The 72,089-nt window shown below is 35.1% G+C and overlaps 2 protein-coding genes and 2 long non-coding RNA genes across 23 annotated transcripts; 3 read left to right on the top strand and 1 right to left on the bottom strand.

Moving 5' to 3' along the window:
- The first annotated feature begins 32,275 nt into the window (after window positions 1-32,275).
- Window positions 32,276-33,535, top strand: LOC121808318. Its single transcript, XR_006052172.1, has 4 exons — window positions 32,276-32,335; window positions 32,449-32,540; window positions 32,628-32,712; window positions 33,230-33,535. It is a non-coding gene; the product is annotated as an uncharacterized LOC121808318 (long non-coding RNA).
- A 2,229-nt stretch (window positions 33,536-35,764) lies between these two features.
- On the top strand, window positions 35,765-37,474 carry LOC121807114. Of its 3 annotated transcripts, none has more exons than XR_006051753.1 (4): window positions 35,765-35,881; window positions 35,995-36,081; window positions 36,723-36,819; window positions 37,194-37,474. It is a non-coding gene; the product is annotated as an uncharacterized LOC121807114 (long non-coding RNA). The 3 variants fall into 3 exon arrangements; XR_006051754.1 differs by having other exon boundaries at window positions 35,995-36,176; XR_006051752.1 differs by having other exon boundaries at window positions 35,995-36,553.
- A 9,583-nt stretch (window positions 37,475-47,057) lies between these two features.
- LOC121808913 (protein FAR1-RELATED SEQUENCE 5-like) lies at window positions 47,058-48,563 on the top strand. Its single transcript, XM_042209472.1, has 2 exons — window positions 47,058-47,205; window positions 47,863-48,563. Exons 1-2 carry the CDS (start codon window positions 47,058-47,060, stop codon window positions 48,561-48,563), a joined length of 849 nt encoding a protein of 282 aa, XP_042065406.1.
- A 6,801-nt stretch (window positions 48,564-55,364) lies between these two features.
- On the bottom strand, window positions 55,365-66,718 carry LOC121808440. Of its 18 annotated transcripts, none has more exons than XR_006052207.1 (16): window positions 66,638-66,718; window positions 66,357-66,420; window positions 66,142-66,218; window positions 65,867-65,918; window positions 65,605-65,722; window positions 62,155-63,206; window positions 61,257-61,354; window positions 60,856-60,954; window positions 60,708-60,777; window positions 60,119-60,170; window positions 58,541-59,543; window positions 57,797-58,144; window positions 57,204-57,291; window positions 56,444-56,541; window positions 56,065-56,158; window positions 55,365-55,714 (listed from the first exon to the last, which is right to left on the bottom strand). XR_006052207.1 is itself a non-coding variant. In XM_042208936.1 (7 exons), the coding sequence occupies exons 1-6, from the start codon at window positions 66,661-66,663 to the stop codon at window positions 60,729-60,731; spliced, it is 471 nt and encodes a 156-aa protein (XP_042064870.1). In that variant the 5' UTR covers window positions 66,664-66,718; the 3' UTR covers window positions 59,083-60,170; window positions 60,708-60,728. The 18 variants fall into 18 exon arrangements, 1 of the variants encoding a protein (XP_042064870.1); XR_006052206.1 differs by having other exon boundaries at window positions 58,541-58,629; XR_006052208.1 differs by having other exon boundaries at window positions 60,127-60,170.
- Window positions 66,719-72,089: the final 5,371 nt, after the last annotated feature.

The raw sequence follows: 72,089 nt of genomic DNA, 5'->3' as shown, positions 1-72,089 counted from the left end.
ACGGATCCGGCCCAAGCTGAGCGCCTCCAAAGGTTGAGTGATGAGTTGAGCCGGAAGTTGGGGCTTTTGTAGGATAGTCTCTTTTTTTATTTCTAACTCGTGTACCTTTGTTTTTATAATCAGTGAATTTTTTATCGTTCTTAGTTAATCGTTGTGTTTTTTAATAAGTTTGCATTTATATATTTGAAAACAGTTAAATTAATTAACAAAACAGTTAAATGCTTAGGGCGCGCCTTAGGGCGCTCCACTGCAGGTGGAAGGGCAGGAGGATAAAATGTTGATGTGGCGGTGCATAGGGCGGGCTTTAGGTCGCGCCTTAGGGTGCCCCATTGCTGATGCTCTTAAGGGCACCCGCAACGCGGGCCGCGGGCATTCCGCGTTTCGTTCCTTCGGAACGAAACCGTAGCGGAACGCGTTGCGGCGCTGCGTTTCGTCGCGGTTCCGTTCCCATGCCGTCCCGGGTGCCGTCGGCACGAGACGCGGCACGGTCCGTGCCGCCACGCGCTTCGGCGACGTGGCTCGCCCTGCGTCGTGCGTGACGCCCACTCGCCGGCCCGCGAGTGGGCGTCGTCACGCTGACGCAATAAATTCATTTTTTTAAAAAAAATGAATTTAAAAAAAATATTTTTTTATTTATAAAAATTGTTTTTATATTTAAAAACAATTTTTTACAAATAAATGAATACTAGAAATTCGTATTAGCCCATATATATTTGATGGGCTTGCGAATTTATGAAACTCATTCTTGGTTGTCTCTCTTTTATAGAGACATCCTTGAATGTTTCATGTTCCACTTTCGATGTGGGACAAACTCATTCTTGGTTATCTTTATTTTATAGAGACATCCTTGAATGTTTCATGTTCCACTTTCGATGTGGGACAAACTCATTCTTGGTTATCTCTATTTTATAGAGACATCCTTGAATGTTTTATGTTCCACTTTCGATGTGGGACAAACTCATTCGTGGTTATCTCTATTTTATAGAGACATCCTTGAATGTTTTATGTTCCACTTTCGATGTGGGACAAACTAATTCTTGGTTATCTCTATTTTATAGAGACATCCTTGAATGTTTTATATTCCACTTTCGATGTGGGACAAACTCATTCTTGGTTATCTCTATTTTATAGAGACATCCTTGAATGTTTTATGTTCCACTTTTGATGTGGGACAAACTCATTCTTGGTTGTCTCTATAAAATTGTATTTTAAATTATGTCATTTTTTATTTTTTTAGTATTTTAATTATGTTTTTTTTTTTGAATTTTAAGTTGTAATGTTATTTTAATTTTAATGAAGTGTGTTTATTTAAATTGAATTGGGTTGGAAATTAAAAAAAAATGAAATTGAATGAATAGTAATTTAAGGAACGGTTAAGGAACGGAGGGTTGCAGGTTCCGTTCCTTAGTTAAGGAATGGAGTAAAAAAGTACAGTGGGGCCCTCAAATAGTGGTTTAAGGAACGGTATAGGAACGGTATAGGAACAGCGTTGTGGATGGCCTAAACCTTAAGGGACCTATATATACCACTAAAAAAATAAAGATAATAATTACTCCATCCGTCCACCGCAAGAGATTGAGATATATACCACTAAAAAAATAAAGATAATAATTATCCCACTACAAGTGATTGATTTTCATTTTTAGCTAAAAACAAAACATCTAATCACACAAGCGATTGATTTCGTTTTTTAGCTAAAAACAAAACGTATAATGACTTTTACTTTATCCAGGGAGTAATCAATTGCTAACTCATTCTCTAGTTGCTAACTACAACTAATTTAAGACCATGAGATATTAGAAATCTAGTGGTCTAAAATTTATCACGTGTAATTTTCATTTTTATTAATTAAATTGAAAAAGATAAAAAAAACTACCAAATTAGGGTTTTGGATGAAAATGTCAATATAGTGTTTTGAAAATATCAACACATTGCTTATGTCAACACATTGCTTATGTCAACACATTGCTTTAAGATTGACATTCTACATGTATTATATTGACATATTTTATATACTATGTTGACATGTTGCTGTACGAAAAAATTGAAAATTTTTGAAAAAAATTTCAAATTTTGACATCGGAACATATGCGAGTGAGATTTCGTTAGAATCCTTATGAAATTATCTTTAATTTGATATATGTTGTGCAAAAAATTATTTAAATCGAGAAAGTTATATGCGTTTTAAAGTTATGTGATATTTTTCAAAAGTTAGTTACAACTAATTTGGTGTAAATTGACCTTAATACCCTTATTGACGTTTTTTGTTGATCGTATAGATATTTCGGGGCTGATGATCTAGGCCTTTGATTTGAATATCTAAGGACTATTATTTAATTGCAGTTAGCAATTAAGTGTTGAGTTAGCAATATAACACTCCCCTACTTTACTCTCTCTTTATCTCTTATACTTTATTCTCTCTATAAAATCACAAAACAACACTTTATAAAACCACATGCTGAGTAAGCTACTTAAGAGTAAGATAGATGGAGTAATATATAGTAGGAGATATATTTCACTAATTCTTTTCATAATATTTTTTACATTTCTTAAAACTCACGTTAAGTCAAAGTGAGATTTTAAATTCTAACCAATAGATTATACAATTAAGAATGGTAAGCGATATAGATCATGCTGCTAATCAATTTTGAAAAGCCCTCAAAAATATTTTATTGTGAGCAATTTTATTTGATAGGTAAAATGATACAGTATCAACTTATTTTGGACAAAGGTGAATTGGATCTAATGTACACATATTTATTTGTATATGAAGTAATGTGGTTGGACAGATCGTGTTCTTGCATTATTCAACGAGATGAACAAGGGATGGAGTATGATCAAATCATTATATTTCACATCGATGATAACACATAATTACTTTTTAACATAACTTTTATTACTACATTTTTATTTATATAAGATGTTACGTACTCCCAATGTCCCACTAAAATTGAGTCATTTCTTTTTTGCACTCGTTTTAAAAAAATCATAAAAAATAGTTAATGTGGATATACTCCCTCCGTCCTTCAAGAATATGCATTCTTTCTTTTTAGTCCGTCCCACAAGAATATGCACTTTCTAATTTTAGAAAGTATTTTCTCTCTAATGAGGTGAGTATTAGAAATAGGTCACTCACTCCTTAAAAGGCCTTATAAGGGGGAGGGTTATCCACAATTATATAGGTGAGCTAGGATCGTTACCAAGTCGATGTGGGACAAGAATTATGAATTTTAACACGCCCCCTCACGTGTGGGCCGGAATGACACATCGGACTTCCATCACGTGGGTAGGCAAGAGAAGAGATAAAGAGATATAATCCATCATCGACTTGGGCCCGCTCTGATACCATATTAGAAATGGACTACTTACCTCTTAAAAGGCCTTATAAGGGGAGGATTATCCACACTTATATACGTGAGCTAGGATCGTTACCAAGTCGATGTGGGACAAGAATTATGAATTTTAACAGTGGGACTCATTCTCCACTAACAATACTTTATTTACTTTTTCTCTTTACCCCTCTCTTATTTTACCAATTTTACATTAAAACTCGTGTCGACCCCAAAGTGCATATTCTTTGGAGACGGAGGGAGTAAAATAAAGTAAAAACGAGAATAATGCAGATAAGACTCATCTTTACATTATTCTCGCTTTAATTTACTATATATCCACTTTAACTATTTATTACGATTTTTTCAAAACGAATGTAAAAAAGAAATTACTCAACTTTACTCAACTTAATTGGGATGGAGGGGAACTCTAAATAAGATGAGGTGTGGGGTAGGCCAAAAAGAAGAAGATATATTGAAGAATAAGACAAAAAGTGTTTTCATAACAATGATGAGCATCAGATATAAGAGTTGGAAATGGAAAGAGAATTGCTATGAAATTTTCCAGCTATCCAAAATGAAGTCTGATTAATAAACCATCATTGCTATTACAAAAGTTTAAAAGAATATATGAAAAAGCAAGTGGGGTCTTCTTTATGTTTCTTTTAAAAAATAGTAGTAGTATTTGGTTTTGGAAATGTTTTTTTTTTCTTTTTTTTATTTGCGAAGCAAGCGAGTGATTTATATTCTCAGTCCATCACCAAAAAGTTGCATGCCTTCAAAAACATCATCACTATGTTATATTTAACAGACGAAAATATGTTTGATGGTGAATTTATCGCAGCTTCATCTTCCAAGGCAATAGTTTTATTGAACAAAAGGCTAGCAACGAAAAGAGGAAAGAAGTTGCATAATCATCTACGCCTGTCAAAATTAAGAAGGGTAAAAAGAATAGTGAAAACAAACAAACTAGTAAGTGCTTCAAGTGAGGCAATCAGAGATATTGGAAGTCGGATTGCCCTCTTCTAAAGAAGGGCAATGGCCGAGATATGTTCAAGTCCAAAGCTTGTGTAGTAGAATCATTGTATCTACACATTCATGGATAGTGGATACATGAGTCACTGATCATGTTTGTTTTAATTCAGCTTTAATGTAGATGACGAGGCAACTTCATGATATCTACATCCAGTTGGGCGACGCCACGAGAGTGGAGTTCGTTGCTATTAGAGTTAGTATACTGGAAAATAAAGTTTGAAGCTAAATAGTTGCTTGTATACGATAAGCTTCAAACTCACTTTTACCCGTTATGAAAACATGTAATTTTTTCATATTGTGTCTATCTATTAATTTAAGATACTATGTTTTACAAGTATTTAATTTTTTGTTTTTTTTTTGAATGTTTAAAAAAGAAATCAAGTATAAGTCTTCTACACTAGAAACTTGAGTAGTGGACATGTTTATCACTATAAGGGACTTAGTCGGTACCTTGCAGAAGTAAAAGGATATTTCATAATCTGGATAGGCTTTTGTTACCTATCGGTAATAAAGGTTGCAATGACAGTCTGAAAGTTCCCTACCTAAGGAGATTAACGACATTGGTGTGATATAACATTGAATTCTAACAATGACATAAATCTTTCCTAACTATTTACTGAAATACGAGGTCTCGGTGATTATTATTATTTTATCTTTGTATATAACAGTGAGAATACAATATTAATTATGCACTACTTTGATTTTTTCGTAATCCAAGAATCCTAATATACTCCACCCATCCCATAAAAATCGGATCTCATTTCGATCTAATGAGGTGAGCCTCATTCACCACTATCGATACTTCAGTTACTTTTTCTTTTTATCTCTCTCTTAATTTACCAATTGTGCATTAAAACATGTGTCGTCTCAAAGTTTTCATTTTTATGGAACAGATGGAGTATTGAATAGTGGTGATTAATGTCCAGCAGCACGAGGATAGTTATTGCACTTAATCGTGTCCCGAGAAATTCGTTTTGCTTATATTCTCAAGAAGTGTTCAGAATAGGTTTTATTATTATGAAACTCGGCCAATTAATTCATTCGATGAATAATAAATAAAATGTTCTTGAATGAGACCACTCTTTAAATTCTCTAAAATCCGATTAAGTGAAAGAGGAAAGACCGGACATCAACCTTTAATCCACGTACCAAGCCGAAAAAATAGACTGAATTTTGAAACGTAAATTCACACAATTATAAGTTATATCAATATCAGCTATCCTTAGTGGAGTATCGTGCTGGAAAGTTTATTGTGAGGAATTTATTACACACAATCCGTGGTTACAAAGAAACATAAAAATCATACTGCACTTTAATATGCGAACATGAAACCTCAGACTATAATTAGTTTGAAATTTTACAGGACTGATTTATCTACCCCACCTATATCTTTTTGAGATGATTGTGCATCTTCAAAAGTAAATTTTTTTCCTATTGATAAGACACAAATCAAGACTTCGTTTTTTTATGTATGCTATTTATGCTATATTCTTGATTGCAACAATAATGTTAGACGTGTAGGAATCATGCTAAGTCTATATTATATTGTTTGCTATTAATTTTATTTGTTAGTACTCCCTCCGTCCCTCTATAATAGAAGCGTTTCATTTTGAGCACTTATTTTGAAAAAATTATATTCCCCCCATCTCAGTTTAAGAGTCACATTTTGTCATTTAAGTCCGTCCCAGTTTAAGAGTCACATTTAGAATCTACCATATTGGACATAAAATTTAACCTCATTATTCATCAAATTTACATCAAATGCCATTACTTTCATAAAAATAAAACAAAACAAAATTCTAAACATACAAAAAGTCAAAAGGGTTTCACTTTCCACTACCTCACTTCAATTATTACATACTCTAACAACCACTACCTCACTTCACTTATTACACACTCCACCAATTTCTTAAAACTCGTGCCATAACTAAATCTTACTCTTAAACTGGGACGGATGGTGCAATAAATAGCTAAAGTGTAAAAAAAGTAAAGTAAAAAAGAGAATCATATAGTTAAGAGTCTTTTGTATATTATTTTTTTTCTTATTTTACATTTTTTCTATTTTAATTATTTATTAATATTTTTTCAGAACGAGTGCTGAAAATGAAACGCATCTACTATATAGGGACGGAGGGAGTATATATTAGTATTAATTTATTAAGTCATCATTGTGTATATGATGACTAATGTACTGCTATTATCTATACTTCAATTAAGAGCACCCACAACAGTGGACGGACGGCGTCCGTCCGTCCGTGCCAGCGGCACAGAAGACTCATAATTAAAATAATGTTTTCTATATATATTTTTTTCACATAACAATAAATTTAATCCTAACGAGCTGCGAGTAAATTTTATAATTGATCTCAAAGTCAAATTTCTGCTTATCCACAGCCCATCGGTCCCTAAACCATAACCAAATTGTGAACCCTAAATCTTAAATTGAAGTATGAACTTTTATCCACAACCAATCGAGAACTTCAATTGAAGGATGGAATCGATTATGAGATTGAAAGAACTCAAAATCGTTCTGGAAAACTAAAATTTCATTAATTATATACTATGATATAATAATAAAAAAAATACTTACACACTATTTTTTTAAATTAACTCCTATATAAATGAGGAAATTACAACTGATGTCAAGAAGGCTCGAAATCGGCACCTCATGCAATAATGTCTAAGCTCCTTGCCGCTAGGACAAAAGCTCTGGACTAAAAACATACTTACGTACTAGTAGTACACAGAATTGCTTATATACTTTTTTTTCAGATCAATATGATCACTTTATATGATTGACCAAGTTGAAGTAAGTTGATTTAGAAATTCTTTTTTTACAAGAATATGAGTATCAAGCTAAATATTCTTTCGTAAATAAACAAATATATTAGAGGAATTAGTATATACAGGAGTACAAATTAGGAATGAATATAATGCTACACATGGACATTACTTTCGACCTAAATTATCTTCCCAAAATATTAGCTGATTATTCTGTACATAGCAAAAATAAGGTGTTGATTTTCTGACCTAAATTATGCATATGGTATATAGACTCATAATTTTATGCTTACATTAATTTCACAAAAAAGACTTAAAAGATTTAGTACCCAAACTTAATTGTTGTAGTATTACATAGCAAAAATATGGTGTAGATTATTTACCTAAATTATTCACATGATATATAGATTCAGGATTTTAAGATTACATCAATCTCACAAAAAAATGTAAAAGATTTTGCACCAAAATTAATGTTTAGGCTCTATATAAACACAAACTAACGTTACATTATTTACAAACAATAGTAACAAGTTTAGATATCAATTGCATAAATGAAGATGCAACAATATATTTCTCTGAAATTTCTTTTACTGGTTATTCTATGCTTTCTCATTCCAGGTTTGAATTTTTATACACGATTAAAATCAATATATTGTTTGTTCAACAATTTTAGTTTTAATATTAATCTTATATTTTTGTAGATGAAAGATGATTAGTATTGTGTGGTGAAGCAATGACTTGCACAGATTCTTTTGAAAGTCCCTTTTGTGATCAACAAGGAATCGCAGTATGCTCAAACTGTTTGAGATATCCTAAGTTGAATTCTATTCGATGTGACACAAGCACCATTCCACACAAGTGTGTTTGTAGGTTCGAGTGTCCACCCTAGTTGATTTCAATATTCATATGACACATGATCATGTTATCTTTTGATATATTATTATAGTGTTACCCTAGTTGATTTCAATTGATTTGTTTTTTTCTCTTTTTGAATATCGGATTTATTATTTTATGCTGAAATATGACAGTCAAGTTATCTTTCGATCCGTAATCAAAATGCAAACATATAAAAATGGATTTTGTCGATAAAAATTTATGATAACTAGCACTTTAAATTAATGCAAAACCATTTCTAGCATGCTTAGTGAAGCAACAACCAACCATAATAATGCAAAATAAAAACTGACACATATAGCTAAAAGGTAATTTCTTAAAAGTTTTCAAAATTTCATAGTCAAGGAATACCAAGATGGGCAATCCTATAAAATATGGAAACACTCTAAATATTAATGTACACCATTTATTATATAGAAAGTTTATGCAAATTCGATATATAATAGACACACTATATATAAACACTTTATAAGTATATAGTAATTGAAATGACGAGCACTTTGTTGTTAGTAGTTTTAGTTTATAAAATTTTAAATTTAATTGCTTTATCATGCACCAATCATTTGTCTTATTTTGTTTTGAAGTTTTTTCATTTTATAATGAAAATGATTAATGTAATAAAATTAGTGTTTTAAATCATCTTGTTGTTATTATTACCCATAACTATTTTTATAATTTAACATAATGTATAGTATTCATACAGTTAATGTCTATACTATATAATTACCCATATAATTATTTAATTTATACACTACATAATCATTTGTATTATTAAATTTAATTTATATATTGTATTTAATGCCATTAAATTTGAAGTTATAATTACACTTTTTATTTGTCTACTGATGGGGTACGAACTAAACAACTAAACCCTAATGGCGAGCCCAATAGCAGTGACGGCCCATTAGCCCAAAACCCAAGAAAGAGTATCAGTTCGGCACGACCAAAGAGTTCAGTTCGGTTCGGCACAACCAAAGAGTTCGGTCGCAGCCTACAGCTCGGTAAAAGCCAACCAATCAAGCTCTACTCTCAGATCGGCAAAAGAACCAATCAAGCTCTACTCTCAGATCGGCAAAAGCTGATCGGCAAAGTTCAGCAGTTCGGTCTCAGTATTCGACCGAACAAGGAGATAGTGGACCCATGCAGGACCTCCACGACCTCCACTACACCCACGATCTATCTAGTGGTATGAAGCAGTTGTCAACCTGCAAGCCACGATCTTGGTTCAAATGTATAAATACAACGTAGATCAGATAGACAGGGGTTAAGCTCTCTAGATATCGAATCTCATATAGCAAGTCAGTATTGTAAGCTGTAATCCAGATCAAGCAATACAAATTTGCCCTCCTTTCTTCCCGTGGACGTAGATTTACCTCAGTAAATCGAACCACGTAACTTTCTGTGTCGTGATCTATATTTATTACCTGCATTTATTACCATCAAAAATTCGCCAATCATCACTGGCGCCGTCTGTGGGAAACAGAGAACCAAATCTGTGATAAAAGCGAGTTTTTGATCCTCTTCCACCAAAAAAATGCATACCAGATCACATAATACCCGTGCTTCCGTCCGTGATAACCATGAGGAAGCTAGTCCAGCCCGTCGGTCTGGAAAACAGCCTCGTGAGAAATCTGTCTCCAGTCCTCACGGTGAAGGAACAAGCCACTCCAGAAGTCGTCGCACCGAGTCTTCCCAGCAGCCCGATTTGAACGAGGCTGTCAAGTTGTTTTTGGCCGAGAACAGGATGAATTCTTAACATTCCTGCAAACAGGCCAAAAGCCGGAGACGAAAACGGCGGATTCTCCCTCTCCATCCAGACATGAAAGTCACTACCGCAGTAGTGTCGCATCTCCCCGGAGAAAGAATCCTCACCACCGACATGTTCCTCTTCCTCCTCGTTACCGGAATCACAGGAGAACTCCATCTCCACCATACCGAAGAGATGTCGGGTTCGCCATGTATGGAGCGCTGAAGACTCCATTCTCGGATGATATCACCCGAACTCCGTTGCCGCAGAATTACCGAACTCCGTCAATGACTTATGACGGGTTAGTGGATCCTCATGATTTCTTGGGACGCTATCAGTATAATATGGCGAACCAAGGTCTCAATGAGGTTCACATGTGTAAGCTGTTTCCCGAGCTGCTCATCGGGAACGCAAGGAGGTGGTTTGATAGCCTCCCTCAAGGCAGCATTAGATCTTACAGAGATCTAATGGATGCTTTTCATAGGAGATTCTTCCAGAAAGCGGAAGCCCGAATCACTTCGGCTCAGCTGCTTTCTATTCGTCAAGGTCGCGATGAAAAAATTAGCGACTTCATGACGAGGTTCCACAAGGAATGCCTACAAGTAGATGATCTCAATGATCTACTTGTCATTTCGGCATTCCAAAATGGAATACTGCCAGGAGCTCTCTACAGGAAGCTCGTTGAATGCAGTCCGCAAACAGCTCAAGAGATGTGGGACATTGCGGACCAGTTTTCTCGTGCCGATGAGGCAGACCGTCGAAAACGGTCTTTAGACAGCTCATCTAGAGGAGACAAAAAGAAGCCCGATCATAGCGATCAGGGACATCCTCGCCGAACTCCTTTTGAAAGGATTCAAAGGACACCGGTACAAGACCGATTGGGGCCACGTCTCAATCCTGAGAAGCCGCCCGCTCAGTTCGTACCATTGAACAAGTCAAGAGCGGAAATTTTCGAACTGCATTCCGATATGTTCGAAAAGCCAAAGCGGATGACGAAAAATCCGCCGCGCGCCGAAGTCAGGATAATTATTGCTCCTTCCATCAAGACCACGGTCACGATACCGAGGAGTGCCGACATTTGGCTGCAGGTATTGATGTTCTTGTGAAAGCAGGGACGTTAAAAAAATACCAAAGCAAGCAGCCGAAAAAGAACAAGAAGCAGAGAGGTGCGAACTGCGCTCCTCAGGATCCGAAAAGGCAACAGGATCCCGAAGACGATGACGAGCCGCAATATGATGGAGTAATCCAGACTATTGACGCTCTCCCAGCCGGGAAGACTAAATCGTCCCTGAAGTCAGAGCGCAGAGGCTTCAATCGAGAGGAGCCAACGCATAAAAGGCTGAAGCAGGACGAAGTGATTACATTTTCAGATGCCGATCCCGTCCCGGCCATCTCTCCTCATCAAGACGCCATTGTCATTCAAGCCGGAGTGGCAAACAAACTGATCCACAGAGTGTTCGTGGATACAGGAGCGTCAGTTAGCATTCTTTTTAAAGAATGTTTCGATAAACTGGAAGTGGATCCAGCTCGGCTCAGTCCGGCTCCGCTTCCTCTGAAAAGTTTCGCCCAGGAGGACACCCGCCCTGAAGGTATTATCAGCCTTCCGATTACGGTGGGAAGAGCGCCTACAAGCTCCAGTACGATGATCGAGTTCTTTGTGGTAAAAGCTCGGTCCCCGTACAACATTATACTGGGAAGAGACTGGCTCAACACAGTTCGGGCCATTTGCTCTACTTATCACCTCACCATCAAGATCCCCACTAAAGGAGGGATAGCGGTCATCCGAGGTGATCAAAAGAGAGCAAAAGAGTGTTTGCAGATTGCGCTTAAAAGTGCCGAGCAATCAGATCGGCACCATCAAGCATAGCAATCACAGCAGCCGGAGTCAGAGGCAGGCGAAATGACCGAAGTCACACCGGAGCCGAACTCGATGGAAGTTCGGTTATATGAAGATGATCCATCCAGAACGGTGAAGATCGGTTTCGCGGGAACACCTCTACTCCGGGAAAAGACCATCCAGCTCCTCAAAGAGTACAAAGACGTCTTTGCGTGGTCGCCGTTGGACATGACCGGAGTGCCCCCCGAGGTAATTACACATCGGTTAAATATTGATCCTTCAGTCCGGCCTATAAACAGAAGCAAAGACTCTTTGCGGCAGAAAGAAGTCAAGTCATCCATGACGAAGTCCGCCAATTACTGAAAGCGGATGTGTTATTTGAGGTGAAATATCCTTCTTGGGTGGCCAACCCTGTGATGATCAAGAAAAAAGAAGGAGGATGGCGGATGTGCATAGATTTTACCGATCTAAACAAGCACTGTCCTAAAGATTGCTATCCCCTTCCGAACATAGATAAAAAAGTAGAAGCTTTGATAGGCTTCGAAATTTTTTGTTTTCTTGATTTGTATAAAGGATATCACCAAGTTTTAATGGATGAGAATGATGCTTCAAAAACGGCTTTCATTACTGACTTCGGCATTTTTGCTTACAAAAATGCCATTCGGTTTAAAGAATGCCGGAGCCACATATCAAAGGATGGTTGACAAGCTATTTCGGCACCTAATCGGAAAAGAGGTTGAAGTGTATGTTGACGACATAGTCGTTAAAAGCAGAAGCACTTCGGAGTACGAAGACAATCTCAAGTCCACTCTCGACGTGCTCCGAAAAGCCAACCTCAAACTCAATCCCAAAAATGTACCTTTTTGGTAGATTCGGGAAAGTTTCTAGGTTGTTGGGTTTCAAAGGAAGGACTCAAGGCAAATCCGCTAAAAGTTCTAGTTGTTCAGAACATGGCAACGCCGAAGTCCATACATGATGTGCAAAGGCTAACTGGATGTCTAGCCGCACTGAATAGATTCCTTTCCCAAGCAGCCGAAAAGCAAATGCCGTTCTTCAATGTGTTGAAGAAGGCACCAAAGTTTGAGGGGAGTCGAGCAGAAAAAGGCTTTTGACGAGCTCAAAAGTTATTTAGCCGAGCTTCCTATTCTCTCTGCTCCAACAGATGCCGAAGTGATATTCTTATACTTAGCGGCATCAGATCAAACCATTAGCGCGGTGCTTGTACGAGAAGAAGGCCTAAAGCAGCTTCCCATCTACTTTACAAGCCGAGCATTAAGAGGTCCAGAAACAAGGTATCAACCTCTGGAAAAAATTGCTCTGGCATTAGTAAATGCAGCAAGGAGACTGCGGCCATATTCTATGCTCACAAGGTATGCGTCTTAACCGATCTTCCACTTCGGCAAGTTTTGACTAAGCCTGAAGCATCAGGCAGAATTGCCAAGTGGCCATAGAGCTGGGAGAACACTCAATAGAATATCTACCTCGGAAAGCCATCAAGGGACAAGCCTTGGCAGATTTTCTTGCAGAGGCAAAGTTCGATCAAGCAATCCCTGTTATTGCCGAACAGAAAAATCCTGCCAATGACGAACTAACACAGCCCCAGGAATCCGAAGTAGAGCCGCCGGACTGCTGGAGTGGATTCGTAGATGGAGCTTCGAATAAGACGGGAAGTGGAGCTGGTATTCTACTTATCGCTCCCGACGGACACGAGGTAACTTATTCACTTCGGTTCTTATTCCCAACTACTAATAACGAAGCCGAATACGAAGCCCTCCTTGCCGGACTTCAATTAGCGCAAAGTCTATTTGTCAAATCTCTCAAAATCCATTGTGATTCACAAGTCATAGTGAATCACATGCTGGGTACAAGTGAAGCCCGAGATGAGAGGATGAAAAAATACTTGGACAAAGCGCAAAGCATTAGCCGAAGTTTCTCTATTTTCGGATAATCCGCATTCCCAGAGCGGAAAACAGCCGAGCAGATACTTTAAGTAAGTTGGCCTCATATCCGAGCTCAAAGGTGGAGGAATTACTACACCGAAGCATTGATGAAGCTGAGGTACATTCAGTAACCAGCTCGCCGAACTGGATGACGCCGATCTTACAGTATCTAGATCAAGGACAACTGCCCGAGGATAAGAGAGAAGCTCGGAAAATCACATGCCGAGCACTTCGGTATGAACTTCATGAAGGAGTCCTATACAGAAAGTCCTACCTTCAACCGTTATTGCGATGTGTAGGACCAGAAGAGACGGACTACATCCTTAGAGAAGTTCATGAAGGATCTTGCGGTAGCCACATCGGAGCTAGAGCTTTAGCTAAAAAAGTTCTGAGATGGGGATATTATTGGCCAACTTTGGTACAAGAAGCAGTGCAGCTCGTCAAGACATGTACGAAGTGCCAAATCCATGCAAATATCCCAAGGATGCCGCAGACCGATCTATGTGCTATGCAAAGCCCTGGCCTTTTATGCAATGGGGCATAGACATAGTAGGACCACTACCACAAGCTCCTCGGCAAATGAAATTCCTTATCGTTGCCGTGGATTACTTCACGAAGTGGGTGGAGGCTGAACCATTAGCTACGATAACGAGCTCGAAGGCATTGGATTTTGTCTGGAAGAACATAGTTTGCCGATTTGGCATACCCCATATCCTCATTTCGGATAATGGGACTCAGTTCACCGACAAGACATTCAAGAATTGGTGCCAAGAGCTGAATATTCAACAGCGGTTCACTTCGGTCTCTCACCCACAAGCAAACGGACAAACGGAAGTAACAAACCGTATTCTGGTGAAAGGTTTAAAAGCTCGGTTAGAACAAGCCAAAGGACAATGGGTAGAAAATCTTCCTCAAGTCCTATGGTCTTACCGAACTACACCAAAAACCTCAAACGGTGAAACTCCGTACAGTCTGGTGTACGGCACTGAAGCCGTGATTCCGGTTGAGATCGGCATACCCAGTCCCGAACTCTTAATTTCTCAGCAGAACTGAATGAGGACGGACTGAGAGCCGAACTAGATCTTGCCGAAGAAGAAGAGAATTGGCCTGCATAAAAGCAGCCAAGTACAAGGAGCAAGTAGCCCGGTATTATAACCAAAGGTGAAAAAGCTGCAATTTCAAGTGGGAGATCTCGTCTTGAGAAACAATGAAGTAAGCCGAGCAGAAAAGCTGGGCAAACTCGAACCCACATGGGAAGGTCCATATCGGGTGTCAGAAGTCCTCGGCAAAGGGTCTTATAAATTGACTCACATGTCAGGAGAACAAGTACCCCGAACATGGCACATTTCCAACCTCAAGAAGTTCCATTTGTAAGAGACAGTCCGGTCAGTCAGTCTTGTGTCTAGTTCGGTCCTAGGGGTATGTGCTTTCTTTGTTTTTACTTGTTTTCATGCTTGTCGTTTTATAAAAGTTTAAAACCTTTTTCGTCTTTTTTATTTGTCTTTATGTGCGTTGTCTCTCTATGTGCGTGTCGTCTCTTACAAATGTTACTGAGGTATCTTGTTCTTTAAAGGCTGATCCCTTTTTAGAACATGTATTAAAGACAATTGTGAGTCCAAGCTTCTCAGGAAGATACAAGACTCCACAATTCAGCTTAAGAAACAAGCAGTTCGTCTGAAACGAACTGCAAAAAGGGAAAGTCCGATCCGAGCGATAAAACTCGCCAAATTAGGACAAAGGGAAAGTCCGATCCGAGCGATAAAACTCGCCAAATTAGGACAAGAAATCCATCGAGCGATAAAACTCGCCAAATAGGACAAAGGGAAAGTCCGATCGAGCGATAAAACTCGCCAAATTAGGACACAAACCAGTCCGGTCAAAGAGATTTTACTTCATAAGACCATCGGTTAACAAAGGGAAAGTCCGATCCGAGCGATAAAACTCGCCAAATTAGGACACAAACCAAGTCGGTCAAAGAAAGTTTACTTCATAAGACAAAGACGAGTCCGGTCAAAGAAGTTTACTTCATAAGACCGAGGAGTCCGGTCAAAAGTTTATTTCATAAGACCGAGACTAAGTCCGTCAAAGAAGTTTACTTCATAAGACCAAGGACGAGTCCGGTCAAAGAAGTTCACTTCATAAGACCAAAACGAGTCGGTCAAAGAAGTTTACTTCATAAGACCGAGGACGAGTCCGGTCAAAGAAGTTTACTTCATAAAGACCGAGGACGAGTACAATAAATGAAATAAAAAATCGCTGAACTGTAAGTACGCAGTGATAGAAGCGAAATAAAATCGCTGAACTGTAAGTACGCAGTGATAGAAGCGAAATGAAAAAAATTTCATTTATTAAGTCTTGTTCGGCATACAACTCCGCTGCCCTACGAGAAGCGTTACGCTATTACAAAGGACTATTCTACTGTCCACGGTTGCTAAAGTTGAGCCACCTATTCAAAAAATCCTCGTGAAGCCGAGTTCGGGCGTTCCGGGCAGCTGAAGAATAAGCAGGTCGACGAGATGCTCTGATCGACCTACCGCCTCTTCCCTGAGTCCGGGAAGTTCTGGCACCTCGGCGGCGAAGAGTCTCTTCACGAAGCATTTGTTGATCTTGCTCACTCATAATCACAGCTCCTCTACGAACTTCAGTCCGTCCTTGTCTTGACGTTTCCGGTTGCTCCTGAGTCCGTTCTCGTCTTGACGTTTCCGGTTGCTCCTGAGTTCGTTGCTGATTTGGAGTAGGATTTTGAGCAAGTGGATCAGAGGTTTGAGCTGGAGTGTGAGCATCTGTTGGCGGGAAATGCCTAAGGAATCTCTCGATTGAAGGACGCCGGGAAAGAATGATGTCGTACCGAGAAGCCCAGCGCCGCAATGATTTCACAACTTGTTGGCAAGCCGAGCTCTCCAGCGCATTGTTCCTCCGGAGTACATGAAGCTCCTCCCACAGTTCATCAACTTGATTCTGAACTTCAGATATGCTCATTCCCCCGCGTCCGCAGATGAAATCCTCATATGCAGTCCTCTCAGCGACGACAATATCCAGCTCGGCCTCCAGATCCTTCCTTATGGACTCTAAGTCCTTATTGTCGGACTCCAGCTCCACTGAACGAGCCAAGAGTTCGTCATACTTCATCTGGTCCTCTATGGCTTTTTTCTCAGCTTCGTTTAAAGCCGAAGAGTATAGCCGCTTCCAGTGAGGTACCTCCAGCTCCTTAGAGTTAAAAGATACAAAGCAGCTAGGTCAGTTCGGCATTTCAGCTTACCGAGCAGGCAGTAAACCACAACAGGAGTAAAAGAGATCAAGAAAAGCCATACGAAGACACGAGTGTAGAAAGAAAATTTTTTCATTCATAAGAAAAAATTTTTACACAAGGAGGGCTTCAAGGCCATTTTACAAGAAGGAAGAAAGAAACTAAACTAAGAGAAGGGAGATGAAATCATACTCCGCCAGTTTCATCTCCGGCTCCCCTCCGGGTTTCAGCTTCTCCCTCCTTGTCCACCTCGGCTTCAGCCTCAGCCTCCCTACTCCCCCCAGCCTGCTCGGCGCCCCCATAGCCGATCTGCTGCACCTCCTGCTCGGCCTGCCCGTCGCGGTCTGCCGATCCGGCTGCTCGGTCTCCTTGCCGGCCTCGTTTTCCTGCTCACCCTCTCCTTGGAAAATTGGAGCGGGTGAAACAGGTCCCAAGGAGGCAAAGATGGCCTCCATGTTCTCGTCCCGGTCAGCTCGGCAACTACGATCTCGGTCAGCAGAAAGCAGGACCGAGGAAGACGCGAGCTCGTCAAGGAGCGGCAGACTCTGGAGACGAGCTGCAATTTCTCGGCCATACAGCGGCAGGACGACTTCGGGTCCCTGCTCAGCATTATCGGTCATCAGTTTCAGCAGATCACCGACAAAGGCCGAAATTGATTCTCAAAGAGTTCTCCGCGAAAGCACGGAGAGCCTCCCTTTGGCACCACCACGCAGCAGCCTCCCTCTGTTTCGACTGCTCTCTCTGGATAATGAGCTCGTTTTTGCCCGCTTGCCTCATCCTGAGCCGAGATCCTAGCAGCCCTTGCCTTCTCAAAGTCTGCCCTAGCCTGTTCGGCCTGGTGACGAGCAGCAGTCAACTTCATCTGCATCTCAGCATAGTCGCTGGACGCTTTAGAGAGTTCAACTGCGACGAGCATAAGTCGTTCCTCTGAAATGGAAAAAAGGAAAAAAAGTCAACCGAGGGCCACAAAAAATACAGAAAAAAGCAAGGCCAGAAAATCAAGAAGAGAATTCACCTCGGCGAAGTCCGTGGGCCATAAAAGGGCTCACAGATATGTTCCGAAGGAGGCGCCAAGACACGTCTTTCTCTGGCGCTCTTGGGGGTTCTGAAGCTTCGCCTTCCCTTTGCCGAAGTCGACTCCGGCTTCTTTGGATCCGAAGAGGTCTTTTGCCTCTTCGATTCTTCTCGTATCTGCTTGGCTATGCCAATCAGTTAAACCTCTAATTCGGTCGGGTCCTAGCGACAAACCCTCTCGGACACGTTCCATGTCTCCTATTCATCTAAATTCTTATGGGGACCGTATGCTAGCTTTCCCAGTTGGCCGGTCCAGTGACCGTTGTGGAATGCGACCACATCCCGGTCACATACGTTCAGATTTGGTATTTATGTTTATGTGATTGCGTAATCAATTTTATGAAACGAAGGAATTTAGTGACTCTGGCCTTTTTAAATAAAACCCCGTGTACACTCAACTGTGGCTGACAAATTAAATGAACTTATTTTTGGCACTATGCTCACTGAGTATATCAAGTACTCAGCCCTGCATGCTTCTTTTCTAACGTGCAGGTTGAACGTGAATGAGGAGCGAAGGTGTTGGAAGATGAAACATTAATAAGTAGTTAGCTAGCCCAAAGTAGCATTCTTCATACATACTATTTTGTCTTGGACTCTTCCGCGCAGTAGAAACTATGTTCTAGAAATTTTTGGATTTTGTCTTGACACTCTGATTCTCTTTTGACTATGTACCCATTCGCCTTCGAAACTATCAGTTCGAGTGAATTATTTCTCTTATGTTTATTTCATGATTGACGAGATTATTTTAAACACGTAATAGCTACGCTCACTCAGTACTAAGGAGTTGTGGTCGTGATACCGTCGATAATCGGATGATGAATTTTATATTTTTAATTTTCATATATGTTGATTAGCAGATTTTATATCAACAAATGCATCAAACAATCACAATATAATGCATGTACAATATCAATAAAAAACTGTGTTGATATTTTCTTGTACTTGTGTTGAGATTTTCATGTCACTGTGTTGATATTTGTAATATAATATGTTGATATAAAAAATATGTGAAAATTATTATTTTATAAAAGATTGACTATTTTACCCTATTTATTGAATCCGCGAGCTTTAATCTCATTCACCTCATTCACGCATTTTTAGATCTAATGGTATAGAATTAGTCTTGGTTGTGGATTGATAACTATATGTATTTCAACATGACCATATTTCTAATTTATCCACTATGGGGTGTTTGGTTCGTTTCTCTAAATAGTATATGAAGCTTAGTAAATGGTAGTCAGTTTTAAAACTTATTCCTTGTATTCGATATCGTGTTGACCTTTAGTTATACTAGATCTATACTGTATAATATATACTGCGAGACGATCAAAGGTGGGAAGCATCCAAGGGATCAATCACTTTGGGTTTTGCCGATGCCTTGAGATAGGAATTTTGTTTCTTTGTTGGTTAAAATTTGACCCTTTTTTATCTGTTCATATTTTTTCATCTTCGTTGTTGTTATACACAAGATCTCTAGCAATAACTTGTTTCTTTGTCACTTTTATCATGCATGTGGTTAGCTTCCTTACAATATCCACAAGGTTTACCCAGACCTATAGTACGTGCAACATCCTTAAACGGACGCTTCACATTCCAACCCTAAAGGAATGTGGGCTTCCAAGTGGGCATCTCAGTGTAAAAAGTGGGGGATCGAGTGGGCTTCGGTAATGAGCCACATATTACTTAACACATTTGGCAATTCCGTTTGCTTACGACAACAAGATATAAACTTATTTTAAAATGGGGTAATGTTAAAATATAAACTCTAAATATTATACAAACTCTAAACTATGACCTGAATCGTTAGAAAATATTAATAAATGATAAAATAATAGCGAAAAAATGTTAATACAACATCAACTGTTGAGACTGTGTTGACTTTTTTTATTGTTGGTATTTTGTCATCTGTTAACATTTTCAACTGTCCAGATCATAATTTGGAATTTAGAATTTGTACTTTAGAGTTTGCATTTGATTACCTCCCTTGTAAAATGTTATTATATTGAAAGAAGAAGATTTTATATTTTTTCATTAGATATTGATAATCCCTTTTAAAATGTCATTATCTTGAAAGAAGAAAAATTTATATTTTTCTTTAGATATTGATATACTACTCCATTTACTTCCAAGCCGTAATTATGGCTCCACCATAACCTACAAACATAGAAATTTCTAGAAATACAACGTTGCAGATTTTAAGATGCAAAATTTGCAAAACATCACACATTAATTGCTCCCAACATGCTAGAGTGCCAAATTAAGATCAAGAACACATTAATAATGTTTGTCTGAAGTCACCCTCTCCTTAATCTTGTTTTTTCTCTATTTCTTCTCTTCATCCTATTATTATATCCAATGCCAAAAATGAATTCCCCTAACAATCTTGGCCTTCCACTTCTTATAATCATGTAACCGATTCCAATCCCAACTACAAATCCAGTTCCATACCCCATCACCACACATTGCCACCCAAATCCATCTATGAATTCATCATCATCATCTTGAGAAAGTATTGATTTTTCATCAATTCTTTCACAATGCTTAGTCAATGGAAATCCACACAATCCTACATTCCCCACATATGATTCATTTCCAAATGTGGAAAATTGAGTAGACTGTGGTATTTGTCCCTTGAGATTATTCATCGAAACGTTTAACTTCGCAAGAAATGTCAACCTTGCACATCCATCCGGAATTTCTCCATCCAGTCTGTTTGAAGACAAGTCCAACGACTCAAGTAGACTCATACCTTCAAGCGACGGCGGTATATGTCCTCTGATAGTATTGTGAGACAAATTCAAGTATCTAAGACAATTGAGATTTCCTACGGAAGGTGGTATGATCCCAGAGAATCTATTGGAGGATAAGTCGATAGTTGTAAATGTATCCAACAATCGCTGCAATAACTGATCTAGGCCTTTCAATGTGAGCTTCAACTCTATAGTTTTTAGAAAGAGTTTGCTCCATCATTTGTTTGATTTTCTTTGACATCTATCATAGCTCGAAAATTCTTGAAATATCTATCAGGTAGAGAGCCGACAAATGCATTTTGTGACACATCTAAGACTTGCAACTTTGGAAACGGCTTGTTAGTGTTTGAATACACCAAAAATGTACCACCAAGTTTATTTGATCTCAATACGAGGATGCGAAGTTGAGGAGCGTTTCCATCCAAAACGGGAATACTCCTCGTATTTTATTTTCACCAATGTCGATGCCCTGCAAATCGTGGCAGTTAACTATAGTTTGGGGTATCATTCCTTCCAATCTGTTTCCATTCATATTGATTGACTGAAGACTACAACCCTTTTTGAAAGTTGATGGGATGCCAATAAGTTTATTTTCATTCAAATGGAGGATTAATAGAGATGTACTCAAGTTTCCAAAACAATCAGGGACTGCTCCTTCCAAATAATTGTAAGATAGAAGGAGGATTTGGAGGGATCTCAAGTTGCAAATGGATGTGGAATATCACCTGCAAAAAATAATTTGAGAAGATAAATGCTCTAACATGTATTTGTTGGAATGCTAATAGTTTTAGAAGATATACTACTATCACCCAACATTTGTGTGTCCTAAAAATAAAAAAAAATATTATTCTATCTCTCGTTAAGTGATCGTATTCCTTTTGGGATGTCCTAAGTTAAGTGTGTTATTTTATTTTTTTTGGCATTCTCTCTTTCTTTTTTGACTTACAATCATTCTCTCTTTATTAACTAATGGAACATCAAACGCTTCTTTTAATGAGAGACGAATGGTGTATAATATAATGAATTTTAACTAACGGTATTACGAAAAAGGTAAGGTTAATGTACCTTGATGGTGGAATGATATTAATCATAATAATTAATTATAAATTAGAATATATTGAAATTAAATGTTAAAGCAAAAGGTTGTTCATTTTGGAGTAATAAAAAACGGATCCATTGAGGTCTTATGACAATAATTTTTTTTAATCGAGTATGGTTACAATGCTTAAAATACTTGTCATAGAAATTTTAATCGAGTATGGTTACAATGCTTAAAATACTTGTCAAGTTTTCTATGACAATAAGGCTATGATTAGCATTTCAGAAAATCCGATTCAACAAGACAGAACCATGAGACAGAACCAAACATGTGGACATGGTTAATCATTATGGTAAATTTTTCAAATGAACTGCACAGTGCTGTCAGAAATTATATGTTCCGACCAGAGAGTTTAATATGTGATATGACTGACTAAATGACGTGATTTAGGTGTAAATATTTTCATAGATGAACTTGAATGTGTCCTCTGTATTGTGACCAAAATTTAGCTTCATATGAGGTCGGGGTGAATTTATAGTGATTTTTAACAAAACGTCCCGCAGTTCTGCCAGTTTTCTGCCTTGTTAAAAATGACACCTAGTTTCAAGTTTAAAAGTATTATATGATGCATGTATGTCCAAGGAACGTGTTTAAATGTTGAAATCACTTGTGATAAGTGTGGAATGTGTTACGTGTGTCTTTACACCTTTGTGACGTATGTTGGGTTGCGGAATTTGAGAAAAAACGATGAGAGAGAAAACGATAGGACATGCATAGTAAAATGTTGTTGTGGAAGGCTGACTTGTGTTGTCGTTGACAAGGGTGTTGTGTACTCGTGAACTCGAGGATCGAGGGTTGCTATAAGTTGGGTTGTGAATTTGCTAAGCGATCGAGGTGGGCTTTCTTTTCAAACCTTTTTACTTTTTCCAAAAAAATATTATGTGGCGATATAAGGGTGGTTTAACTGTTATGTCATGCCATGTTGTTTTTATTATGAGATTGTGTGCCTGATGCCTAGTTCGTATGAGTTTACTCCGTTGGGCTATAGGGCTATATTGAGATTGTGCTTGATGCCTAGTTTGTGAGTTCGCTCCATTAGGCTATAGGCTATGATAAACGAATTCGGGTCTGAGTAGGGCCGCAAACCCTATCAGGCTGTGTACACAGAGGGGATCGTGAGACGTCCTTGCTAGTTCGGCCAGTCTCGTGGGCGAATAGTGTGGCCACACTTTCGTCGCACTATGGTAAGAGGATGTGAATGATTGGTTGTTGAGAAGTGGGGAGATTGTTTTGCCTGGCCAGGCTATGAAATTGTTTTTGTGATACTCGATGATATTTCTTTTCTAAAATGTTAAAACTCGAGATCACTGGTATGGATGACATAACTTATTAAAATGTTTTCGGCATGAGCCCATTGAGTACAACAAGTACTAGCCCTGCATATTATTTTTCTTACGTGCAGGTTGAGCGGGATGTTGCGGAGGATGTTGAGTTGGCCTAAGAACTTAGGATGCGTTATGTCTTCATACATAGGCGTTATCATTGACTCTCCCTGAACCTTATTTATCCGCTGCTATGTTTTAAATTATGTCTTAAGACCTTAATCTTTTCGTGTTGTGTTTGAACATGTATGGTGGTGTTAGGTTTAAACGAGTGTTTACGTTGTCTTTCTGAAAATGGTGTTTTCCGAGATTTAAGTTAAATGTTCGCTTTACCTTAGTTTTTTTATATATAGTTGTACCTCTTAAGTCAAATTTTTCCGGTGCCCCTTTCTAAAAGTATGTTTCTTTACGTCTTTAAACAAAATGACCTTAAACTTCTTCAAACTAAGTTGTTTTCTTTCTTTAAGTCTTAAGTTGTTCTTTTAAACTGTTGTCCATGCATGTCGGTCACGATCGCCGCGTTTGTGATACCCCTGGTATGGGCGGTCGTGACACCAAATCCATAAGATAAAATCCAATCACTCTAATTGACCCCAAATTATTTAAAAGTAACCCACTTAAAATTAGCCCACCATTTACTAAATCAATCTAGACCAAAAAGTTAATCAATCCTTTCTAACCCATTAATCAATCTAGACCAAAGAATTAATCAATCAGCCAATTTAAAGAATTATTAAATATAGCCCACTATAATCAGCCCTAATTTTTTCTAATTCATTCGGGCCATCATGGTATTAATCCCAGCCCAAAGAATTTTCCTTTCTAATTAAATTAATAATTTTGGTCGATTGATTCCTCCCAAATTTAATTGCCGTTGGAAAAAGCATCACATTCATTGACCGCCTCTCGTCTCTTCTGAGTCGCCTCGAATTCTCCGGCTGCGACGCCGCCGCCGATGCCGGCTGCTCATCGTGGCTTCAGGCGCCGCCGACGTGGAAGCAATCTCCGGTAATCTTTTCTCTCCGAATTTGCTTTCAGTTGTATGTTTATTTAGTTTTGTGGAAATGGTGTTCGAAATGGGTTTGCGAAACTGGTTTAGTTGGGGGCGAACTTGTAGTTTGTGATAATGCGTGCAAATTAAGCTAGAAAAAGGTGTGTTATGGAGTTTTAATTTGTAAAATTTCTTTGCGTAGTCTTTTTTCCCCTTGTTTGTTTGTATTTTTCTGCTATTTTGTGTTCCTTTTTGGTAATTTCACTGTCTTTGTTGTATGTCAGTGTTTATTTAATCGATGAGGCGGAATTCACGTCACCATCGACCTCCTCACGGACTCGCCGTCTGATTTCGTTGACACCGATTCTCGCCGATCGGTGAGAGGTGCTCCAGGATCCACTGGGCAGTCGCTGCCGTCGGAGTCTCACTTCGGTCGGTGTCATACTCCAGCCATCTCGGCTGCATCGTCACTGTCAATTTCGTCGGACTGCTGTGGACTTCGCGGCTTAGGAAAGTTTCCACTAATTTTCCACTTACAAAATTTTACCTTCCTGTTTGGCTAGATATGTTAGGGATATAGATTTGGGTTCATGAGATTGGGTTCTCTTCTTGAGCAAGTGGTGGATATGACTTTGGAGTTTATGGTGGAGCTAGGGCAAGTGGTGGATATGACTTTGGCCCTGGTGCTAGTTATGGTGGAGCAGGAGGGGGAATTAACGGAGGCAGAGCAGGTTATAGTGGCAGTAGTCGATACCATCCTTATTCAAGATAGATGTCTTTTAAGCATCTTGAAGGAGTTCTCACATTTCTCTTGGCTATTGCTTCTCGCCACTCGAGTTGACTAGATTTTCAATGTACTAGCAAGGAGATGATCTGTAGAAGACTGGAGAACCTTAGTATTTTGTTGTTTCTTATTCGCTGAATTCTAAGTTTTAAGAATCTCATTGAGACACTGTTAAGCTTTCTAATCTAGACATCTTACCCTCTATGAAATGTATTTTGTTCTATTTTTAGTTAGAATGGCCTTTTGCCTTTTTAGGTTCTACCTGCTAGAAGCTAATGTTTATCTAGAATTGAGTATACATGCTCAAGTGATCTGTGAGATGATGCCTCACCAGACATAGCGCCTCTAGCTGTTTTGAATCTGTGATTTGTGTCCAAGCTTTCTTGTGTGTTCTTTGGAAGTTCTGGCTGGATGTATTAAAGCCTCTAGTTCAGGTAGAATCTCTTTAATGTTTCAGTTACATTGATTTTAGGTGAGTGTTGATAGAGAAAGCTATGAAATACACACCTAGTAGTTTCGGTAGCAAACTTATCTAATTTTTAGGGATTAATCCATTGACTTAGTAGGTTAAATGCTCATTCTAACTATAGGTATAACGATATCTCATGACACTGTATTTGCATTGCAAATGCATATTTGTTGCTTTTTCATTGCAGGAGACCTGGGGTTGCTGCTAATTTTTGATTTGTTGTCATTTGTATTGACTGCTGAGATTATAACTTTTTACAGATATCTGAGTATATTAAGAATATGTTATGGTTTCAATCTTTTTGTCAAGTATGTTCCAAAGTTAATATATTGTGTTGTCTTGCATGGTCTAAACTCTAAACCATAATTTTTTCGTTTGTTTTTTATGAGCTTTTGGTACATCTGACTTGTTGACTAGAGTTATATTTATAATGTGCTTGAAATGTTGATGCTGTTGTCAAGATGATAGAATTAGTCTTATATAATGAAGACAAGAGATGCTGCAATAGTTATTCATATTCAGCCTCAAGTGTGTTAATTGATTCGTTTATTGGCTGTAATGGTCTTATTATGACCTTGGTTTGCTCCCAATTGCTTTATTAACTGTTCTGCTCTTTCATTTGATTGTGTCTAAATGAAAACTGGATGTCTACTTAATTGTCTTACTAGTGTAGTGTAGGTTTGATTACGTTTTGCTAATTTATTTACTTTGTACCAATCTTATCAGTCTTATCCCAGTTAAGATGACCGTTTTCATTTTTCGCACATGTTTTGTAAAAATCATAATAAATAGTTAAAGTGAGGGGAAAGTAAATTAAGAGAGAGAATAATATGGAAGAGACTCAGTTCCTCATTTGGTTTTTGTCATTGCAAAGAGATACAAATGAGTTTAAGCTACTTGTCGATGTGTGATGGTTAGTTATTTGTTTTATTTGACGTTTTATGTCTCAAGAGTAAACGGAAATTGGTATGCTATATACTATACACATCAATTCTTTTGATTCATCAATTGTTATAATCTTTTCTCAAGGATATCGTGCATTTTTTTTTCTTACCCTACAAATGTGTTCCTTCAGAGGGAAGCTTTAACAGCAATCTTTCTACTCCCTCATGGAGAGTTTGTATCTGGCTGGTGCTCGTCAAACGTCCTACGAAGAGGATGCACCATTAGAGTATGTATTATCTACATCATCTCAAGAATTCTTATTTCACCAAATTAGTCAGTTACAACTATTGCGTGGATCTTAAACACCTTAAGTCGTCAATGTATATAGACACATAAATTTGAATTCGCCCTTGCAGTGTACCTCGTTCATCTTATGATCATACGAGAACGTCTTTGTTGATTAAAGTTATTGCAAACCTTCATTGCTTTGTTCCGTTTCAATCGGGGTATGCTGCTTGATAGTAATATTTAACAACTAATAACATTTGTTTCAATCCCAGATGAGAAGGATCTGTTTCTCAACATGTTCATTCGGTTCATAGAGGACTATTAGAAACTGTCAGATGACAAAGTGTCCACAGTTAGCAAGAACTTATGTATGCATGCATCTAACTCTTCCCTTGGTTAATGAAGTAGTAGTACATATCTATATTCTAATACTCTGTTGCATGTAGGTTCACTGTTAAGTCATGCAGAGTCTTTAGTTCCAGGATTTTTGAATGAAGATGATGTACAACTGCCTAGGTAATTTGAATATATGCCTTCCTTCCATGCTGAAATCGGGTATAAATTATTTCTTCATGTCCTATCTTTCTTATTTTGCAATTTAGATAATGAAACATTCTAGCAGATGGTCACAATGCTGCTGCTTCTTATAGCTGCACTTTTTTTTTCTTTAATAAACTTGCTTCACTCACCACAATTATTCATTATGCGCAGGAGTGCATTCTGTACTTAATGTAATTTTAAGGCTATCTGAGATTGACAATCTTCTTTGTAGGTTATTTGTAAGTCAGTTTGAGTGCCGAATCGTTCGTGCTGCATCGGAAAATCATTTAGTCCATGTAAAACCTCTCTGGCTTAACCTATGGATATCATTCATCTTTCCATAAAATGTTAAGTGCATCTGTTTTTGGGGTCTTAATAGAAATGATCGTTACCTTAGTATACATATATATATATATACATATATATATATATATTTATCATAATCATATCTGTTTTCTTTTTATAAGATTTTAATGAAGTTTGTTTCTTCTTGCAGGAGCTTGGGAAGAGGTTGACTGCAGGAGCAACTAGCTTCCTATATTGGACTCCCGGCCCTGATGAAAAAAGAGTAGGTACATTTTTTTGTAAGAAATCAACTTATGTTGTGATGTAGTACTTATTTTTTCTAGTGATGATAAAAGAAAACGAAAGAAATTCTCTTTTTTCTATGATATAAAACGTTTCCTTCCTTTCGCATACGATTTGAAAATCATGTTAATAAAAACCACATTTAAATAACACTTAATTTGTTCGGGGTCTTACATGATATGCAAATGATTCACACTGTTTGTAGGGAATAAGCTTCATAAAAAGGAATTTTAATGCCAGAAAAGGAAGGTAGGAAGGTAAGACCGATCTTGTAAAGATGACAGCGAAGATGGCAGTATATATTTAAAGAAAACAATTTAATCGATCAATGAAAATTGAATGTTGGAAAGTTTCGAAGATGATCTAAATTGACAGAGTATTATGTTTTTTATTCTGATAATGATACACTGGTAGAGGTTTGCTTTCTGCATTTTGGTATGTGAGAAGGTACCGGGTTTCCAGCAGGTAGGACATCCGAGCTTTTATTGTAGTCGTCAAATCTTGGTCTTTGCGGATTCTGGTAACACTTCTTCTCATCTTTTTCGGGTGTCATTCAAACCCGTATATACTCAACTTGTGATGTTTCCTACTTATACATGGGTGCCTAACTGCTATTTATTCTCATTCATGCCTGATATGTTGATTTTATAGATAATTTAAATGTTTTTTTTGTAATTGACATGTTATGTGATTAAGAGTAAATTTCCGAGAGGTTGTCTGCCATGGCTCTCTAATATGTGCATCTCCCTAGTTTTTAATGATTTCATACACATCACCAATTGATAAACAACGAATATTAGCTTCATAAATATCCAAAAATTGCACTAGTACTATGCTACTTGCTATTTGTGTATGCATGCAAGATCTTCTCTATATTGATTGTCACTACTTTCACCACTTTTTTATGGGTTATTAGTGTAGGCTTCATTTCTCTCAAGGGTTGGTTTGTAAACTTGTTGCTTACTAACTTCTGGAGAACTAGGTTTCCCGTGCTTCAGATAAAGTGACAAGAGTGTTCTTTGGTGCCCGATTTCTTGAGCTAAGGAGAGAGAACTATTCCGGTTTTGAAAAATTAATTGAAAAAGCCATAGGGCCGATCGACTGAATGAGAGCTTTATGAGTTGCAATCTTGTTGACATTGGTGCATAAAAATGATTTAGGCAATAGGACAAAAAGCCTCATATCCAAATTATCACATGCCTAACCCTAAATAAACCCCTAGTGAGCCAGTTTGAGCCGCAAAAGCCTAATTTCTTTGTTGAAAATTTTGAAGTACTATATTAGCCTGCTTATTATATCCATTTTTTGGCCTATATTTTCTACCCTAGTCACTAAAAATAAAATGCTAGCACATTCTCTGGAGGGTATATATGGTGGCAAGAAAAAGATGGAAATCCTGGAAAATTCTTGGGAGGGTATTTATGGTGGCAAGAAAAAGATGGAAGTCCTGGAACATTCATCAGGTGGTATTCATTTATACTGAGATACAAAGTGAAAAGTTGTGTCTTCAAGCAAAAATAAAATAAAAAGGCAGCCTTTAATGTGTAAAAAAAATCCAAGGCTAGAAAAAAAAGGCAGCCTTTCATGTGTAAAAAAAAGCCAAGGCTAGAAAAATAAAAGGTAACCTTTCATGTGTTAAAAAAAAGCCAAGGCTAGTAAAAAAATAAAAATAAAAGGCAGCCTATGATGTGTAAAAAAGAGCCAAAGGCTAGAAAAAAAGTGAAAATAGAAATCTGCTCAAAGGAATAAGATGACTTTGTTTAGATGGTAGAAAAATTCAAGTTTGGGGTGTTGAGCTGTCAGAATTTTGCACGCATTGAGTGAGATGTGAAGGATGTTGTGAAGGATGCTATGATGGATGTGCTAGTATTTTAAGAATGTGATAAGCTACTTAACCAAATATGATCACACCTTTACCAAAAGCCCCATTACATCCAAATGAATAAGACCTTTTGATTTATGCATCATATTGACTTGTGAGCGATAAATTTTGCTTGAGTTTGGGAGAAAGATCTTACGTGCTTAAAATAAAGAATAGCCGGAAGAAACTCTCTTTATGAATTAGTGACGATGGTTTGAGACTCCCAATACATAAATCGAACTTACATTGAAGCATTGGGATGCCTAACTCTTAGGGAATTAGTTCGTGTACAATTCTTGTTCTAAAGTCTTACCCGCGAGTGAATTCGGGGTCAACCTAATTTCTCTAAATGATTTGTGTGATTTGATGTGACTTGAAGTAGAGGATTATCTAATGTCTTGTGAATGTGCTTATTTGTCTAACTTGACTTGAAGTAGAGCAAGACTTATGTTTGGGGGTATTTGATGTGTGTGAGTAATTGTTTAACTTGTTATTATACAATGGATGGAATGGAGGGTAGCGCACTACTGCTCCAGTTCAGTTTTGACCATCTCACTATTTATTCCAGTGAGTTAAGGGTATAAAGCTGCAACCAATATTTACTTCAATAGTCAATCATTTATTTTTATAAACCTAACTTTAGTTCGATATTTAGTGTGTCATTTCATACTAAAGCCATCAATGAAGAACTATTGCAAAATCTTTCTGATGCTCTAAACTTGTCGGTACCTGATAAAATTGGGGTTGTACTTGCGTTGTCTAATTCTGAATAACACGATATATTCACTATGCCTGGATGTGTGGTTAGTTATTTTCTTCTTTGTACATACATTTAGATATAATTTTTTGTTTAGTTGTAGGAAGTGGAATACATACAACAGTTTATAATTTTTATCTCTTTGGGATTCTTCTACATGCTGCACTAAACCTGTAACCCTTTTCTTGGTTGTATGCAGGAAAGACTTTGTGTTTGAGTTTAGGGTTGTTTGAGTCAGATCACAGAGCAATCATGCTGCATTTGAGGCTACTGAGATAATTCAGCATATTCTAGTGTTACTCGTAGTCGATTTGAAGGCCTCCCTAAGCATTTAGATTCATTCTTGCATAAATAGACTAGAAAGTACTTAGTCGATCTAAAGGTCGAGGGTGGTAGGGGGCGACTGAGTTCTTAACATAAAAGAAACCAGTGGAAAGGATGGAAAACTGAAGGCACAAGTCTATTTATTGATTTTTGAGCTTGCTTTGCTTGATCATTTGCTTCTTGGTTGTTGCACCTATATTTTTCTGCTTATTTAATTCATTCGTTGCTGCATTTTGCAGATTTATAATTAATCTGTTAAATATATTATATTTTTGTGAGTTATACTGTGGCTGACGTTTTTATTCTTTTTCTAATCCACTGTTTGCTGTCTTGCTGCTCTATAAATAATACATACATAGTATCCTATTTTTCTTTATCTCATATGCCTGTACAAATATGTGCTATATTAGTGTTTCTTTGATATATAAATCCCCCACTGATTGTCAAATCTTGGCATCTTAATATATGCTTTTACAGGCTCTTTCCCAAGTACTTACTAGACACATTTGCTTTTTACTTTCGCATTAGGTTTGCTGAACTTGCATCTAAAAAAGAAATCATGGGCCTTGGAAGCTGGTTGAGCACTCAATTGAGTCTATAACAAATGTATATAGTATTTAGCATTGCAATATCTACACTTTGAGAAGATTTTGCCTTTTATACATATGCAGTTTTCAATTTCTCATTTTGCCCTACTGTTAACATGAGCATTTGTTTTGTATAGGTTCTTGCATTGCTGAAAAAATGTTTGGTATAGATTCAAGAGAGTTAAATGCTCCCACCGAGGCAAGTTACCCGAAGGGACTGGAACATAATACAAAGCGCTTGGCAGATGTCGTCTCAGATGCTTCAAATTTTCGGTCATTCATTATGATAAACTTTGTAAGCTTTCCTTCAGTACAACTAATTTTAAAATCTTATATAGTGCTATAGATTTCATGGTAAGGTTTCTTTGCTTTTCATGATTGAAGGTCGACAAGACTCAAAGCATGACATCTGCGTGTCTTAGAAAATGTATTTGCTTATGTGAACACACTAATGATGTGCTTGAGAGATTTTGAGATCAAATTGCTGGTTTTAACTAATGGATGCTAATTTTATGAAAGTTACTTTCAAATGAAAAGGTGAGAGTTTGAGCACCTGCAATAACTTAGACTTGATGATCTTATCTTAAATGTTTGTACTATATAGTCTGGGGACAATCTTATTTGTATTTTGCATGTTATTTGCAAGTATAGTGTGTGCCTGTGGATCTAGTGGCAAATTTCTGAACTTAAACCTAACCAACTATTTTTTTTGCTGGTATTTTGTGAATGGAATAAAGAGGGCTTCCCAAACTGTAGTTGCTATGTTCACAAGTCACTTAGCACATAGAATGAGTTCGTAAGTTTACCAGCATATTTTTTTTGCCATCTTGATCGTCTAATTGAAAAACTACCATGAACTGTTCAAGTGACTTCATTTCCTCATTTGGTTTTTGTCATTGCAAAGAGATACAAATGATTAGTAAGAAGAGTTTAAGCTATTTGTCAATGTATGATGGTTAGTATTTGTTTTATTTGCAAGAGTAAATGGAAATTGATATGCTATACTGCACACATCAATTCAATTCTTTTGATTCATCAATTGTTATAATCTTTTCTCAAGGAAATCGTGCATTTTTTTTTCTGACCCTACAAATGTGTTCCTTCAGAGGGAAGCTTTAGCAGCAATCTTTCTACTCCCTCATGGAGAGTTGTATCTGGCTGGTGATCGTCTAACGTTCTAGTTTGTGAAGAGGATGCACCATTAGAGTATGTATTATCTACATCATCTCAATAATTCTTATTTCACCAAATTAGTCAGTTACAACTATTGCATGGTGTCAATGTATATGGACACATAAATTTGAATTCACCCCTTGCAGTGTACCTCGTTCATCTTATGCTCATCAGAAAACGTCTTTGTTGATTAAAGTGATTGCAAACCTTCATTGCTTTGTTCTTGATGTATACCAGGGTAAATGATTTAGTAATTTTTGGTTTCAATCAGGGTATGCTGCTGATAGTAATATTTAACAACTAATAACATTTGTTTCAATCTCAGATGAGAAAGATCTGTTTCTCAACATGTTCATTCGGTTAATAGAGAAGGACTATCAGAAACTGTCAGCATTTTGGTATGCGAGAAGGTACTAGGTTTCCCAGCAGGTGGGAAATCCGAACTTTTATTACAGTCGTCAAATCATGGGTCTTGTGAAAGTGCTTATTTGTCTAACTTGCTTGAGGGTCGAGCAAGACTTCTGTTTAGGGGGTATTTGACGTGTGTGGGTAATTTAACTGGTTATTATACAATGGATGGAATGGAGGGTAGCGTACTACTGCCCCAGTTCAATTTTGACCACTTCACTATTTATTCCAGCGAGTTGAAGGGTATAAAGCTGCGACCAATATTTGCTTCAATATTCAAACATTTTTTTAATAAACTAACTTTAGTTCGATATTTAGTGTGTCATTTCATACTTAAGCCATCAATGAAGAACTACTGCAAAATCTTTCTGATGCTCTACATTTGTCGGTACCCGATAAAATTGGGGTTCGATCTTTGTCTAGGATGTGGAATACACACAACAGTTTGTTATTTTTATCTCCTTGGAATTCTTCTACATGTTGCACTAAACCTGTAACCCTTTTCTTGGTTGTATGCAGGAAAGACTTTGTGTTTGAGGCAGATTACAGAGCAATCATACTGCGTTTGAGGCTACTGAGATAATTCAGCATATTCTAGTGTTACTCGTAGTTGATTTGAAGGCCTCTCTAAGCATTTAGATTCATTCTTGCAAATGTTATCTCTTGTGCTGCTAAGTTGTTTTCTGTGATTGTTCCTAGTGCATAAATAGACTAGATAGTACTTAGTCGATCTGAAGGTCGAGGGTAGTAGGGGCCGACTGAGTTCTTAACTTAAAAGAAGCGTGGGGAAGGGTCGAAAAATGAAGGCACAAGTCTATTTATTGATTTTTGAGCTTGCTTTGCTTGATCTTCTGTTTCTTGGTTGGTGTGCTTATATTTTTCTACTTATTTAATTCATTCTTTGCTGCATTTTGCAGCTTTATAATTAATCTGTAATATATATATATATATATATACTATATATATATATATATATATTTTTGTGTGTTATACGACGTTTTTCTACTTTTTCTAATCCACTATTCTCTTCTTTGTACATACATATAGATATAATTTTTGTTTAGTTGTAGGAAGTGGAATACATACAACAGTTTATAATTTTTGTGTCCTTGGAATTCTTCTACATGTTGCACTACTAAACCTGGAACCCTTTTCGTGGCTGTATGCAGGAAAGAATTTCTGTGACTTAGATTACTGAGTTGTGTGCCAATTCTGTTACGTTTGAGGCTTCTGATGTAATTTAGCATATTCTCGTGTCACTCTTAGTCGATTTGAAGGCCTCTCTAAGCATTTGGATTCATTCTATTTGAAGGCCTCTCTAAGCATTTAGATTCATTCTTTCCAATGTTATCTCTTGTGCAACTAAGGTGTTTTCTATGATAGTTCCTAGTGCATAAATAGAGTAGAATATACTTAGTCGATCTGAAGGTCGGGGGTGGTAGGTGGCAACTGAGTTTTTAACTTATAAGAAATGGGGGAAGGTGTGGAAAATAGAAGGCACAAGTCTATTTATTGGTTTTTGAGCTTGCTTTGCTTGGTCTTCTGCTTCCTGGTTGTTGCGCCTATATTTTTCTACTTATTTTATTCATTCTTTGCTGTCTTTTGCAGCTATATAATTAAACTATTACATATATTAAATTTTTGTTTGTTATACTGTGCTTGACGTTTTTCATCTTTTTCTAATCCAATTTTTGCTACCTTGCAGCATAATTAATTAATACATGCATAGTATCCTATTTTTCTTTGTCTCCATGCCGTGTACAAATATGTGCAATATTAGTGTTTCTTAGATATGTAAACCCCATCGATTGTCAAATCTTGGCTTCTTAATATATCTGTTAAACGCTTTTACAGGCTCTTTCGCAAGTAAAGTTACTTACTAGACACATTTCCTTTTTACTTTGGCATTCAGTTTGTTGTATTGCATCTAAAAAAGAAATCATGGGCCTTGGAAGCTGGTGGAGCAATCAATGAGTGTCAAGTAAAGATACTTTCTATAAGGTTAGTGTTGCCGCTAATGTGGCAGGGTGACTGATCTTTCTCATGATTTTAATATTTTTGCAATGCCGGAATGGAAACTGCAGCTTGTTGCTACTATGTAGTAAATACTTAAATTACAATGGATGGAATCTAGACTACTTCGATTTCTACATATTTGGTCAAGGTCCTCAACAATTTAATTTGACTTAACATCTTTTATATGCCAATTAAGTAGTTTTATACATAGTCTACTATATTTGAGATTGTTATCTTTACCTGTCCGTTTGGTGATTATGCAACAAATTTTGGTTTACAGAAGAACATATTAGTAGTGTTGTAAAATACTATTCAACCTAACAATGTTAGTTGTAATGTTATCTTGTTCTAAAAAATTTTCAGTTTGCCTATATTGCTTATCCTTTGTGAATGCTTCTGCTTCAGGATCAGTCATTAAGCATCAATGTGTGACTCGCCTTACGTGGGGTATTGCTTTACGAGCTGTTTTAGATGCTTTGAGGAAGCCTGCAGATTCAGAAGTTTGTTCCTTCCTAGTTTATCAGTTAATGTTATTATTGTGAATTTCAGTCTTACCTTGGATTTATGACATTCCTTTGGGAGTATGGCATTGGAGCAGTTTGTGGACCATCTCATTGAGTGGCCACAGTATGCCATCATATCCTGCACTTTGTAGCATTTATAGATAGGGCACTCAACAGTATTTCGGCGGCTTATTACTGAACGTGATGTTGGCCATACTGCCAATACTGATCACCGACACGGTCATATTCAATCTTCAGCTCCACATATAGAGGTATTAAACATGTAATTTTATCTTCCTATTAAGTAGTTGAACCTGCATATGAGAAACATATGAGAAAACATGAAAAAAGTGCTATGTCGATGTCATCATTCATATCATCTTCCCACATGCCTATATGTGGTTTCTGGTTTTACCTTGTCTATGTTGTTGTGGATAATACTTCTACTCCAAGTGATTTGTGTGAACTCATGATCACTGTAATTTTGTCCTTCTGGTTTCAGACTGTAGGCCCATCATTTTCTCTGATCGGACCTAGCAGCAATTGTCTGGATTAGCAATTCCCTCTTCGATCCCACTGCAACAGAGACCACCAAGTTCTCAGTTCACTCCTAATTACATGAATCCATCACAACACACCTACCCTTCCTAAGGTAGGTAATAGTGTCTTTGTATACTTTGATGTAGTTGCCTTGATACTTTTTTTATATTTACCTTGTTTTGACTGTATTTTTGAGAGCTAATCTACTCAAAACCCACAATGCAGTCACTCAGTGGTGCTTTGCTGTCAATACAATCTGCCTGGTCGGATTTCCATGGTCTTCTAGATCAACCTCAGCAAGTAAATAATCAGGTTTAACTGTGCTACTCTCTCTCACTGTGCGCTTTATGGATTACATTAACATGGGGACTGGTTTTACAACTATGAGAAGAGAAACTCCCATAGAGGTGATTGGATGTAGCTGTCTTATCATTTTTAATTCTCTGTTTACACTTTGTTTTGATCCTTTTGGTTTTCCTATGCTTTTACTCTGACGATTTTCTTCCCTGTTATGAGTTAGCAATTACAAGTTCTATTAATAGCACATTTAACTTTATCCCACTGGTTAACTAAATCTCACACTTCTAAATTCTTTCTTAACTCCCGATTACTTTCTCGTTTTCCTTTTCCCCTTTTGTTTCTTTATTATTTGTTTTCTTCCCTGTGCAATGGAGGTGCTCTGATTCTGGTTCAGGCTGTCATGAACTTAAAGTTATCGTGCTCAGACAATATTTCCTCATACATGGCTGTTATCTCCTGCCTAAAATCTAAAGCTTTATCTATTGTGTGTGCACTTTCCAATTAAGATAAGTTGATATATGTCTTTAAATCTTACAACTATTGGTAAATTTAGCACACCTTAAAAATTTTATGTGCTTGTACTGTGCTTGGTGTGGTTTTATGAACAGACCCCCCTTAATTCTTTAAAGTAAGTGTGATTTTTTCTGTTGCAGCTTTTGCAACTCTGTGAAGCTGAAGTGTATCATATACCTGGATGAGGTGGCCAGCAACACAGCAACTTAGGATATGGCAAAGTCAGTTGGACTCGAGGTATTGGTTTCTAAAATCAAAGCATCATGTTGTTTTTGTCATAACTCTAGAGAGATACATGTTCATTGCATTTATAATAGAAAAATATTTCCCAGACCCTTTAAATCTATTGTTACAATTACATTGAAAAACCAACAAGTTTTATACTTTGAAAATAAACTGAATTATTTTCCAAATTTTTCTTGTGATTTTTAACTACTTATTAGTAATGCCTAGTCGTAATTGGGTCTATAACATTGTTTATAGTATTTACTGTACAATAAACATTGCAATATCAGCACTTTGAGAAGATTTTGCCTATTATACATATGAGCAGTTGTCATTTTTTTCATTTTGCCTTACTTGGTGCTATCATGGTCATTTGTTTTGTATAGGTTCTTGCATTGCTGAAAAAAGCTTGGTATAGATTCAAGACAGTTAAATGCTCCCTCCGAGGCAAGTTACCGAACAGGCAACTGGAGCTTAAGACAAAGCTCTTGGCAGATGCCGTCTCAAATGCTTCAAATTATCTGTCATTCATCATGAATTGTGTTTAGTGTTAGTATTTTGTGTATTGTGTAGTGTTTTTTTGTATGCATGTGTAAAGTGTGTTTGCGTAGTGTAGGTATTTTTGTGTATTTTGTGTATAGTTTATCTAGTGCAGTGTGTTTTGTTGTGTGCGGACACTATGTGTATTTTATGTATAGTGTGTGAATTTTACGTGTAGTATATTTTGTGTATAGTGTGATTTTTACGTGTAGTGTATAGTATGTTTAGGAATACTTTGTGTAGTGTATGTATACTTTGTGTGAAGTGTGTGCACTACATGTATATTGTGGGTATAGTGTACGTTGAGTATATTTTGTCTATATTGTATGTGTAAAAGGGTGTTATTTATTTTTTGTAGTGTGTTCAGTTTATGTATTTGTGAACAGAGTGTATATTTTGTGTATATTTTAAGTATGATGTACAATATATGTAGCGTGCATCTATGTTTGCAGCGCATGAATTTTGTGTATAGTGTATAGTATGTCTATAATGTCTATATAGAATGTGTGGCATAGTGCGTGTTTTTTTTGTGTAGTGAGCATGTGTGTTATTGTGCGTGGTGTATATACTTTGCGTACAATGTGAACTTTGTGTTATGATGTATAGCATGTATATAGTACGCAATGTGTATGAAGTGTGTTATTTTTTGTTTAGTGCGTAGTATGTTCATTTTATGTATAGTGTGTATGTATGTTTTATTAATGTTGTCTTTATGTATTTTATTTATACTAGGTTAATGTTTTTAGTATGTGCAACGTATGTATAAATTGTGTATTTTATGTGTGCATTGTATTGTGTATAAAAAGTGTATTTTGTCTATATTATGTGTGTAAAGTGTGTTTGGTATGTTTATTTTGTGAATTGTGTACTAGTGTGTATTTTGTGTATGATGCGTGTGGTATGTGCAGTCCATTTAGTTTGTAGTGTATTTTATCTATATTGAGTGTGTATTTTATCTATAATGTGTTTAATGTTTATAGTATGTTGTATGTATGTATAAATTGTATATTTTATATATACATTTCTTGTATAGTGTATAAAAATATGTGCAGAGTATGTATAATGAGTGGTGTTTTTATATTATTTGTATTCTCTGTATTTATTTTGAGTACAGTGTGTATGTATAGTGATTGTTTAGTATGTATGTGTATAAAGGGGGTATTTGAGTGGTGTATATACTTTGTGCTATGATAAATAGTATGTATATAGTGTGTTATTTTTTTTATGTTATGTAGTATGCTTATTTGTGTATAGTGTGTGCTTGTGTTTTATTTATTGTGTTTGTGTATTTATTTATACCGTGATTAATGTTTGTAGTATGTAACGCGTATGTAGTATGTAACGTGTATGTATAAATTGTGTATTTAATTTGTGCATTTGTTGCGTAGTGTATAAATAGTGTATTTTATGTATGTATTTGTAGTGTGAGTACTGTGCGTGTAGTGCTGTGCGTGTAGTGTGTGTGCTATGTGTGCATGTTTGTTTTATTTGTTCTGTTTCTATATTTTATAATGTTTGTATTATATAACACACATGTATAAATAGTGTATTTTATTTGTGCATTTGTTGGGTAGTGTATAAATAGTGTATTTTATGTATGTATTTGTAGTGTGTGTGATGTGTGTGTGTGTGTGTGTGTGTGTGTGTGTGTATGTATGTATGTATGTATGTATGTATGTATGTATGTATGTATGTATGTATGTATGTATGTATGTATGTATGTATGTATGTATGTTATGCATGTGTTTTGTATGTTTTATTTATAGTGTGTTAAATGTTTGTAGTATGTGCCACGTATGTATAGTTCGTTTAGAATATTTGTATTTAGTATTTTGTGTAGAGTTTTAGTTGTTTTATTTATAGTATTTTGTCTATATTGTGTACTAGTGTGTATTTTGTATATAATGTGTGTAGTGTGTGTAGTCTATTTTATTTATATTGTGTTTGTTCATTGTGTTAGTTGTTTTAGATGTATTTGTTTAAAGTGTGTGTATATGTGTAGTTTTGGTAGTGTATGTGTCTTGAGTATAGTATGTGTAGTGTGTATTGTGTATTTTGTCTATATTGTGCACTAGTGTGTATTTTGTATATAATGCGTGTGGTGTGTGTTGTCCATTTATTGAGTAGCCTATTTTATTTATATTGTGTTTGTATATTTATCTGTACGGTGTTTAATGTTTATAGTATGTGTGGCACGTATGTATAAGTTGCATATTATATATATATATATTTGTTGTATGGTATATAAGTAATTTATTTTGTATTCGTAATTGTAGTGTCTGCAATGTATTTATGTATGTTTGCAGTACTGCATATGTTTGTGTATTTTATTTATAGTGTGTTTTCTGTATATATTTTGTGTATAGTGTGCATATGTATAAACTTTGTGTGCAACGTGCTATGATGTATAGTGTATATAGTGTGCAGTGTGTGTCATTTTTTTATAGTGTGCAGTGTGTGTTATTTTTTTTATAGTGTGTAGTATGTTTATTTGTGTATAGTGTGTGTGTTTTATTTAAATTTTGTTTGTGTATTTTATTTACACCGTGTTTAATGTTTAAAGTATGGACCACATATATATAAATTGTGCATTTTATTTAAGCATTTCATATGTAGTGTATAAATAGTTTATTTTATGTATGTGTGTGCTATGTGTGCGTGTTTGTTTTATTTATTGTGGTTGTGTATTTTATTTATACCGTGTTTAATATTTGTAGTATATAACACGTATGTATAAATTATATTTTATTTGTGCATTTGTTGGGTAGTGTATAAATAGTGTATTTTATGTATGTATTTATGTATATATTTTGTGTATAGTGTGCATATGTATAAACTTTGTGTGCAACGTATTGTGTGTGCTATGATGTATAGTGTATATAGTATGCAGTGTGTCATTTTTTATAGTGTGTAGTATGTTTATTTGTGTATAGTGTGTGTGTTTTTTATTTATGTTTTGTTTGTGTATTTTATTTATAGTGTGTGTGTGTTTTATTTATGTTTTGTTTGTGTATTTTATTTATACCGTGTTTAATGTTTACAGTATGGACCACATATGTATAAATTGTGTATTTTATTTGAGCATTTGATATGTAGCGTATAAATAGTTTATTTTATGTATGTGTGTGTAGTGCATGTGCTATGTGTGCGTGTTTGTTTTATTTATTGTTTTTGTGTGTTTTATTTATACCGTGTTTAATATTTGTAGTATATAACACATATGTATAAATTATATATTTTATTTGTGCATTTGTTGGGTAGTGTATAAATAGTGTATTTTATGTATGTATTTGTAGTGTGTATGCTATGTGTGTATATGTATGTTGTGCATGTGTTTTGTATATTTTATTTATAGTGTGTTTAATGTTTGTAGCATGTGCCGTGTATGTATAGTTTGTTTAGAATATTTGTATTTAGTATTTTGTGTAGTGTGTTAGTTGTTTTATATGTATTTGTTTAAAGTGTGTGTATCTGTGTAGAGTGGGTAGTGTATGTGTCTTGTGTATAGTATGTGTAGTATGTATTCTACCTTTTGTCTACATTGTGTACTAATGTGTATTTTGTATATAATGCGTGTAATGTGTTCTGCCCATTTATTGTGTAGTCTATTTTATTTATATTGTGTTTGTATATTTATTTATACAGTATTTAATGTTTATAGTATGTGTGGCACGTATGTATAAGTTGTATATTTTGTTTATACATTTGTTGTATAGTATATAAATAATGTATTTTGTGTTCGTAATTGTAGTGTCTGCAATGTATTTATGTATGTTTGCAGTACAAGTATTCTACGTATGTTTGTGTATTTTATTTATAGTGTGTTTAATGTTTCTAGTATTAGGCCCGTATGTATATTGAGTGTAGTGGTTTTATATGATTTATATTTTATGTATATATTTTGTGTATAGTGTGCATATGTATAAACTTTGTGTGCAACGTATTGTGTGTGCTATGATGTATAGTGTATATAGTATGCAGTGTGTCATTTTTTATAGTGTGTAGTATGTTTATTTGTGTATAGTGTGTGTGTTTTTTATTTATGTTTTGTTTGTGTATTTTATTTATAGTGTGTGTGTGTTTTATTTATGTTTTGTTTGTGTATTTTATTTATACCGTGTTTAATGTTTACAGTATGGACCACATATGTATAAATTGTGTATTTTATTTGAGCATTTGATATGTAGCGTATAAATAGTTTATTTTATGTATGTGTGTGTAGTGCATGTGCTATGTGTGCGTGTTTGTTTTATTTATTGTTTTTGTGTGTTTTATTTATACCGTGTTTAATATTTGTAGTATATAACACATGTATAAATTATATATTTTATTTGTGCATTTGTTGGGTAGTGTATAAATAGTGTATTTTATGTATGTATTTGTAGTGTGTATGCTATGTGTGTATATGTATGTTGTGCATGTGTTTTGTATATTTTATTTATAGTGTGTTTAATGTTTGTAGCATGTGCCGTGTATGTATAGTTTGTTTAGAATATTTGTATTTAGTATTTTGTGTAGTGTGTTAGTTGTTTTATATGTATTTGTTTAAAGTGTGTGTATCTGTGTAGAGTGGGTAGTGTATGTGTCTTGTGTATAGTATGTGTAGTATGTATACTTCATTTTGTCTACATTGTGTACTAGTGTGTATTTTGTATATAATGCGTGTAATGTGTGTTGCCCATTTATTGTATAGTCTATTTTATTTATATTATATTTGTATATTTATTTATACTGTATTTAATGTTTATAGTATGTGTGGCACGTATGTATAAGTTGCATATTTTGTTTATACATTTGTTGTATAGTATATAAATTGTGTATTTTGTGTTCGTAATTGTAGTGTGTTCAATGTATTTATGTATGTTTGCAGTACATGTATTCTACGTATGTTTGTGTATTTTAATTATAGTGTGTTTAATGTTTGTAGTATTTGGCGCATATGTGTATTGAGTGTAGTGGTTTTATAAGACCACGTATGTATAAATTGTGTATTTTATTTGTGCATTTTTTATGTAGTGTATAAATAGTTTATTTTATATATGTGTGTGTAGTGTGTGTGCTGTGTGTGCATGTGTATGTTGTGCATGTGTTTTGAATAATTTATTTAGTGTGTAATGTATGTAGCATGTGCCGTGTATATATAGTATATTTGTAATATTTGTATTTAGTATTTTGTGTACAAAGTGTGAAGTAGTTGTTTTGTATGTACGTGTTTTTAGTGTGTATTTGTGTATTTTGTGTGGGCAGAGTGTGTATTTTGTATATATTGTGAGTAATGTGTGTTATTTTGTAGTGTGTTTAGTATGTTTATTTTGTGAAATTGTGTACTAGTGTGTATTTTGTATATTATATGTGTAGTATGTGCAGTCCATTTAATGTGTAGTGTATTTTACTTATACTATGTATACTGAGGGTAGTGTGTGTATAGTGGTGTAGTTATTGTGTACTTTGTGTGTGTAGTGTGTGTCTATACATCATGTGTAAAGTATGTTATTTGTAGCGTGTTTAGTGTGTGTTTTTATTTATATTGTTTTTAATGTCTGTACAGTATGTGCCACGTATGTATACTGAGTATAGTGTATTTATCATATTTGTATTTTTGTTGCAAGAATAAATAAGGAAAGCAATTAAAGATTATGGAAAATCACATACAAATAATATTAGTATAGTTAGAATATATTTTCCATGTATAGCTAGAATTAGAGCCTATAAAAGGTTGTGTAACCATTGAGATAAAAAAAAATTCAAGTCATTCACAATGTAGTCTTTAAAGTTCTCCCCGTCTTTTACTTTTTGCAATAGTCTTTTATTTTCCGCATTGTAATTTCTAATAGTCATTACACTTAATTTATCTTGGCTATGATAATCATTATTGACAAGTGATAAGAAATGCCTAAATCTCCTGCTTATACAGTGATCAGGGGATTCAAAAAACAATTTTCTAACAATGAATTTTATCTGCTGCAATCAGAATTAAAAAAAAAAGAAAAGAAAACAAAGTTGATAAAAGGTTAGAGTTTTTTTTATTAAGGATAGAGAAAATTAAGATGAAAACACAGAATTCACTCAAAACAGCACCTAATTCACAACCGATTTAACAGAAAAAAAACGGAAATAATGGGAGTAATCAGCCAAATTAAATAGGAGAAATAATGGTAAAAAAGGCCTTGGAACTAAAATCCCCTATCACAAGCATTCGATCCAATTAGGGAAAAATCAATAATTTGTTACCTGCGCGGAGCGAAAGAGGCAGGTGAGGTCATGGTGTTGGTGTAAAGCTATGTTGTGAGTTGTGATTGGAATTAAAAGTGTTTAACAATGATCGAATCTGAATTCGATGTTCTATCACAGCAGAATACAATAGATCAACCTTATCTTCCCCTAGCAAAATCATCTTCAAATTTATTTTAATATATTTTAAATTTACTTCATACGTGTTCTTAATTTTAATGAATTACTTGAACTGCGACATAATTTCATTGTATATGTATAATTCTTATTTAAGCATATAAGAAATTACTAACAAATTTCATAAATTTGAAAATAAATTCAATACATATATCTATATTCTAATAATATATTAAAATTAAATTTGTAATTAACAACAATTTTCGTATACATTATAATAATCATGTACTATGTGTTAACACTATTTAAGTATAGAAGTTACTGAGAAAATTAGTAAATTTTGAAATAAATCCAATGGTGTAAGCATGCTTCTAATAATATGATTCTGATCAAATAATCACTAATTTCCAATATACAATGCATAATTTTTAAAATAATCAACATAAAGATATATCCTATCAATATAAAATGTTAAAATGTTAAATTAGATATCAACACAAAGACATAAGTATATTAACACAAGACAATTGATAAAATTATGTTTTAGTATTGATAATTTTAATATACAAAATTGAAAAACCATGCGTTCTACATTATAAATTACTAGTTATTAATCTAATACAAAGCTCTAATAATATAGTATCTAATATTCATATAAAATTATGTGTAATATTGTTAGATGTGCATTATCAATAGATGTACATTATAATAATTCAACTATAGTACTTAATAATTTTGCTAATATATCAACTACAAAAATACATATTTCTGATCATATATCTGAAATCCAAATTAAAATATTATACATATATGATATGACGCATATGCTTTTAATTGGTTTTAATATTGCATTATTTATTTTATATAGGAAATAATTTTATTATAATAGTTTTATAATATTGATAAATATGTATAGCATTAATTGAAGTATACAACAAAAAACTTTAAATTTTATATAAGGGTAAATTGCCTCCAAAGTCATGAACTTTCACAATAGTTTTGTTTTTCCCGCTAACTTTAAATGTTGCATGAAAAGTCATGAACTTTACCGGACTGTGTAAATTTCACATCCGACCCGACTTGATAGTTGTCCGACGAAAACTTATCCAACATGGCATGCTTCCGGCGTGTATTGGCAAATCATTGGCATTGCATAAAACGACGTTTTTAGCCGCTGGGAGAGCATCACCGTTGCTTTTCGTTGGCCGCCGCATGTGCTGTTGCTCCGCTGCCATGAGTTGTCCTACCCGAAGTCGTCCGAACAGCCACGATTTCACATCCTTTTCTGAGGTTAGGCAATTTGCGACGTGAATTGGGAGGGGGAGATGAATTGGGGATCTTGCCTTTGAAAATTTGGAGTGAGAGGTAAAGAGAGAGGGAGAGAAAGAGAGAGAGACGCGGAGGTGCTCTATGGAGGAGAGGGAGGAGAGGGAGGAGCGGTTGGCGGTGGATGGTGATGATGGGGGCTGAGCCAGCGAGAGGAAGGGACGGAGGGCGACAGATCGTTGCCGCTCCCACAGCAGCGGTGGCGACGATGCGAAGAGGCCGACAGTGGGAGATATAGAGGAGGGGGAAAGAGAGAGGAATTAAAGAAGAGGGAGAAAGGAGAGAGAGAAAGAGAAGAAGGGGAAGAGTAGGTGGTGCACCGGAGATGCGACAGGCGGTGGCGCTGGAGGTGGCGGTGACGGTGCTGGAGTGAGGAAGGAGGAGATCTTTTTCTTTTAAATTAGGGTTAAGGTAAATGAAGTGGAAGAAGAGTGACCGGAATGGGAGTAAACACACTCAGCTTCCAAATCATCAGCTTCCAAATCATCTTCCATGTCAGCATAAATACAAACATCAGCAACTGCTTAGCCGGAATACCCGACTCGGGAAATCGGCATACGGGGTAAAGTTCATGACTTTTCATGCAACATTTAAAGTTCACGGGAAAAACCACACTGCTTAGATGGAATACCCGACTCGGGAAATTGGCACACGGGGTAAAGTTCATGACTTTTCATGCAACATTTAAAGTTCACGGGAAAAACCAAATTATTGTGAAAGTTAATGACTTTAGAGGCAATTTGCCCTTTATATAACTACAATGCAACATTTTTTTATAATATTACTACCCTTCATATCACATTTTATATTTTAAAAATATTTCATACTTTTAATAAGAACAAATTAGTAGGATTCATCATTCATGTAAGGATGTAAGGATGTAAGGATGAAGGAGAGAAAGAGTTTATTATGTATGGATGTAAGGATGAAGGAGAAAGAGTTTATTATGTAAGGATGTAAGGATGAAGGAGAAAGAGTTTATTGAGATATAAGTATAAGTTGAATAATAAATAGTAAGGGTATGTAAATTGCAATTCAGAATTCAATTTATTTGTTTAAGTAAATGCTCTTACACTACACATAATTAATATTTTCTCCCATCCATAAATAATTTTCTTGTATTTCCTTTGATATTATTCTGAGTACTATAAAGTATTTTTTAAGTGCTTGAATTTTGTAAAAACTCTTCGTTTATTTTCTAAGGAATAAAATAAATTCTTTTTGTCATAACCGTCCATAAAATGATTAGGTGATCCCTTCTATCATCCCCGCCTCTCGTACTTTATCAAATTTTTCTCCTTCTCTCTTACTTTACCAATTTCAAATAAAACACATGTCTCCTACATCGTTTTCTACCCCACCAATATAATAGTGCCATGTGTATATTCTTTAAAATATAAAATTAAGGATTAAAATTTCCATTAAATACTAATATATCTTCTACTGTACCAATACAATATTTCCATGTAGAGAATAGAAATAAAAAGAAAATAAAAACAATACTTTTAAACCCTAAAGTCATTTATTTATCATTCACCTCTAAAAACCAAACACCTAAAACTTTTAAACTTTGCGGCACATCTAAACATCAAAATTGCTTCAATTTGATTCTCTAACTCCAAGGATTTTCAAGGACATCACTTTAAGTGCATAGGTAAGTTAATTAGAATTAAAGTTATTTCAATGTATGAATCATTATATTATCTAATTTGTAATATGAAGTTTTGAATTTGTTTTAGTTAAATGATCTTTATTAGTTCCATGCATATGATATATATTATTATTCAATTTTTGATGAAACACATGAAGCTTTTGAATTCGTTTTAATTAAATGATCTTGATTAGTTCCATGCATATAATATTTAGATTTATTTAAATGCATAAAAGAAGATTATATATTGAAAGCAGATGCACAAAAGGAGATTATATACTGAAAAAAAATTAAATGAGAGATAGAAGAGTATTTTTACTGCTGCAGTTTGATATCTATATTTAAAAAAAAATAAGAATCTTTCTTGCTCACATCATTTGTAGGTATGGATGAGACCATATCACAAGGCATTATTCCTGAGATAGGAATGGAGTTCGAAACAGAAGTTGAAGCATATGATGTCTATATGAAATATGCTAAGGCAACATGTTTCGGAACACGAAAAAAGACTGTTCATAAAGATCCAATTACAGGTAACATCCTTGACATTAGTTTCTGTTGCTGTAGAGAAGGTTTTAGAGCAACAAATAATAGAGGTGTTACAACAAAAAATCCACGTCCAGAAATAAGGTGCGGGTGTAAGGCAATGATGAAAATTAATTGTAGATATGGAGGAAAGTTTCGAATTGTGAAGTTTGTTGAAGAGCACAATCATGAATTGTGTGATCCGGAAAAATCTTACATGTTTAGATGTTTTAGACATATGTAAGATGTTCAACAAACTTAAGTTGATGTGGCTCAAAGTTGTGGGTTGCGTCCAAAGAAAATTGTCGATGTAATGGCAAAGGAAGTTGGCGGAATTCAACATCTTGGTTTCACTCATATTGATTTGAAGAATTATTTGAGAACAAAGAGGACTTTGGAGATTAAACAAGGTGATAATGGAGGTGTTTTACAATATTTACAAAGGATGATAAGTGAAGATCCACACTTTTACTATGCAATACAGTTGGACGTGGAAGATCTGATTACAAATATATTTTGGACCGATGGTAGAATGATACAAGATTTTGGTCATTTTGGTGATGTCGTTTGTTTCGATACTACATGCAGAAAACATCGAGATGGTAGACCAATTTCCTTGTTTGTCGGCGTAAATCATCATAAACAAACAACTGTATTTGGTGCAGCTTTATTGTACGATGAAACAATTGAAACCTTTGAGTGGTTGTTTGGTGCATTTGAAGATGCCATGATGGGAAAGAGACCAAAAACCATCTTAACAGATCAAGATCAAGCAATGAGTGCCGCTTTAGCTTCCAAGTGGCTATCAACTTACCATCGCTTATGTGTTTGGCATATTTTTCAGAATGCAGCCATTCATCTTTCTAGTGTTTTTTCGAGCTTCAAGAACACATTTGCAGCCGATTTTAGTCGTTGTTTGTACGACTTTGAAGAAGAATCAGAATTTCTTGATGCATGGAACAAAATGTTAGAGAAATTCAACTTGAAAGATAATCAGTGGTTGGCAAGAATGTTTTCTCTAATGGAAAAATGGGCATTGGTCTATGGAAGAAGCACATTTTATGCAGACATCATAACAACTCAACGAAGTGAGTGCATGAATGCAGTTGTGAAGCATTATGTAAATTACAAAAACAACATAGTTGAGGTGTTCCGTCATTTTCAAAGGTTGATAGATGATCGTCGGGAGAAGGAATCTATAGAAGATTTCAAAAATGCTCAAAGTTCTCCTGTTATGACATTTCCATTAGAAATTTTAAAGCATGCTGCTATAGTATATACACATAAGATGTTTGCATTGTTCAGTGAAGAGTTGAGGAAGGCATTTGAAAGCAAGATCGAGAGTAAGAATCAACTTGGAAGTTGAAGAATATATAAGGTCAGACCATCCTATCGAGCTAGTGAACATACAGTCTCATATGATTCTATTGAAGGTTCTATTTCTTGCAGTTGTAGGAAGTTTGAATTCTCAGGTATTTTATGCTCACATAGTTTAAGAATCTTAACATGCATGAATATCGGTCGAATACCTGATGAATATATCTTAAAGCGGTGGACCAAGCAGGCTAAGAATGTCAGGCTAAGAATGGGATGACATGAGGTTGCGATGAATGGGTTGTCATTGTTGATGAAAGACTAAGAAAGAAACAACGATATAAAGAGTTATGTAACTCTTTCATGCAGTTAGTAGGAAAAGCAGTTGAGAGTGAAGATAGTTATACTTATGCCATAGTACAATGGGAAATGACATTGATGGAATGGCAGGGAAGACAAATAATGTACATAATACAATGGGAAATGACATTGATGGAATGGCAGGGAAGACAAATAATGTGACAGTTGAGGCAAATAAGGTTGGAGACATTTCAACTAATGGTGATATCAATGAAAGTCAAATTAAAGGCGTGAAACCTAAAGGAAGGGTTACATACCAATCAAGTAAGAAGAGACCCAAGAATGCTTTGGAACAGGCTATTAGTAGAAAACGGAAACCAAAAGTAGCAAAGAGTGGTTTAAAACATGTTTCTTCTACACAGGAATATGAAGGGTCTAAACTCATTAATAATGAGTACTGGAACTTGACATACAATGTTTTTGATAATCAAAGTACATCATGATTCATGACGTGAACTATGTTCTCCAGAGATAGTCATCTCCACTTATCACAATTTTATCCTTTGTTGTCTTTTCTTTTTCTCAATTATCTTTGTTTATGTACGGTAGCTACTGCTAAGTTTATTAGGAGTACTATATATTTTTACTATATAATGACAACTCTTTTTTTCTACTTATTTTAATCTTTTCTTATCATATATCACAATGCTCAAACTTTCATTCGACTTCTGTAGTTGTAGTTGTCATGTCATGGGATTGCGGATGTGTAAAATGAGTCTTCCATGTCTGTATCTAGTCTACGAAACAATGAGCTTTGGCAAGAATACCAGGATACAACAATCCAACAACTAATATTTTAATCTTTAATTTACTTATTTTAAAATATATGCACATGGTATTATTATATTGATGGACTGGTAAATGATGAAATATTGATGGAGTAATAAATGATGAAGGAGATTTTATATTTTAAAGAATATACACATGACACTATTATATTGGTGGGGTAACAAATATTGTAGGAGACTTTTTATTTTAAAGAATAAACATGTGGCACTATTCAATTGGTGGGGTAGCAAATGGTGTATAAGGTGGGGGAGGTGATCCTCTCCGAAAAAGTTATATTAGGGACTTTTATTGGAAGATATGGCTTTGATCCTAAAAAATTTGGCTATTTTGATATTGAGGAAGAAGTTAAAAATTGGGCTTTATGTCATGGTCTAAGATGTGCTACAAAATTCCTGATCGGAATGTGTATGTGATTATAAAATCTAATAAAGAAGTTATGCAAATGTTGGCATATCTTTCTTACAAAATTAGAACAGTCACTATATTTATAGATGGTGGGAGGAGATTGGAAGATGGATTTGAGGAGAAAAGTCAGAAATAGCAGCTAAAAATATTGGAAAAAATGTCGGTGACGATGAAGAGTTGAGTTGTGATATAGATGTGAATTGTTATCCATCTGAAAGTGAGGAGAGTGACAATGAGCTAATTGATACTGAACTGTTTGATGAGAACGACAGCGTTGTAAAAGAAAAGAACATAGTGGTATATGATGATATCACTAAACTCCTTGATGGTTGTGTTGGCCATGATGATAATGAGAATATTTTCCGATTATGCAAGCTCTGCCAGCAATGTGCATTCTTTTGAAAGTGATGACAATGATGATGATATTGGTCGTTTTAAGTGTAGGAGAAAGATGGTTGTTTATAATCCTAAATGTGATCATAGAACCTTAAATATTGGGTTAAGATGCAATTTCAGGACGTGTCTTGAGTGTAAAGAGGCCCTTACGACTTGTGCTATAGAGACCGGAAAATTTATACACTTTAAGAGGGTTGAAAAATATCGCTTGGAAGCCAAATGCAATCCACCTTGTCCTTGGAGAGTTTATGTTAGTGTTGTGAGAGATAAAAAGATTGTTGAAATCAAGGCATATGATGGTGAACACGATTGTCCAAGGGATATGAATAACAATCTTATAAGTTCAAAATGGATTGCCAAAAAATACTTGAATGTGTTTAGATTGCGACCAAACTTCATCGTGAGGGATTTAGCAATGGACATCCACAAATATATGCAAGTGAAGTCAATAAAAATAGACTTTACAAAGCTAAGACTACTGTTGTAGAGCTCTTAAGAGGATCAATTGAAGAACATTATGGTTTACTCAAGAGTTACATAGCTGAACTAAGAAAAATTGATAAAGAGGGCAGATTTAATTTGCTTTTGGGTAATGAGGATGTTTTCAAAGGACTGTACATAGACTTTAGTTCGCTAGTAAAAGGCTTCAAGATGAGTTGCAGGCCTCTGATTGCACTTGATGGCTGCTTCTTAAAGACTTTCTTGGGTGGAATTTTAGTGAGTGCCGTGGACAGGATGGAAACAATGAAATATATCTAATTGCTTGGGCTATAGTTGAGGTAGAGAATGAGCAATGTTGGACATGGTTTCTAAAGTTTCTCATTGAGGATCTTAAAATTGAAGATGGAGCGGGATGGACATTTATTAGTGATCAACAGAAGATATACACTTATGATTTAATTCTGTTATTAACTAAATTTTTTATTAACTATTCTAAATGTTTGAATATGCAGGGGTTTACAAATGCAGTCAATACTTTAGCGCCGCTTGCTAAACACAGAAATTGTGCACGCCATGTGTACATGAATTGGAAGAAGGCACACAAGGAACATGATCTAAAGAAACCCTATTGGAAGACAGCTAAAAGCACCTATATCGAGAAATTCAAATAAGCCATTCAAGAAATTAAGTTACAAAGTCGAGATGCTTATAAAGACTTCATTGACAGGGATACAAAGAAATTTTATAAGGCTTTCATTTCCACCTTTGCATGTAGCGACGTGATTACTAGTAACATCGCTAAGTCATTTATTTAATGCATTTATTGTTGAAGCTAGTGGGAAGAATATATTTCACATGTTTGAGGAAATTAGGTTCACTCTCATGACACAACAAGTAAGCAGGTTACACAATAAACGACATCAGTTTGATTACGCTAAATGGATTGCACATACCACACGCATTATACACAAAATACACACTAGTACGCAATTCACAAAATAAACACACACACAAAAGAAAATAACACACTTTACACACAATATATAGACAAAATACACTTTTTATACACTATACAATACACAATTTATACATACGTCGCACATACTACAAACATTAACCACGGTACTAAAAAGACACAAAGACAATATAAATAAAACACATACACAAAATGAACATACTACACACTAAACAAAAAATAACACACACTTGATACACATTACGGACTATATGCATACTATATATACCACGCACAATATACATACAACGCACATGCTGCTTACTACACAAAAAAAACACACATTATATACAGACCATACACACGCAAGACATTATAGACATACTACACACACTATACACAAAATTCATGCGCTGCTCACGCACGCATAAACAAAATACATGCGTTGCAAACATAGATGCACACTACATATATTGTACATCATACTCAAACTATACACAAAATATACACTCGTACACAATAAACAATATGAACACACTACAAAAAAATAACAAAATATAGTCAATGTATACTATACACACAATATACATGCCCTGCACACACTTCACACAAAGTATACATACACTACAAAAAGTATTCCTAAACATATTATACATTACACGTAAAATTCACACACTATACACAAAATACACATAGTTTCCGCACACAACAAAACACACTACATATACATACAATACATCATAGCACAAAGTACAAAGTATATACAACACTAAAATACGCACACTTTATACACATACATATTAAACAATCACTGCACACACACTATACACAAAATAAATACAGAAAATACAAACATTATAGAAACACCACTTAGTATACATATGCTACACATATTAATATATACTATACCACAAATGTACATATAAAATACTATATTTATACATACGTACCACATACTATAAACATTAAACATAGTATAAATAAAATACACTACACATTAAATGGACGATAAAATACATAAACACAATATAAATAAAATACACTACACGCTAAATGGATTGCACATACCACACGCATTATACACAAAATACACACTAGTACGCAATTCACAAAATAAACACACACACAAAAGAAAATAACACTCTTTACACACAATATATAGACAAAATACACTTTTTATACACTATACAGTACACAATTTATACATACGTCGCACATACTACAAACATTAACCACGGTACAAAAAAGACACAAAGACAATATAAATAAAACACATACACACTATTACTACATAAAATGAACATACTACGCACCATACACGTAAAATTCACACACTATACACAAAATACATATAATGTCCACAAACAACAAAACACACTACATATACATACAATACATCATAGCACAAAGTACAAAGTATATACCACACTCAAATATGCACACTTTATACACATACATATTAAACAATCACTACACACACTATACACAAAATAAATACAGAAAATACAAACATTATAGAAACACAACATAGTATACATATGCTACACATATTAATATATACTATACCACAAATGTACATATAAAATACTATATTTATACATACGTACCACATACTATAAACATTAAACATAGTATAAATAAAATACACTACACATTAAATACTATATTTATACATACGCTAAATGGATTGCACATACCACAAGCATTATACATAAAATACACACTAGTATGCAATTCACAAAATAAACACACACACAAAAGAAAATAACACACTTTACACACAATATATAGACAAAATACACTTTTTATACACTATACAATACACAATTTTTACATACGTCGCACATACTACAAACATTAACCACGGTACTAAAAAGACACAAAGACAATATAAATAAAACACATACACATAAAATGAACATACTACGCACTAAACAAAAAATAACACACACTTGATACACATTACGTACTATATGCATACTATATATCATAACACAAAGTTCAAATTGCACACAAAGTATATATACCACGCACAATATACATACAACGCACATGCTGCTTACTACACAAAAAAACACACATTATATACAGACCATACACACGCAAGACATTATAGACATACTACACACACTATACACAAAATTCATGCGCTGCACACGCACGCATAAACAAAATACATGCGTTGCAAACATAGATGCACACTACATATATTGTACATCATACTCAAACTATACACAAAATATACACTCGTACACAATAAACAATCTGAACACACTACAAAAAAAATAACAAAATATACTCAATGTATACTATACACACAATATACATGCCCTGCACACACTTCACACAAAGTATACATACACTACAAAAATTATTCCTAAACATATTATACATACATTACACGTAAAATTCACACACTATACACAAAATACATATAGTGTCCGCAAACAACAAAACACACTACATATATATACAATACATCATAGCACAAAGTACAAAGTATATACAACACTCAAATACGCACACTTTATACGCATACATATTAAACAATCACTACACACACACTATACACAAAATAAATACAGAAAATACAAACATTATAGAAACACCACTTAGTATACATATGGCACACATATTAATATATACTATACCACAAATGTACATATAAAATACTATATTTATACATACGTACCACATACTATAAACATTAAACATAGTATAAATAAAATACACTACACATTAAATACTATATTTATACATACGCTAAATGGATTGCACATACCACCCGCATTATACACAAAATACACACTAGTATGCAATTCACAAAATAAACACACACACAAAAGAAAATAAGGCTTTACACACAATATATAGACAAAATACACTTTTTATACACTATACAATACACAATTTTTACATACGTCGCACATACTACAAACATTAACCACGGTACTAAAAAGACACAAAGACAATATAAATAAAACACATACACATAGAATGAACATACTACGCACTAAACAAAAAATAACACACACTTGATACACATTACGTACTATATGCATATTATATATCATAACACAAAGTTCAAATTGCACACAAAGTATATATACCACGCACAATATACATACAACGCACATGCTGCTTACTACACAAAAAAACACACATTATATACAGACCATACACACGCAAGACATTATAGACATACTACACACACTATACACAAAATTCATGCGCTGCACACGCACGCATAAACAAAATACATGCGTTGCAAACATAGATGCACACTACATATATTGTACAGCATACTTGAACTATACACAAAATATACACTCGTACACAATAAACAATCTGAACACACTACAAAAAAAACACAAAATATACTCAATGTATAATATACACACAATATACATGCACTGCACACACTTTACATAAAGTATACATACACTACAAAAAGTATTCCTAAACATATTATACATTACACGTAAAATTCACACACTATACACAAAATACACATAGTGTCCGCACACAACAAAACGCAATGCAGTACATACACTATACACAAAATACATAAAATATACACACTGTTTGCACTACACAAATACACACACTTTACACATACATACAAAAAAACATTACACACTGCTTGCACTACACAAAATACATACAGAAAATACAAACCCTATAAACACACTTTATGATGAATGGCAGATAATTTGAAGCATATAAGACGGCATTTGTCAAGAGCTTTGTATTAAGCTCAAGTTGCCCCATCTGGTAACTTGCCTTGGAGGGAGTTATTGGAGGGAGCATTTAACTGTCTTGAATCTATACCAAGCTTTTTTCCGCAATGCAGGAACCTATACAAAACAAATGACCATGATAGCACCAAGTAAGGCAAAATGAATAAAATGACAACTGTTCATATGTATAGCACGCAAAATCTTTCTCAAAGTGCAGATATTGCAATGCTTAATGTACAGTAAATACTACAAACAATGTTATAGACCAATTGCGGCTATGCATTACTAATTAGTTAAAAATCACAAGAAAAGGTTGTACAAAACTCGTTGGTTTTTCAATGTAATTGTAACAATAGATCAAAAGGGTCTGGGAAATCTTTTTCTATTATAAATGCAATGAACATTATCATATCTCTCTGAGAGTTATGATAAAAACTGCATGATGCTTTGATTTTAGAAACCAATACCTCGAGTCCAACAAACTTTGCCATATCCTGAGTTGCCATTGCTGGCCAACTCATCCAGGTATGATACACTTTCAGCTTCACAGAGTTGCAAAAACTGCAGCAGAAAAAATCACACTTACTTTATAGAATTAAGGGTCTGTTTATACAACCACACCAAGCACAAGTACAAGGCATTACTAATAAGTAGTTAAAAATCACAAGAAAAAGTTGGAAAATAATTCAGTTTATTTTCAGAGTACAAAACTTGTTTTTTCAATGTAATTGTAACAATAGATCTATAGGGTCTGGGAAATCTTTTTCTATTATAAATGCAATGAACATGTATCTCTCTACAATTATGACAAAAACTGCATGATGCTTTGATTTTAGAAACCAATACCTCGAGTCCAACAGAGTGTGTGCCATATCCTGAGTTGTTGTATTGCTGGCCACCTCATCCAGGTATGATACACTTTCAGCTTCACAGTGTTGCAAAAGCTGCAGTAGAAAAATTCATACTTTAAAGAATTAAGGGTCTGTTCATACAACAACACCAAGCACAACTACAAGCACATAAAAATTTTAAGGTGTGCTAACTTTACCAGCAGCTCTAAGATTTAAAGACATATATCAACTTATCTTAATTGGAAAGTGCACTCATAATAGATAAAACTTTAGATTTTAGGTGGGAGATAGCAGCCATGTATAAGGAAATATTTTCAGAGACGATAACTTTTAAGTTCTTGACGGTCTGAACCAAAATCAGAACACCTCCATTGCCCCACTACTCCTTAATTAATAAATATGTCACAGGGACGAAAGCAAATAATAAAGAAACAAAGGGGAAAAGGAAAACGAGAAAGTAACCGGGAATTGAGAAAGAATTCAGAAGTGTGAGATTTTAGTTAACTAGTGGGATAAAGTTAAATGTTCTATTAATAGAACTTGTAATTGCTAACTCATAACAAGGAAGAAAATCCTGAGTAAAAGCATGGGAAACCCAAAAGGATCAAGATAACGTGTAAACAGAGACTTAAAATTTATAATACAGCTACATCCAATCACCTCTACGGGAGTTTCTCTTCTCATAGTTGTAAAACCAGTCCCAATGTTAATGTAATCCATAAAGCACACAGCGAGAGAGAGTAGAATAGTTAAACCTGATAATTTACTTGCTGAGGTTGATTTAGACGACCGTGGTAAATCCGATGAGGCAGATTGTATTGATAGCAAAGCACCACTTAGTGACTGCATTGTGGGTTTTGAGTAGATTAGCTCTCAAAATACAGTCAAAACAAGGTAAAAATAGAAAAAGTATCAAGTCAACTACATCAAAGTATACAAAGACACTATTACTTGCCTTAGGAAGGGTAGGTGTGTTGTGATGGCTTCATGTAATTAGGAGTGAACTCAGAGAACTTGGTGGTCTCTGTTGCAGTGGGATCGAAGAGGGAATTGCTAATCGACACAAAATGTTGTTGGGTCCAATCAGAGAAAATTGTGGGCGTGCAATTTGAAACCAAAAGGACAAAATTGTAGTGATCATGAGTTCACGCAAATCACTTGGAGTAGAAGTATTATCCACAACCACATAGACAAGGTGAAACCAGAAACCACATATAGGCATGTGGGAAGACGATTTGAATGATGACATCGAGATAGCACTTTTGTCATGTTTTCTAAGAAATAGTCATCTGTTTCTCATATGCTGGTTCAACTACTTAACAGGAAGATAAAACAACATGTTTAATACCTCTATATGTGGAGCTGAAGATTGAATATGACCGCGTCGGTGAGCAGTATTGGCACTATGGCCACCATCAGGTTCGGTATAAGCCGCTGAAATACTGTTGAGTGCCCTCTCTATACTGTGGCCACTCAATGAGATGGTCCACACTCTGCTCCAATGCCATACTCTCAAAGGAAAACATCAGAATGTTATAAATCCAAGGTAAAACTGAAATTCACAATAATAACATTAACTGATAAACTAGGAAGGAACAAACTTCTGAATCTGCAGGCTTCCTCAAAGCATCTAAAATAGCACGTAAAGCAATACCCTATGTACGGTGAGTCACACATTGATGTTTAATGACTGTTCCTGAAGCAGAAGAATTCACAAAGGATAAACATTATAGACAAACTGATTATAACAGGGTAACATTCAACTAACATAGTAAGGTTGAATAGTATTTTACAATGCTACTAATTTGTAAACCAAAATTTGTTGTATCAATCATAATCATCAAACGGACAGTAAAGATAACAAACTCAAATATAGTTGACTACGTATTAAACTGCTTAACTGGCATATAAGAGATATTAAGTCAAATTAAATTGTTGAGGAACTTGACTAAATATATAGAAATCGAAGTAGTCTAGATTCCATCCATTGTAATTGAAGTATTTACTACATAGTAACAACAAGCTGCAGTTTCCATTCCGGCATTGCAAGAATATTAAAATTCAGTCACCCCACAGTAGTGGCAACACTAACCTCATAGAAAGTATCTTTACGTGACACTAATTGGGTGCTCAACCAGCTTCCAAGGCCCATGATTTCTTTTTAGATGCAAGTACAGCAAACTGAATGCCAATGTACAAAAGGAAATGTGTCTAGTTAACAGATATATTAAGAAGCCAAGATTTGACAATCGATGGGTATACATATCAAAGAAACACTAATATTGCACATATTTGTACACGGCATAGACAAAGAAAAGTAGGATGCTAAGTATGTATTAATTAATTATGCTGCAAGGTAGCAAAAGGTGGATTAGAAAAAGATGAAAAACGTCAGTCACAGTATAACAAACAAAAATTTAATATATGTAACAGTTCAACAATTAGCTGCAAAAGGCAGCAAATAATGAATAAAATAAATATAAAAATATAGGCGCAACAACCAGGAAGCAGAAGACCACGCAAAGCAAGGTCAAAAACCAATAAATAGACTTTTGCCTTTTGTTTTCCACACCTTCCCCCCGTTTCTTATAAGTTAAAAACTCCACCTACCACCCCCGACCTTCAGATCGACCAAGTACATTCTACTCTATTTATGCACTAGGAACTGTCATAGAAAACACATTAGTTGCACAAGAGATAACATTTTGAAAAAATGAAACTAAATGCTTAGAGAGGCCTTCAAGTAGAATGAATCTAAATGCTTAGAGAGGCCTTCAAATCGACTAAGAGTGACACGAGAATATGCTAAATTATATCAGTAGCCTCAAACGCTGCAGAATTGGCAGACAGCTCAGTAATCTAAATCAGACAGAAATTCTTTCCTGCATACAGCCAAGAAAAGGGTTACAGGTTTAGTGCAACAGGTAGAAGAATTCCAAGGATACAAAAATAATAGACTGTTGTATGTATTCCACTTCCTACAACTAAACAAAAAATTATATCTAAATGTATGTACAAAGAAGAGAATAACTAACCACACATCCTGGTATCGTGAAGATATCGTGTTCTTCAAAATTAGACAAAGAAGTCCAACCCTAATTTTATCAGGTACCGACAAGTGTAGAGCATCAGAAAGATTTTGCAGTAGTTCTTCATTGATGGCTTTAGTATGAAATGACACACTAAATATCGAACTAAAGTTAGGTTTATAAAAATATAAATATTAGTTGCAGCTTTATACCCTTCAACTCAGTGGAATTAATAGTGAGGTGGTCAAAATTGAACTGGAGTAGTAGTATGCTACCCTCCATTCCATCCATTGTATAATAACAAGTTAAATTAACCACACACATCAAATACCCCCCAAACAGAAGTCTTGCTCGCCCTCAAGCAACTTAGACAAATAAGCACATTCACAAGACCCAGGATTTGACGACTACAATAAAAGCTCGGATTTCCCACCTGCTGGAAACTGGTTCCTTCTCGCATACCAAAATGCTGAAAACAAACCTCTACCATTATATCTTTATCAGAACAAAAAAACATAATACTCTGTCAATTTAGATCATCTTCGAAACATTCCAACATTTAATTTTGAGTGATCGATTAAATTGTTTTCTTTAAATATATACTACCATCTTTCCTGTCATCTTTACAAGATCAGTCTTACCTTCCTACCTTCCTTTTCTGGCACTAAAATTCCTTTTTATGAAGCGTATTCCCTACAAAACAGTTTGAATCATTTGCATATCATATAAGACCCCAAGCAAATTAAGTGTTATTTAAACGTGGTTTTTAACATGATTTTCAAATCTTAAGTGAAAGGAAGGAAAAGTTTTATATCATAGAAAAAAGAGAATTTCTTTTGTTTTCTTTTATCATCACTAGAAAAGGTAAGTACTACAGCACCAGAAAAGTTACATAAGATGATCTCTTACAAAAACAGTGTGAATCATTTGCAAATCATAAATAAAAAGTTACATAAGATGACCCCGAGCAAAGAAGATTGTCAATCTTAGATTTTCCGAAACAAGCAGGCAGTACTTAAAAAATAGAGAATGCAATCATGCACATAATGAATAACTATGGTGAGTTAAGCAAGTTTATTAAAGAAAAAATAAAGTGCAGCTACAAGAAGCAGCACTGTGACCATCTGCTAGAATGTTTCATTATCTAAATTGCAAAATAAGAAATATAGGACGTGAAGAAATAATCAATGTCCGATTACAGCATGGAAGGAAGGCATATATTCAAATTACCTCAGCAGTTGTACATCATCTTCATTCAAAAATCCTGGAACTAAAGACTATGCATGACATAACAGTGAACCTACATGCAATAGAGTATTAGAATATAGATATGTACTACTACTTGATTAACCAAGGGAAGAATTAGAAGCAGGCATACACAAGTTATTGCTAACTGTGGACACTTTCCCATCTGACAGTTTCTAATAGTCCTTCTCTATGACCCGAATGAACATGTTGAGAAACAGATCCTTCTCATCTGGGATTGAAACAAATGTTATTACTTGTTAAACATTACTATCAAGCAGCATACCCTGATTGAAACCGAAAATTACTAAATCATTTTATTCTGGTATACATCAGGAACAAAGCAATGAAGGTTTGCAATCACTTTAATCAACAAAGACATTCTCTGATGAGCATTAGATGAACGAGGTACACTGCAAGGGGTGAATTCAAATTTATACATTGGCGATATAGGGTGTTTAAGACCCACGCAATAGTAGTAACTGACTAATTTAGTGAAATAAGAATTATTAAGATGATGTAGATAATACATACTTTAATGGTGCATCCTCTTCACAAACTAGAATGTTAGACGAGCACCAGCCAGATACAAACTCTCCAGAGGGAGTAGAAAGATTGTTGCTAAAGCTTCCCTATGAAGGAACACATTTGTAGGGTCAGAAAAAAAAATGCACGATTTCCTTGAGAAAAGATTATAACAATTGATGAATCAAAAGAATTGATGTGTATAGTATAGCATACCAATTTCCATTTACTCTTGAGACAAAAACGTCAGATGAAAAAAATAACTGACCATCATACATTGACAAATAGCTTAAACTCTTCTTACTAATCATTTGTATCTCTTTGCAATGACAAAAACCAATTGAGGAAATGAAGTCACTTGAACAGTTCGTGGTAGTTTTTCAATTAGACGATCAAAATGACAAAAATATGCTGGTAAACTTACAAACTCATTCTATGTGCTAAGTGACTTGTGAATATAGCAACTACAGTTTAGGAAGCCCTCTTTATTCCATTTCACAAAATACCAGCAAAAAAAAATTAGTTGGTTTGGTTTAAGTAAAGAAATTTACCAGCAAATAACATGCAAAATACAAATAAGATTGTCCCCAGACTACATTGTACAAACATTCAAGATAAGATAAGCATGGAGGTGATCATTAAGTCTAAGTTATTGCAGGTGCTCAAACTCTTACCTTTTCATTTGAAATTAAATTTCATAAAATTAGCATCCATTTGTTAAAACAAGCAATTTGATCTCAAAATCTCTTCAGGCACATCATTACTGTGTTCACATAAGCAAAGATATTTTCTAAGAAACTCAGATATCATGCTTTAAGTCTTTTCGACCTTCAATCATGAAACCTTACCATGAAATCTATAGCACTCTATAAGATTTTAAAATTAGTTGTAAAGATGGAAAGCATACAAAGTTCATCATAATGAATGACTGAAAATTTGAAGCATCTGAGACGACATCTGCCAAGCGCTTTGTATTACGTTCCAGTTGGCCCTTCGGGTAACTTTCCTCGGAGGGAGCATTTAACTCTCTTGAATCTATACCAAACATTTTTTCAGCAATGCAAGAACCTAAACAAAACAATTGTCCATGTTAACAGTAGGGCAAAATGAGAAACTGAAAACTGCATATGTATAAAAGGCAAAATCTTCTCAAAGTGCAGATATTGCAATGCTTATTGTACGGTAAATGCTATAAACATTTGTTGTAGACCCAATTGACTGCTCAACCAGCTTCCAAGACCCATGATTTCTTTTTTAGATGCAAGTACAACAAACCTAATGCCAAAGTAAAAAAGGAAATGTGTCTAGTAAGTACTTGGGAATGAGCCTGTAAAAACAGATATTAAGATGCCAAGATTTGACAATCAATGGGAGTTTATATATCAGAGAAACACTAATATAGCACATATTTGTACAGGCATATGAGACAGAAAAATAGGATACTATGTATGTGTTATTTATAAAGCAGTAAGACAGCAAACAGTGGATTAGAAAAAAGTAGAAAAACGTCAGGCACTGTATAACTCACAAAAACATAATATATTTAACAGATTAATTTTAAATCTGCAAAATGTAGCAAAGAGTGAATTAAATAAGTAGAAAAATATAGGTGCAACAACCAAGAGGCAGAAGATCAAGCAAAGCTAGCTCAAAAATCAATAAATAGACTTGTGCCTTCAATTTTCCACCCTTTCCACCCGTTTCTTTTATGTTAATAACTCAGTCCCCTTACCACCCTCGACCTTCTGATCGACTAAGTACTTTCTAGTCTATTTATGCACTAGGAACTATCACGGAAAACACCTTAGTTGCACATGAGATAACATTTGCAAGAATGAATCTAAATGCTTAGAGAGGCCATCAAATCGACTACGAGTAACACTAGAATATGCTGAATTATCTCAGTAGCCTCAAAGCAGCATGATTGCTCTGTAATCTGACTCAAACGGAAAGTTTTTCCTGCATACAACCAAGAAAAGGGTTACAGGTTTAGTGCAACATGTAGAAGAATTCCAAGGAGATAAAAATAATAAAATGTTGTATGTATTCCACTTCCTACAACTAAACAAAAAATTATATCTAAATGTATGTACAAAGAAGAGAATAACAAACAACACATCCAGGCATAGTGAATATATCATGTTCTTCAGAATTAGACAAAGCAAGTCCAACCCCAATTTTATCAAGTACCAACAAGTGTAGAGCATCAGAGAGATTTTGCAGTAGTTCTTCATTGATGGCTTTAGTATGAAATGACACACTAATTATCGAACTAAAGTTAGGTTTATAAAAATAAATGGTTGAATATTGAAGCAAATATTGGTTGCAGCTTTATACCCTTCAACCCACTGGAATAAATAGTGAGGTGGTCAAAATTGAACTGGAGCAGTAGTGCGCTACCCTCCATTCCATCCATTGTATAATAACAAGTTAAACAATTACCCACACACATCAAATACCACCAGACATAAGTCTTGCTCGCCCTCAATCAAGTTAAACAAATAGGCACATTCACAAGACATTAGATAATCCTCTACTTCAAGTCACGTCAAATCACACGAATCATTTAGAGACACTAGGTTGACCCCAAATTCACTCTCGGGTAAGACTTTAGAACAAGAATTGTACACGAACTAATTCCCTAAGAGCTAGGCATCCCAATGCTTCAATGTAAGTTCGATTTATGTCTTGGGAGTCTCAAACCATCGTCACTAATTCATAAAGAGAATTTCTTCCGGCTATTCTTTATTTTAAGCACATAAGATCTTTCTCCCAAACTCAAGCAAAATTCATCGCTCACAAGTCAATATGATGCATATATCAAAAGGACTTATTCATTTGGATGTAATGGGGCTTATGGTAAAGGTGTGATCATATTTGGTTAAGTAGCTTATCACATTTTAAATACTAGCACATCCATCATAGCATCCTTCACAACATCCTTCACATCTCACTCAATGCGTGCAAAATTCTGACAGCTCAACACCCCAAACTTGAGATTTTTCTACCATCTAAACAAAGTCTATCTTATTCTTTTGAGCATATTTCTGTTTTTTGCTCAATTTTTTTTTCTAGCCTTGGCTTTTTTTTTACACATGAAAGACTGCCTTTTTATTTTATTTTTTTACTAGCCTTGGCTTTTTTTTACACATGAAAGGCTGCCTTTTTATTTTTATTTTTTACTAGCCTTGGCTTTTTTTTTACACATGAAAGGCTCCCTTTTTTTTCTAGCCTTGGCTTTTCTTACACATGAAAGGCTGCCTTTTTTTTTCTAGCCTTCACTTTTTTTAACACATTAAAGGCCGCCTTTTTATTTTATTTTTCTTTGAAGACACAGCTTTTTTCACTTTGTATCTCAATATAAATGAATACCACCTGATGAATGTTCTAGGAGTTCCATCTTTTTCTTGCACCATAAATACCCTCCCAAGAATGTGCTAGCATTTTAATTTTAGTGACTAGGGTAGAAATTATAGGCCAACAAATGGATATAATAAGTAGGCTAATATAGTGACTTCAAAATTTTCAACAAAGAAATTAGGCTTTTGGGGCTCAAACGGGCTCACTAGGGGTTTATGTGGGGTTAGGCATGTGATAATATGGATATGAGGCTTTTTGTCCTATTGCCTAAATCATTTTTATGCACCAATATCAACAAGATTGCAACTCATAAAGCTCTAATTCAGTCGATCGGCCCTATGGCTTTTTCAATTAATTTTTCAAAACCGGAATAGCTCTCTCTCCTTAGCTCAAGAAATCGGGCACCAAAGAACACTCTTGTCACTTTATCTGAAGCACGGGAAACCTAGTTCTCCAGAAGTTAGTAAGCAACAACAAGTTTGCAGACCAACCCTCAAGAGGAATGAAGCCTACGCTAATAACCCATAAAAAAGTGGTGAAAGTAGTGACAATCAATAGAGAGAAAATCTTGCATGCATACACAAATAGCAAGTGGTGAAACTCTGTTCATGGAAGCATTTCGTCCTCAGTACAAAGTAGCGTAGTACTAGGGCAATTTTTGGATATTTATGAAGCTAATATATGTTGTTTATCATTTGGTGATGTGTATGAAATCATTAAAAACGAGGGAGATGCACATCTTAGAGAGCCATGGCAGACAACCTCTTGGAAATTTACTCTTAATCATAACATGTCAATTACAAAAAAAAACATTTAAATTCTCTATAAAATCAACATCAATTACAAAAAAACATTTAAATTCTCTATAAAATCAACATATCAGGCATGTATAAGAATAAATAGCAGTTAGGCACTCATGTATGAGTAGGAAACATCACAAGTTAGGTATATTATATGGGTTTGAATGACACCCGAAAAAGATTAGAAGTAGAGTTACCAGAATCCTCAAAGACCAAGATTTGACGACTACAATAAAAGCTCGGATTTCCTGCCGGCTGCAAACCTGGTACCTTCTCACATACCAAAATGCTGAAAGCAAACCTCTACCGATGTATCTTTATCAGAAAAAAAACATAATACTCTGTCAATTTAGATCATCTTCGAAACTTTCCAACATTCAATTTTGATTGATAGATTAAATTGTTTTCTTTAAATATATACTGTCATCTTTCCTGTCATCTTTACAAGATCAGTCTTACCTTCCTACCTTCCTTTTCTGGCATTAAAATTCCTTTTTAAAAAGCTTATCCCCTACAAAACAGTGAGAATCATTTGCATAACATGCAAGACCCCGAGCAAATTAAGTGTTGTTTAAACGTGGTTTTTATTAACATGATTTTCAAATCTTAAGCAAAAGGAAGGAAACGTTTTATATCATAGAAAAAAGAGAATTTCTTTCGTTTTCTTTTATCATCACTAGAGAAAATAAGTACTACATCACAACATGAGATGATATCTTACAAAAAAAATATACCTACTCTTTTTTTCATCATGGCCGGGAGTCCAATATAGGAAGCTAGTTGCTCCTGCAGTCCACCTCTTCCCAAGCTCCTGCATGAAGAGACAAACTTCATTAAAATCTTATCAAGAAGAAAACAGATATGATTATGAATTAAAAAAAAACAGATACATCTAACATTTATGGAAAAAGATGAATGACATCCATATGTTAAGCCAGAGAGGTTTTACATGGACTAAATGATCTTCCGATGCAGCACGAACGATTCGGAACTCAAACTGACTTACAAATAACCTACAAAGAAGATTGTCAATCTTAGATAGCCTTAAAATTGCATTAAGTACCAAATGCACTCATGCACATAATGAATAACTATGGTGAGTGAAGCAAGTTTATTAGAGAAAAAAAAAGTGCAACTATAAGAAGCAGCAGCATTGTGACCATCTGCTAGAATGTTTCATTATCTAAATTGCAAAATAAGAAAGATAGAACATGAAGAAATAACCAATACCCGATTTCAGCATGGAAGGAAGGCATATATTCAAATTACTTCAGCAGTTGTACATCATCTTCATTCAAAAATCCTGGAACTATCTATATGGGAATGGGATGGGATCGCATATTCATTATTGCAACTACTTGCATTTGTATGGTCTAATTTTAGGAGACAATTACTTTGTATATTTGATATACAAATCAAGTGGCTTCTGGCATTGGCGTAGCCAGGTTTTTATTGAAAGAGGGGCAAATATTAATACATAGGATAAATTTATGTATTTGAGAAGAAACTGTTAGTGTGGTTGAAGTATATAATCAGAAATCCATGTGTAAATATACGAGGAAATGAATAAATGAGGAGGGGTATTTGCCCCATGTCCCATAAGCTAGATCCGCCCCTGGCTTCTCGCCGCTGCAGGAGCATCTTATCTTGAAGACAAAAACACACTTTCCCTTCAACCTTTCCATATTAATTTTCAGATGAATCTAAGCCCACAAATTAATGCTCCTTACTATTTTCGACATCCTACATTATTATCGTTTAATTTACTTCATCCGTCTCACTCAAGATGTCACTAAAAAAATCGCATATTAGTGATGGAATTAGTGACAGAGGCCAAAAGCTCAATGGCTAGTGAAAGATTATTGACAGAAATAGGTCAGTCACTAATTAGTGACATATTATTCCGTCACTAATACTAATTTACTACTTGTGTTTTCTGTCATTGGGTTGCTTAGTAACATTATTGACGGACAAATCCGTCACTAACATTTTTTAGTGACAAGCTAATTAGTGACGGATCTACCAATACTCAATCCATCACTAAACATGTTATGTGAAGAAATTTTGTTGATTAGTGACTGAAATTTCCGTCACTAAATAGCGATTTTTTTGTTGTGTGTTTACCTTTTCATTTTAGTTTGTCTCACTTAAAATGTTCACTTCTATCTTTCGAAAAAACTCTCTCTCATCTCTCTTTATTAAAATATTCAATCACATTTTTCATTTTATTTAATCACACAACTACTCCATCCAAAATTTCATGCCATTGAAGAATATGAACATCTTAAATGGGAATGAGGGAATACTTCCTGAGTGATTACCTCCGCACCAAGAAGTATTCTTCCTCATATGGCCATACAGAAATTTTCTTAATTAATGCTAACCACGAACGTGATACTACTATCAAACTTTTTTTTATCTCTAGATGGAATATTATTTGGAAAAACTTAGATAAATAATACTCCCTCCATTCTTGAAAAGTATGAACTATTTTTTTATTACTTCTTCCTTGAAAAAAGTATGAACTTTCTAATTTTGAAATAGATAAACAACAAATTATCCCTGCACATAATTTTATTTACTACAACTTATATCATTACACTACACTACTAAAGATATGAAGTTCACTCTCCACTAACACTACTTACACTACTACTATTTATCTTTTTCTTTACTTTATCAATTATACATTAAAACCTGTATCGAACCAAATTTTCATACTTTTCGGGGACGGAGGAGTACTCCGTATGAAAAGAAGAAGAAGAAGATGTCATGGGATATACTTTATGCATTAAAGACAATAAAGAGGACGGCCGAGTAGAATCAAAAATTTCACACCAACGCCGTATCAATCATTTCACCTTGATTATGACATTTGTCTCTCACTTCCCATGCTATATATAAACCCTCTTCATTTCCCTCCCCAACACAAATATCTCAAAACTCTACTCCTTAATTCTTGAGTTTGTAACAAGTTATTCAATGGCGAAAATCCCGAAGCTTCGGTTCACAACGGAAGTAGCTCCGCCCAAGTTTATCTCCATAACGAGGCGCCCGCTCATCAAAACCATGGACACTATTGATGAGGACAAGGCATACACGTCGTTGAAAAACGACGTGAATGTTGATCGTCAGAGATATCTTCTGCAGGCCTCCTCCCCTTTCGAGTGATATCGATTCGTTCATGTATTCGTGCTAGGAATAAAGCCGTTGCGAGAGTTAGACTATCGTCTTCTTCTAAGGCTATTTAATTACATGTTGTCTTCTTCACACAACCAGCCTGCATTTTATGGGCAGTGAAGATGTTGATTTCTTGTTTTTTTTGCTTGTTTTGTTTTGTTTTGTCTTCTTCACACAACCAGCCTGCATTCTTTTGTTGATTTATTATATTCCAATTTTCTAAATCAACCTATCTTCTCAAAATACAGAAACAATCAAACACATTTTCTGCCCGACGACACATTATAATTATAAATTGTTAATATTGTACATAAGACTCTTCTCTACTATATTATCTCTCTGACTTTATTTTTTATCCACTTAAACTATTTTATACCAAAATGAGTACAGAAATTGAAATGATTCTACTACTGTGAGAGTAGTATTTATTTTGATACCTCGATTCACTCGCATTGTTGTGATAGATGAACTAGAGACGAGATGGTTTTAAAAATATTTTTGACCATAATTAATTGCATTCAAGATCGAAATGGAAAGGCAGGTGAGAAACAGTACAATTAGTTTGAACAAAATTCACAACAACAAAAATTGCTATTTAGTGACGGAAATTTCAGTTGATCAGTAAAATTTCTTCATATAACATGTTTAGTGATGGATTGAGTATTGGTAGATCTGTCAATAATTAGCTTGTCACTAAAAAATGTTAGTGACGGATTTGTCCTTTAATAATGTAACTAAGCAACCCAATGACAGAAAACACAGGTAGTAAATTAGTATTAGTGACGAAATAATATGTCACTAATTAGTGGCTGACCTATTTCTGTCAATAATCCGTCACTAGCCATTGGGCTTTTGGCCTGTAATTCTGTCACTAATATGCGATTTTTTTGTAGTGATTATGTGCGCTAGGGTAATCACTGTCTCACTTGATTGCAGATAAAGGTGATAAGCTTTATGCAATCAATGCAAATTAAAGAGCGTCCACATAGAATAGTACTCCCTCCGTCCACAAAAAATAGGTCACTTTCATTTTCTGAACTCATTTTGAAAAACGATAATAAATAGTTAAAGTGAAGAGAAAGAAAAGTAAGAGAGGGAATAATATAGACAAGAGACTTCTCTACATTATTCTCTCTCGTACTTTACTTTCTCACCACTTTAATTATTTATTATCATTTTTTTCAAAACGAGTGCAGAAAATGAACATGCCCTATTTTTCGTGGACAAAGGGAGTATAACATTTTTGTTCTTGCCTCCTGATGTGAATCACATTTGCTTGATTTTTTCTCTTTATTTTATCTATTTTTAATTGTTTTATGGGCTAATTATATTTATTTATCCTATATGTAGTAATTTAAAATAAAGAATCTATTTTTAATTGTTTTATGGGCTAATTATATTTATTTATCCTATATGTAGTAATTTAAAATAAAGTGGACAATAAAAGAATGTCGAAGTGTAAACATTAATCACCTAAAAAAGATGATTTCCAAACGCTTTTTAAAAACTATCAATGTCTTCATCTTTGAAAAGCTCATTGGTACCTTGCACACATCAATCGGAGTATGATAGAAAAACTTATAGTCGTTTATAGTGAGCGAACCAGACACGAACCAATGAGAACAAAAGGCGCTCAACGGGCAGACCGGATCCAATGACTCCTGGCATTTTTAACCCTTTTAGTTTCTTCCTCACTTCAAATATACTTCGCATAATTCGAACACTATCAGACCTCAGTCTTCTGCACACCTATACAAAGGTTTCATTGGGTTCATTATTTATACTCCTTCCATCCGCTATTAATTGTCACAAAGTGACTCGACTCGAATTTTAAAAAATGTAAAGTAAAGTGAGTAAAACAATTTGTAGAATGTGAGCTTATTTTGTTATATTGGTTGAAAGCAACTAATTTGGTCTCGAGTGTTCTTAAGTTTTATGCACAGATTTAAACATATAAGGTTCGCGCACTTGATCAAGACAAACAAGCAATGGATCAAGAGGAGTACTGATTAGTCGTTGTTTGTGCAACTTGAGAGACTCGGGCTTTCAAAAATCCTTAACCCACAATACTACTAACTAGTAAAGGGAAGTAAGGGTCGAATCCCACAGAGGCAGAGGCGTGTCGAGTTGTGCTTGAGACATTTGGGAGGTTTTGGCTGCTGCCACGCTTTAAGGTGGGTTAAGTTTTACTCTAGAAACTAGACTGTTCAAGACTCAAAATTAAACTGATCAACTGAACTAGGCAGGGTTAAAATAACACATAACAAACTGTTCAACTCAACCGAAAAAGTACGACTGCGAAAAGTAATTGGGACCACTGAAAAGAAACTACGCACTACCAAAAGCTGCTACGCTACGATTCGACAAAAGTAGAATAGCTAAGCATCCATGGCAGATCCAAACAGAGTATCTAACATCAAACAAGCTAGAAAACAAATCCGAAACAGATCCATGCAATTCGAACGTACAGAAAACAGCTTGAAACTAGTTAAACTCAATGCAATCGACATCTCTATCTCAGATCCGGGCTTAAACAAGTAAAACAGAGCGATTCAAACGTTACAAATCAAACCTAGACTAGCATTCAGAGATCAACAAAATCAAACTCAGACGTAACAAGCTTCAACTCGGAAAACATCAGATCAGAACCAACTCTAAACGAAAACTTCATTTCATAAACGATCTTCGATTATCTCAACTTAAACCACAAAATTCCAAACTTAGATTCAAGATCGAGCAACAAAACGGGAAGCAACAAGAGTTAACTAAAAGAAAAACATCAAAATAACTACGATTTAGAATTATCCGGAAAAGTAAAACTTAAAACAGTAGTAGCAAAGAAAAACACAAACAGAGGAATGATTCTGCGAAGATTCAGCTCCCTTCTTCCTAGATGAGGAAAAAGAGAAGGATGTGATGGTGGAACGTCGACTTCAGAGACTGCTAGCTTCCTTGCTCCATACTATCTACGGTCTAAGTGGGAATGTTGAGTGTTGAGTGATTGATGAGTGATCATTGCTTCATTTCCTCCCCTATTTATAGGACGGCTTGGACACCAATCCCTAGGGTAAAGTCCTCCTGATTTGGAATTAATGCCCATTGCCAAAAAGAGCATCTATTCTTTCTCTCTCTTCAGACTCATCAGCTCATGTCTTCATTTGGTTAGCTCATCTCGATCAGCTTGTTCAGCTTGCCAGGCTCAGTTGCTCCGCTTGTCTCTAATTGATCAGTCTGCCTTCAATTCTGGCCAGTTTCCGCTTTTTCTCCAAGTTGATCAAGTTGCTTCCACACTCAGTTGCTTCAGCACTTTTTCGATTCCTGCGCACTTCAACCACTGTTTTTTCCAGCCTTAGTACCCTGATTAGTGTAATAACTACCAATAAACCATGCTTGAAACGAGCCCTATCATTGGTTTATAATAAAATTCAAGTTAAATGAGTTAATGAAATATGGAGTCCAGTACTTAAAGTAGTAAAAGGTAAATGTGACAAGTATTGCGGAC

The sequence above is a fragment of the Salvia splendens genome, chromosome 6 (genome assembly GCF_004379255.2).
Source record: "Salvia splendens isolate huo1 chromosome 6, SspV2, whole genome shotgun sequence".
NCBI lineage: Eukaryota > Viridiplantae > Streptophyta > Magnoliopsida > Lamiales > Lamiaceae > Salvia > Salvia splendens.
Note: the sequence above shows the minus strand (reverse complement) of the source record. Positions and strands in the feature narration are given on the sequence as shown.

What these genes read in the sequence shown, in the direction of transcription:
- LOC121808913 (XM_042209472.1), top strand. Translation starts at nt 47,058, where the DNA reads ATGGATGAGACCATATCACAAGGCATTATTCCTGAGATAGGAATGGAG. An exon ending in TCATAAAGATCCAATTACAG is followed by an intron (nt 47,206 to 47,862) that starts GTAACATCCTTG and finishes TATTTGGTGCAG; the next exon opens with CTTTATTGTACGATGAAACA.
- LOC121808440 (XM_042208936.1), bottom strand. Translation starts at nt 66,663, where the DNA reads ATGCCTTCCTTCCATGCTGAAATCGG. An exon ending in TCCTTCCATGCTGAAATCGG is followed by an intron (nt 66,421 to 66,637) that starts GTATTGGTTATT and finishes TCTTCTTTGTAG; the next exon opens with GTTATTTGTAAGTCAGTTTG. An exon ending in CGGCCATGATGAAAAAAAGA is followed by an intron (nt 62,316 to 66,145) that starts GTAGGTATATTT and finishes TGTTTTGTTTAG; the next exon opens with GTTCTTGCATTGCTGAAAAA.